The following is a 69,187-nucleotide window of genomic DNA, read 5'->3' on the forward strand; positions in this document are numbered from 1 at the left end:
GTGGGCGCCTGTAGTCCCAGCTATTCGGGAGGCTGAGGCAGGAGAATGGCGTGAACCCGGGAGGCGGAGCTTGCAGTGAGCCGAGATTGTGCCACTGCACTCTAGCCTGGGCGACACAGCAAGACTCTGTCTCAAAAAAAAAAAAAAAAAAAGGCAACTTAAACATATTTCAAAATGTGCAGCCTGCAGACCTCCCTGAAGCGTTTGCACAGACTACTGTTAAAGATAGGAAAGTGATATTCTTGCTGGAATTGACAGGAAATTAACCCTGTGGAAGGAGGAGGCAAACACCAAACACCAGGGCCACCAAAGGAAACGGGCAACTGGACAAGTAACATTCTTAACTCGTGGCTAAAGGAAACATACTAACAATTCAAGAGACAAATTCTAATGTTATTAATTCACTTTTCACATATACGTTGGTGTGTATATACATAGGTTTCTAACTATACTTCAAAAAGCCTGAGCTGGATAATACTAATGAATGGGGCAAAGGGCATGAACAAGCTAATGGTACTTGATATATATAGTAAAACTGATTTCCAAGGGGGTTCTTGCTATAATTGCTAAAGAGAATTCATGCCATGGAACATTATATAAGGGACAAAGAATGATAGAATGAACAGCATCTTCAAAAACCATCACGCAACAAATGAGATATTTGTGCCATTTCCTAAACCTTGACTTTCTCATCTTAGTATGGGATAGTAGTGTTTGTCTTTTGTGTTTGTTGTGAGAATCAGTTGAGGCATTGCATGTACTGGGTAGTACATGCCTGGTACACATAATAGGCACTCAAGTGGTACCTATAATAATTAATAAGTATTGTGATTACAGTAATATAGCAACAATAGTAGTTTTTCAGCTTCTTATCAGGCAGCCTGGAGGGTTGGTTGTCCTATGGCACTATATTAGTCAAGATCATGTAGATTATGCTGTGAAAACAACTCCCAAATCTCAGATAGCAAATATAAGACGACTTAAACATATTTCAAAATGTGCAGCCTGCAGATCTCCCAGAAGCGTTTGTGGGGACTACTATTAAGGATAGGAAAATCAGGCCCAGCACGGTGGCTCACACCTGTAATTCCAACACTTTGGGAGGCTGAGGTGGGCAGATCATTTAAGGTCAGGAGTTTGAGACCAGCCTGGCCAACATGGTGAAACGCTGTCTCTACTTTAAAAACGTAAAAATTAGCCAGGCATGGGGGCGGGTGCCTGTAATCCCAGCTACTCAGGAGGCTGAGGCAGGAGAATTGCTTGAACTCGGGAGGCGGAGGCTGCAATGAACAGATATCGCACCACTGCGCTCCAGCCTGGGCGACAGAGCGAGACTCCGTCTCAAAAAAACAAACAAACAAACAAAAAAAACCACAAAGGTTTATTTCTCAGGCTACACGGTCAACAGGGGAGTTCTTATTTTTGTCATTCAGGGACACAGGCTTATAGAGTACCTACCATCTCGAATACTGTCAGTCACCATACTAGCAGGAAAAAATAATAAGAGCTCTGCAGGGTTTCACAAAGGCAATTAATAGCTCCCACCCAGAAGTGACACCTGTCCCTTCAGTTGACAACTCATTTGCCAGAACTAATCACATCGCCCCACCCAACCACAAGGGGGCAAGAAAGAGCACTCCTTCTTTGGCCTAGAAATAGGAAAACGGGAAATATTTGCTGAACAGCATCAGTGTCCACCATAAGCACAAAGGAGAGCAGTCTAGACTCTGGGACATATTGGTAGTCACCCATCCATCTACCCCTTTTCTGGGTTTTCTAAGCTATTGCCTATGATAAAGTCAGAGCCCCAGAAAGCCAAGATACTGGACCCCAGCAGCTCAGCCAGCAGGAGGATGGCTTTTCTTCAGTGTAATGCCTTCAGCCTAAGGGCAAGAGATCATACAAGAAATGGTCATGGGCCGGGCACAGTGGCTCATGCCTGTAATCCCAGCACTTTGGGAGGCCAAGGCATTTGGGATCAGGAGTTTGGGACCAGCCTAGGCAACATGGAAAAACCTCATCTCTACAAAAAAATACAAAAATTAGCTGGGCTTGGTGGCACACTCCTGTTGTCCCAGCTACTCAGGAGGCTGAGGTGGGAAGATCACTTGAGCCAGGGAGGTCGAGGCTGCAGTAAGCCAAGATGACACCACTGCACTCCAGCCTGGGAGACAGAGCAGGACCCTGTCTCAAAAAAAAAAAAAAAAACAAAAACAAAAACAAAAAAAAAGTGAAAAAGGCCATGAGAAGAGCTTTCCATTTGCTGCAAATCTCCATTTCTTCAATCACAAAACCACAATACCACTCATTCCTACAACTACTCTGTATATTGCTATCACCATTATTTCTTATTATAGAAAATTTGAAACATACACAAAAGTAAGGAGAATAGTATGATGAACTACTCCATCACCTGGCTTGGCCATTATCAAAATTCTGCCCTTCTTTTTTCATGGGTCCTCTCAGTCATGTTGGGTTTTACTGGAGTATTTGAAAGTAAATCCCAGATAGCCTATCATTTCACCTGTAAGACTCAACATGCATTTCTAACACACAATGACTTCTAAAAATAACCATAATTCCATTATCTCACTTCTCCAACAAAATTAAACTAAATATTAGTCATCTAATACTTAGTTCATGATCATTTTTCCCTGAATGTCCAAAAAATAAAATTTTACAGTTGATTTGCTCAAACCAGAATCTAACTAAGGTCTACAACTTTGCAGTTGGTTAATTTGGGGGCGGTTTTTTGTTTGTTTGTTTGTTTGTTTGTTTTTAACAGACAGGGTTTCACTATGTTTCCCAGGCTAGACTTTAATTCCTGGGTTCAAGTTATCCTCCTGCCTCAGCCTCCTGAGTAATTTTTTTTTTCTTCCCCTGAGACGGAGTCTTGCTCTGTCACCTAGGTTAGAGTGCGGTGGCGCAATCTTGGCTCACTACAAGCTCCACCTCTCGGGTTCATGCCATTCTCCTGCTTCAGCCTCCCGAGTAGCTGGGACTACAGGCGCCCACCACCACACCCGGCTAATTTTTTGTATTTTTAGTAGAGACGGAGTTTCACCGTGTTAGCCAGGATGGTTTCGATCTCCTGACCTCATGATCCATCCGCCTCGGGCTCCCAAAGTTCTGGGATTACAGGTGTGAGCCACCGCGCCCGGCCTGAGTAATTTTTTTTAAGTCTCTGTTAAGTTACAATACTTCTGCCCCCTTCGTTTTATCTACGCCATTGTATTTGTTTGTTCAAGAAACTAGGTCATTTTTTCCTGTCAAGTTTCCCATATTCTGGATTTGGCTGAGTGTACCCTTGCAAATGTCATTTAACATGTTCCTTTGTCCCCTGTGATTATATTTAGAAGTTTGATTAAATTCAAACAGGCATGGTGGCTCACAACTGTAATCCCAGCACTTTGGGAGACTGAGGTAGGCGGATCACCTGAGGTCAGGAGTTTGAGACCAGCCTAGCCAACATGGTGAAACCCCATGTCTGCTAAAAGTATAAAAAATTAGCCAGGCATGGTGGCAGGAGCCTGTAATCCCAGCTACTCAGGAGGCTGAGGCAGGAGAATCGCTTGAACCCAGGATGTGGAGGTTTTAGCGAGCCGAGATCACGCCAATGCACTCCAGCCTGGGCAACTGAGTGAGACTCCACCTCAAAACAAACAAACAAACAAATTCACATTCACTTTTTTTCTGGAAACATTCCGTAAGTGATACTGTATCCTCTTTCATCACATTAGGAGGCACCTGGTGACTGGTAGTTCTACTTTCTTTTTTTGTTTGGTTTTTGAGATGGAGTCTTGCTCTGTCACCCAGGCTGGAGTGCAGTGGCACGATCTTGGCTCACTGCAACCTTTGCCTCCCAGGCTCAAGTGATCCTGCTGCTTCAGCCTCCTGAGTAGCTGGGATGACAGGCATGTGCCACCACAGCCAGCTAGTTTTTTTTTTTTTTTTTTTAAACAGAGTTTTGCTCTGTCGCCCAGGCTGGAGTGCAGTGGTGCGATCTCGGCTCACTGCAAGCTCCACCTCCCGGGTTCATACCATTCTCCTGCCTCAGCCTCCTGAGTAGCTGGGACTACAGGCGCCCGCCACCACGCCTGGCTAATTTTTTTTTTTTTTGTATTTTTAGTAGAGACGGGGTTTCACCATGTTAGCCTGGATGGTCTTGATCTCCTGACCTTGTGATCCACCCGCCTTGGCCTCCCAAAGTGCTGGGATTACAGGCTTGAGCCACTGAGCCTGGCCTTTTTTTTTTTTTTTTTTTGTAGAGACAAGGTCTCGCCATTGTTGCCCAGGCTGGTCTCAAGCTCCTGACCTCAAAACATCTTCCCGCCTTGGCCTTCTAAAATATTGGGATTACAGCTGTGAGCCACCACGCCTGGGCCTTAATCTACTTTCAGTGATGTTGAGACTGACTGGTAAATTCAGAGTGTCTGTCCATTAATTATAAGGTTCTTCATTGTAGGTCAGGTGCGGTGGCTCACGCCTGTAATCCCAGCACTTTGGGAGGTCAAGGTGGGAGGATCACCTGAGGTCAGGAGTTTGAGACCAGCCTGACCAACAAGGTGAAACCCCATCTCTACTAAAAATAAAAAAGTTAAAGAGATTAGCCTGGTGTGGTGGCGGGCGCCTGTAGTCCCAGCTGCTCAGGAGGCTGAAACAAGAGAATTGTTTGAATCTGGGAGGTGGAGGTTGCAGTGAGCCGAGATTGGGCCACTGCACTCCAGCCTGGGAGACAGAGCAAGACTCCATCTCAAAAATAAATAAATAAAAGGTCTCCATTGTATTAGTTTCCGGTATCTGCTGTTACAAATTACCACAAATTTTGTTTTTAAAACAACATACATTTATTCTCTTACCATAGAGACATTTATTCTCTATCAGCCAGAAGTCCAAAATCTAGGTTTTCAATAACACAGTGGTACAACAACAACAACAACAACAAAAACCTAGGTTGTCTCCCTCTGGAGGTTGTGGGCAGAACCCTTCCTTGCCTCTTCCAACTTCTGTTCCTTGGCTTCCTTAGCTGCATCACTCCAATCTCTGCCTTTGTGGTCATGTAGCCTCCTCCTTTTCATGCGTCTGTGTCTTTTCCTCTTCTATCTCTCGTAAGGACACATGTTATTGGATGTACCCCACCTGACTAATCCAGGATGAACTCATTTCATGACCCTTAACTGAAGTTAAGGAATGAATTCACGTAATGAATTATATCAGCAAAGATCCTTTCCTGAAACAAGGTAACATTCACAGTTTTCAGGGATTCGGCCATGGACATATTATCTTTTTTTTCCTCTCCCTTTCTTCCTTTCTTTCTTTCTTTCTTTCTTTCTTTCTTTCTTTCTTTCTTTCTTTCTTTCTTTCTTTCTTTCTTTCTTTCTTTCTTTCTTTCTTTCTTTCTTTCTTTCTTTCTTTCTTTCTTTCTTTCTCTCTCTCTCTCTCTCTCTCTCTCTCTTCCCCCCCCCCTTTCTTTCTTTCTTTTTGACAGAGTTTCGCTCTTGTTGCCCAGGCTGGAGTGCAATGGTGCGATCTCAGCTCACCGCAACCTCCGCCTTCCGGGTTCAAGCAATGCTCCTGCCTCAGCTTCCTAAATAGCTGGGATTATAGGCATGCACCACCACCCTGGCTAATTTTGTATTTTTAGTAGAGACAGGGTTTCTCCATATTGGTCAGGCTGGTATCAAACTCCCAACCTCAGGTGATCCTCCCATCTCAGCCTCCCACAGTGCTGGGATTACAGGCATGATCCACCGTGCCCAGCCTATGGACATATTTTCTTGTGGCCACCATTTGATCCCCTTCACCTATCAACCTTTTATCTGATGGCACTGATGATCATTGTCTAGATTCATTCATTCATTAGCAGTTGCAAAATGGAGATTGTCTAATTTTGTCATTCCTCCTCCTCCTCCTCCTTCTTCTTCTTCTTCTTTTTTTTTTTTTTTTTTTGAGATGGAGTCTTGTTCTGTCACCCAGGCTGGAGGTACAGTGGCTTGATCTCGGCTCACTGCAACCTCTTCCTCCTGAGTTCAAGTGATTCTTCTGCCTCACCCTCCCTAGTAGCTGGGATTACAGGTGCGTGCCACCATGCCCAGCTAATTTTTGTAGTTTTAGTAGAGAAGGGGTTCCACCACGTTGGCCAGGCCAGTGTCGAACTCCTGACCTCAAGTGATCTGCCCACCTCAGCCTCCCAAAGTGCTGGGATTACAGGCGTGACCCACTGCGCCAGGCCCACCTTCGTTTATTAGCTGTGAATCATCTATAAGAAAAACTGCTCTCAATAACTGCTTTGTTACTCTGACATTTCACCCATTCAGGAAAGGTAGAATTAATGCTTGATTATCTCCCATTTGTCTTAGGTGGGCTAAGGAAGATCTACTTCCTAAAAGCAGATCTTGAGTCAGGAATGTAAGTAGTTTATTTGGTAAGTGATGCTTATAGGCACTGGGAGAGGAGTGGAGAAGTGGGACAGGAAAGAGAAGGGGGCCAATTAGAGGCATGTATTAGAGCAGGTGGGCAAATGGTGTTAAATCCTGCTAGGATCCTCGGAGAAGTATAGAAGCTGCCTCAGAGAATCCTACCCAAGGGGCAAAGAAATAGGATATAACTGTCAACTCCCTCTCTGTTGGTTGAGACCTCCTTCTGGGAGCATTAACTCTGTAGCATTCCTGGTTTGCCCTGAGCACAACATGCTCCCACAGCCAGAATAAATGCCTCCAGGCAGAGTCACAGATGTTCACGAAGATGCCTTCTCCTTTAGAGGTGAATGCTGAAGGATGTGGGTCACAGTACCATCCACGCTTTGCACTGCTAGGATCCATTCGTGCCTCTCATTCCATGAGTTCATTCTATCCTGTCTCTGATGCTTCAAGGTGGTGGCTGACTGTAATTTCTAACTCTTTTAAAAGAAAGTCTTAATAACAGGCTGAGTGTGGTGACTCAGGCTTGTAATCCCAACACTTTTTGAGGCCAAGGTTGGGGGATCACTTAAAGCTAGGAGTTTGAGACCAGTCTGAGCAACAAAGCAAGACCTCTGTCTCTAAAAAATAATTTTAAAATTCACTAGGTATGGTGGCATGTGTCTTTAGTCCCAGCTACTAGGGAGGCTGATATGGAAGGATTTCTTGAGCCTAGTAGTTTGAGGCTGCAGTGAGCCATAATCATGCCACTGCACTCCAGCCTGGGTGACAGAGTGAGACCGCATCTGTTTTTTTTTAAAAAATTGTACAACCGGTGGGTTAGTGGGACAAACCATAACCATTGCTGCAGTTGGTTCCAAGGCTGAAATCAACATTCAACATTTCCCTCCTCTACAGTTCATTCTGTTGGTCTGCAGGGCTTTCTCAGTGGAAAATCCAGGCCTTCATGCCTAAAGTTATCTGCATTACATTACCATGCCCTTGCCAGGCCATCATTGATACAACTGCCTGATCATCGGATAATGATGATGAAATATCTCTGCTTGCATAATTCCTTTCTTTGTGTACTGGCCAATTGGTATGAGATGCCCCAAATGATCCAGTGGCTGTTGTAGCCTTAGGTTTAGTAGTACCTTCACTGTGACCTCTGGGAGCTGCATCTACCACTCCAAGAACCAGGGCTTCTAATCCCGCAGACCTTAAATATATAAAGACAGGAGGCACAAATTCCCCCAAATGAGTCACTAGGACTGATGGTGAGAGGGGTATTCCTTCTTCCATACCTTGGTTCCTGTACCCCTGATTTCTAGTTATCTGGCATATAACACTATATAATGACCATTAGCTCAAAACATGTACTGCATTTTGCAGGACAGCACCCAAATCCCAGAGGGTCTTTTCCCCAAGCTGGCTTTAGATGTGCTGTAATGAGGCCATACTAATGTACTAGCAAGCTGGAAGGTTCAGGGTGATGTGATATATTATAGCATAGAACCAATGGATCTTGTGGTTGTGTGTCCATTGTCACACTTCCTTCACTATAAAGTGGACACCCTTGGTTAGAGGTGAGACTATAAGGGATCTCATAAGGACAAATCATTGACTTTGGGCCCTTGATATTTGGTGCTGGCCAAGGCATTTAGTCAGGAAAGACAAATCCTTATCCAGAATATGCACTAATCCCAGTGAGGACATATTGCTCCTCCCCCAGATTGAAAGAGATACATTGAAATTAACATACCATCAGGCGGGCACAGTGACTCACACCTGTAATCCCAGCACTTTGGGAGGCTGAGGCAGGCACTCACTTGAGATCAGGAGTTGAAGACCAGCCTGGGCAGCATAGCAAAACCCCATATCTATTAAAAATACAAAAAAAGATATTGCCAGGTATAGTGGTGTGCACCTGTAATCCCAGCTACCCAGGAGGCTGAGGTGGGAGAATCACCTGAGCCTGGGAGATCGAGGCCACAGGGAGCTGAGATCACAGCACTGTACTCCAGCCTGGGCAACCAGAGTGAGACTCTGTTTCAAAAACAAACAAACAAACAAACAAAAAACATACTATCAACTGCTTGGTTGATCTCCTTGAGGGCTGGTACCATGTTGAGGGGCCAGCATCTGTCTCTGCTGCAGACAGACCAAACATTCAACAGTGGCAGTAGCTAGACGAGCCTTGATGAGAGGCCACCCATGCTGGTGGACCCTTGCATAGACTCCTGATCTACTGCCACAACTACTCCATTCATGGGCCCACCGTGGAAGCCCTGGCATGACAAAGGCTGGTTTATCCACTGGAGTCCTTCTGTTCCCTTAGCTATTCAATGCCCCCTCTTCAGTGAATGTTCTTTAATGGTACTGATATAAGACACAAAGATTTATCACTTTGTGCTCACTCCTATAAGTCCATCCATATACCTCTTCCCCGGACATCCTTATCTCCAACCTTCCAATCTTGCTCTCTTCTGGCCCCTGACCAACCAATGAAGCCACTGCCACTGCTCAAGAATCCACGTGTATATACTTTCCTCAAGTCACCTCTCTCACTGCAGAGTAGACCACCAGTGTGCTGCTTGAAATGTCCTCTCTGGAGGATTTCCCCTCACATTGTCTTTCAAGGCCACCCCTGAGTGGGGCTGTAGTGTGGCAGCATCCAAGTTTAGCTCATATCGATGGATCAGACAGACCCACCCATGAACCAGGCCTACATGTTTTCCTCCTCTAAAGCCTGGTTATAGGGAAATTCCCACAAGTCTACAGGGTGAGCTGAGAGAGGTACAGGAGCAACAGAGACAGGTAAAGTGGGATCTGGACTCCCTGCAGTTGTAGCTTATTCATGCCCTCTGGACATGCTTACATCCAATTCTAAATGTACCATTTGTGTTGCTGCTGTGCCCATATGTCTTCATGACTTGGTGGGTCTGAAAATTCCCAGATCTTGATGGCAAGCAGAGACGAGAAAGGGAAGGAATCCAGTGAAGGCTGCATAATGGAACAGGCTATGGCCGTGGACAAATGAAATGCATGCCTGCTGGGGCGCTCTGGGAGCTGGTGTAGAACTTGCCACCGTTTTCCCACCTGAGAGATGAGGAGGCTGGGGTTTTAATTTACCAACTCCAGCTGGGCGTGGTGGCTTACGCCTGTAATCCTAGCACTTTGGGAGGCCGAGGTGGGCAGATCACCTGAGGTCAGGAGTTTGAGACTTGCCTGGCCAACCTGGTGAAACCCCATCTCTACTAAAAATATAAAAATTAGCCAGGTATGATGGCATGTGCCTGTAATCCCAGCTACTGGGGAGGCTGAGGCAGGAGAATCACTTGAACCCGGGAGGCTGAGGTTACAAAGCCGAGATCACACCACCTGCACTCCAGCCTGGGTGACAGAGTGAAACTCTGTCTCAAATAATAATAATAATAATAATAATAACAACAATAATAATAATTTACCACCTCTCCACCTGTCACTTGTTGAGGGCTGGTCCCAGGGGCATTAACCTTCTGGTGCTTCTGACTTACTGTGCACTTAGGCCAAGCATTCCTCCACAGACACAAATATCCTCGGGCAGCAAGCAGTCTTTGGTTTGTTGAGTGCTAAGAGAATATGGGTCAGGCCAGCAACAGGATGTGCTAGCCCCTGTTAATTTTCAAAACCGTGAATCGGTGCCCTATCAATGTCCAAAGGTGACCAGTGGTTTTATTTTTCAGTATAATTATGAACTCATGAACTTTTCATGTATTTGATGTGTTTCAATCTCATACAGTCATTAGTCATTTTAATGCTGAAACTGTTTCATCTTTGGCCAGTGGGAGTCTTCTCAAGTTGGCTACTGGGTCTTTTTAAAATGACCCTCACCTAACCTGAGTTGTATAACTGTAACTTCCTTATTCTCTCTGTCTCTCTTTTTCTTTTTTGTTTTAGAGAGACAAGGTCTTGCTCTGTTACCCAGGCTAGAGTGCAGTGGCACCGTTCTAGCTCACTGCAGCCTCATACTGTGGACTCAAGTGATCCTCCTGCCTCAGTCTCTCAAGAAGTTAGAACTACAGGCATGTGACACCATACCCAGCTGATCGATTCTTCCTTCCTTCCTTCCTTCCTTCCTTCCTTCCTTCCTTCCTTCCTTCCTTCCTTCCTTCCTTCCTCCTTCCCTCCCTCCCTCCCCATCTCTCCCTCCCTCCCTTCCTCCCTCCCTTTCTTTCTTTTCTTTCTTTTCTTTTCTTTTCTTTCTCTTATTGGTACAGACCAAGTCTTGCTATGTGCCCAGGCTGGTCTCCAACTCCTGGATTCTAACAATCTTCCTGCCTTGGCCTCCCAAAGTGTTGGGATTACAGATGTGAGCCACCCCACCCAGCCAAACTTCCTTATTCTCTAGTCTGTCAAGCTATCCTGGCCCAGACCTGGAATTTCACCAAAGAGTCCTTATTCCTTTTAGTAGGAAGTGCTATGTGGAGATCACAATTGGGACACACAGGGGATTCATTGTTATTGGGTTGTCACTGCTTCTGAGCCTTTTCAGTGGCACGAGTTCATGCTGATAGTTCCAATTCAGATGAAGGATTAGCAGTATTTGCTGGGCATGGTGGCTTATGCCTGTAATCCCAGCACTTCGGGAGGCTGAGGTGGGCAGACCATCCTGGCCAACATGGTGAAACCCCGTCTCTACTAAAAATACAAAATTAGCTGGGCATGGTGGTGTACTCCTGTAGTTCCAGCTACTTCGGAGGCTGAAGCAGGAGAATCGCTTGAACCCAGGAGGTGGAGGCTGCAGTGAGCCAAGATTATACAACTGCACTCCAGCCTGGGCAACAGAGACTCTGTCTCAAAAAAAAAAAAAAAAAAAAAAAAGATTAGCAGTTTTTGCTTAAATTTCCTTCTCTTACAGTCAAAATCTTGGTTTCTAACACTAGTAATATTACTAATTACTTATTTGCTTTATTATGATAAATAGTACGTTATAATAACTCTCAAAATAGGCTGGGCGCGGTGGCTCATGCCTGTAATCCCAGCACTTTGGGAGGCCGAGGCGGGCGGATCATGAGGTCAGGAGATCGAGACCATCCTGGCTAACATGGTGAAACCCTGTCTCCCGTCTCTACTAAAAATATAAAAAATTAGCCGGGGGTGGTGGCGGCGCCTGCAGTCCCAGCTACTTGGGAGGCTGAGGCAGGAGAATGGTGTGAACCCGGGAGGCAGAGCTTGCAGTGAGCTGAGATCACACCACTGCACTCCAGCCTGGATGACAGAGCAAGACTCCGTCTCAAAAAAAGAAAAAAAAAAAAAAAAATATATATATATATATATATGTGTGTGTGTGTGTGTGTGTGTGTGTGTGTGTGTGTGTGTGTGTGTATAACTCTCAAAATAATAATGCCAACATTAAAATTTATCCATGGCTCCTTTCGCCCTTAGAGGGTTAGAGAGATATAGTCAAAATGCTGAGTTTTATAATCACTTGAAATAATTTTTTTTTTTTTTTGAAACAGAGTCTCACTCTGTCTTCCAGGCTGGAGTGCAGTGGCACAACCTTGGCTCACTGAGACTTCTGCCTCCCAGGTTCAAGGGATCCTCATGCCTCAGCTGCTCGAGTAACTGGGATTATAGGTGTGCACTACCACACCCAGCTATTTTTTGTATTTGTAGTAGAGATGGGATTTCACCTTGTTGGCTAGGCTGGTCTTAAACTCCTGACCTCAGGTGATCAGCCCACCTCTGCCTCCCTAAGTGCTGGCATTACAGGCTTGAGCCCGGCCGAAAGAAAATTCTTCTATGTAGTTTTGCTCCAACTTCATATACAGTTAGATACATTTGTTATAATTTGTTTTATATTTTTAGGGATTGCTTTATTTTTCTTCTTTTTAATTTAATCTAAAATTAATGTAAACTCTAATTAATTTTGTATTTTAATTATATAAAACATTTACATGGCTCCAACATCAAAACCATACAACAAGGGGTTATTACCATTTTACAGGTGAAGGAACTGAAGCGCAGAGAGATTAGTACCTGCCCCTACATCACAGAGAAATAAGTGGTCCTTCCCCATAGGAGGCTGGGAGAGGCACTACAGGTGGCCTTCTGGTGGGACCTCACGAGGTAGATTCAGATGTACTCGGGCTCCAGCCCTCCAATTCCTCTCACTATTCTTTGTGAAACAAGCTGATGGTCTTCTCTGAATACATGGGTTTGCAACCCTCAAAGCGCGGTCTGACCAGCTCATGGGGACGCTGGCTCCTGCTGGTGCAGCAGGGGGCTCTCTGATGATGCTGTTCAGCCTGTAGTTCCCATTGCTGTCTCCCTACTGCCCTACTTCCCCTCCCACTCCACACTCCACACTCCACACTCCCTGTCTGTGGCAGCAGGAGCCCTCAGAGCCACACTCAGCCATTTCTGCTCCCCACCCCCTCCCGCCTGGGCTGGGGTCCTGTGCTTCCTGGCCTCTTTCAGAAGCTATCAAAGCCCCCATTCTCTGAACACAGCTGTGCCAGCATTCAGAGCCACATCCCCCTCTTCAGCTCTACTCCCACATGCCCATGGCACAAGACCCAGATGCCTGTGCAAGGCCTGGGAGAGGAACTCAGCTGCCTAGGCCCCCACCCCAAGTCTGGGAGAAAGGAGGCAGGTGTTCAAAGAGGTTGGCAGAACAGGCTCTCCCAGTAGCCACTGTGGAATAGAATCCAGTGAGGAAGGCCCAGGGCTAACACTGGAGATGGGGGGAACTCAGGGTACAGGAACATGGAGGGGATATTCTCTTTTCTGAACTTGGGTCATGGCCTCGGCTTTGGCATGGATGGGGGATGTTGGGGGTCTGGTGGAGGCAGGAGATTGATTGTTCTCATCCAGAGAGGCTGGAAAATTCCCCAGGGCCCAGGAGACTGGGAGGCAGCCAGCTGGGCTGCAAGTGGGAGAGGGAGGAGAGCTGCCCATGCTCTCCCTCTCTCTCTCTTTCTTCTCTCCACCTCCCTCTTTCTCTCTGCCCTGATAGACATCTGGGGAGCCCTGGCAAGAACGATGGCCTGGGAGACTTGATTTTTTGGTCATGGTTCAGCCAATTCCATGCTGTGTGACTCTGGACAGTTGCTTGACCTCTTTGGGTCTCAGTTTCCGTGTTCAGAAGATACTCAAGGTTACTGGAGAAATTTTTCTCCTGTTACTGAGACAGGAGGTTCTACTTGAAATTTGACTTTCATTCTTCCCGCTGCCATTGATTCTGTTTGCTTTCAGCCAGTCCCTGGGGATCTCTTTCTGAGATCTGGAAGGACTAGGGCAGAGGGAGGTCTTAGTTCTTGCCTCCTCTCAGAAAGTGAATAGAAACAGGGGAAGACGCATATGGCCAAGGGTCTGTAACTGTAAAGAGAGTCCCTGATCAGCAATTGCTGGTTCAAACTGCAAGTTAGCCTTCAGTATACATTTTCTCAGCTGGAAATGTTGAAAAAGGCTCAGAGCGCTCATTTCCTCCCCTGAGAAATCCTCTGCAAAGGATTCCAATCCCAAATAATGAGCCCTCCAGGAGAGTGGTCCTCTGACCTCCTGGCCAGGAGATCTGGGCAGATTAGGTTGCTGGGTGTGTGCGCATGTGTATGTGACTGGGAAAGGAAAAGAACTAGATTTTGCTGAGCCCAAGTCATGGGCCAGGGTTTTCCCTTGCCCAGTTCAGGTACAGTAGATATTGCCCAGTGCAGTAGATATTATTCAGCCCGTTGTTCAGAAAAGAGAGCTTCAGAGGAGGAACAGGGCCCTTTCTGAGGTTTGCCACTGCAAATGACAAAACAGGAATTTGACCTCAGTGCCTGTGATGCCAGAGTCCTCATTTGTGCAATAGCAGCTGTCTGTTCTCTTACCACGTCTGGTCTCCCACCAGGGATCTGCCTTTTGGAACAGACTGTCTGATACCAGCCCTTGTCCAGACCCAGGTGCTGCTGGCCTCAGTCAAGAGTGGACTCCCCCAGGGCACCGAAGTGAGTGCCAACCCTTCTGGTCATGAGGAGAGGTGGTAAGGAAGGTCACTTTCTCTGCCTTCTCTGGTCACAGCCAGGTTTCCCTGAGGCAAGAACTGTGGTTACATCTGAGCCACCACTGGGATTAAATTTCAGCCGCTTGGTTGCCCGGCTCAGCCTGGCTGGCCTTAAGCCCTGTAGGGCCAGCGTGGAGATAGGCTGGACACACGCATCCATGCTGAGACTCTCCTGAGGAAGGGAATTTTCTTGCAACTCTGAGATGCAACATCTAAAGGGAGCAAAAAGACATCCTAAGGCTGCCCAGACCTGTCCCTAAAGGCCTTCTCAGATCCCCTCTTTCTACTAGAAGAATTGGAACTGCATTTCCAGACCTCGAGCAGTTCCTGGTCCACAGTTGGAATTCAATTCAACTCATATTTGTTTAACGAAGTAAATAGATTGAGATCCCTTCCTTCCCAGACTCTCCCAAGCACCTTCCTCTGTTCCCTTCAGTCTTGCATCCCTTTCTGGGGCATTTTTCTTTTCTTTTCTTTTTCTTTTTTTTTATTTTTTTTGAGACAGAGTCTCGCTCTATTACCCAGGATGTAATGCAGGGGTACGATCTTGGCTCACTGCAACCTCCGCTTCTCAGGTTCAAGCAATCCTTCCTGCCTCAGCCTCCCGAGTAACTGGGATTACAGGTGCCCACCACCACACTAGGCTAATTTTTGTATTTTTTTTAGTAGAGATGGGGTTTCACCATGTTTGCTAGGCTGGTCTTGAACTCCTGACTTCAGGTGATCCGCCCGCCTTGGCCTTCCAATGCTGGGATTATAGGCATGAGCCACCGCACCCAGCCTGCATTTTTCTCGGTAAGGAAATTTACCATCCACCCCTCCCTATCCCCCAGGTCTTCTTGTCCTGTTCCTACAGTAGATGGGTCTCTGAGAAGGGGCCAGAATCTTCCCTTTAGATCCTCAAAGATTTGGAGTGGGTTTTATTTGTGAGCTTCTCAAAGCCCTTTGAAACCAAGTCCATAGCGCTGGGAGTGAAAGCCAGGCAGTGGTGAGTGGGGGAGCTGGCACATTCAGTGGGGAGCAGTCCAGAGTTCCCAAGAGGGACCTAGGGTGCAGTCTAGATGGAAGGCTGGGGATCTGCCTTGAGGCTGCATTTGCATTGAGCGCACCTCACTTTACTTGGGGTATTTTGAAGATGCTGTGGAGATTATGGGGATCAAAGCCCTCCAAAGCTATCCTTGGTGCCAGTATTGGTATCCAGGGGAGGGAATCTAGGCATCTGGCTGTCCTGCCCACTGTCCATGCCAGGGGCTTTGCCTACAGTCCCAGGAGGGAGGAGGGAAAAGCAGAGAGCCTGGGAAAGGAGAGGGAAGCAGAGAGGCCCTGGAGCTGGTGGAAAGGAGGGTCATTGGTATTCTGGGCACTGAGGAGTTCCTGGCTAGGCAGCACTCAAGGCCCACCCCCTGGCATCAGGCTGCACATTCAGCATCCACAGCCCTGGCCAGTAGGCCTTCTGGGCTCCCAGCAACGCCTGCATTTTGCACATTGGTTTGCATGACTGGTAATGTCCCTTCACAGTGCCACCCGCACCCCACCCCCACCTCAGGTCTAGAGATTTCCTGACTTGCTTTGCTTAACCCATGATTCTGCTGTCTAACCTCCATCCTTCCAGCTGCAAAGTCAGCTCCTCCTCTGTGCAGGGAGTGGGAGCACTACAGGAGCCAAAGCCCAATCATAGCTGCCTCCAGGGAGGTAGCTACGGGCATTTGCACTCCATTCTACCTCCAGAAAAGAGCTTCCCATTTTTATTAGGAAGGGTACCTCTTTTCAGGAGCAAAGCCCCCATTCTCCCTTCATCCACTTCCTACAGTCTAATTGAATCCCTCCTCCTTCTTTGACCAACGAGAAGTCCCTCTGGTTGTCCAACTTCCACCTCTCCAGCTGCAACATCGTCATCCTCTAGCTCAGCGAACGCTCCCTCCCCGCTCCTCCTGCCCCCACCCCCCCACCCCCAAGCCCTCGGCTTCTCATCCGCTGAACGATGTCCTACTTCGCTCGTCCTTGCTTTCGCCGCTGCCGCCGGGAGCCAACGCAAAGAAGGCAGCGGGTCCCGTGACCGTCCCGAGCCCCCCGCGCTCCCGACCAGGGGGTGGGGGTGGCCCCGGGGAGGGCGGGGCAGGGGCGGGGGGAAGAAAGGGGGTTTTGTGCGGTGCCGGGAGGGCCGGCGCCCTCTTCCGAATGTCCTGCGGCCCCAGCCTCTTCTTGAGCTCGCGCAGTCCCCGCCGCAGTCTCAGCTGCAGCTGCAGGACCCAGACGTAGACCCGGAGGAGACCCCCGGAGGAGGCTACAAACTTCTCAGTGCCGCGCCCCAACCCCAGCCCTGGGTAGGTGAGTGCCTCCGCAGCCCCGCCGCCCGCCCTGGGGTCGGGGACAGAGAGAAGGGAGTGCCCGCCTGGTCTGCGCCCCCCGCCTGTCAGCCCTTGCCTCGAGGCTCTGGGGCACCCAACTCGTCGACTCCTGACACCGCAGCGGGGTAGGCTGCCGGACAGCCCCGAGCTCCCGCAGCTGCTGCTGCCATCTCTGATCTACACGCTTCCAGCTCTGCCAGTGGCAGCCCCCCTGCTGCTCGCAGTCTGATCAGCAACCCCTAGGGTCCTCGCGTCTTCCCTGCTGCGCGATCCTGTCCCAGCGCGGCCCCCTAGATTTCCGACCTTGTCTCAGGCAGGGCGGTAGCGGTCGGGATCAGTCCCTGCCTCCGTTCCCCACGCTGCAGGCAGCTCCAGGAGCAGCGGCCAGCAACCCTTCTGGGGACACCTTACTGTAGTCCGGCAAGACAGCCGATCAGAGCCGCTCTAGGAGGTGGTCGGGGTGCCCATTTCGGCTGGAATCCCAACTCGGCTCCTTGCTCTGTGACCTTGGGGTAGTTAGTTGACTTCCCTGAACCTCGGGTTCCTCATTGTTGTAATGAGCAAAATATAAATAATCTTTTTCTCACAGTTGAGGCTATCCACAGGAAGCATTTAGGAGAACTGGCTCAGGTAGACATTAGCAATATTCCAGCTATTAGTTGGAATTCCGTTACCACTATTGCATTCCTTCCTAGCACTGCCAGGAAGTCCAATTCCCAAGGGCCTGGGAATTCCCTCTCCCAGGTATTTCCATATCCTGTATTCCCCCACCTATTAGAATAGCTCTGCCTACATGGTTCTAATAGGACCAAGAGATTGGCATCAATTCTGAGGGGCACCATTATTATCTGCATTACTTAGATTGCAGATGATAACAGTAAGATCAGGGAACAGTGTTACCCATAGACCCACCCACAGTATTACCAATGCCTATGTTGTTATGGCTAACTTTGCTATTTATGACAGCATCATCCACATTTCAGACTCTATACGAGAGGGATCTGCAACAGCTCGGCTGGTGACATTGCTAATAGTATTATTAGTTGTGCTTCCAATAAAAAGGACTATTTATATGATAATTGCAATTACTCCTACAGGCCCTAAGGCCCCGCTGATATCTTGTAGGCTCATGTTGCTCCTCATGAAGCTGCTAAGGGGGTAGCAGAGAGCTTCACTCCTGCTATAGCCAAAGCTCTGGCTTCTTTGGTGCCTCCCTGCTGACCCTGCTGAGTGCTGGAGCTCAGTTCCTATGGGACAGGCCTTGGCTGCCAGCTGATGGGTGTTCAGCATGGAGGTGGTGGATGTGCATGCCTACACACACACACACACACACACACACACACACAGAGAGAGAGAGAGAGAAAGAGAGAGAGAGAGAGAACCTGGTCTTAACTCTCTGGGTTGGGTCTACGAAGACTGTGAGTGAGATGGACATCCAGGATCAGACAGAAACGATGTGACAAGAGGAAAGTTTCCTGAACAGCTCAAGAAATTCAAAACAAGGGCAGAGATAAAGAGGCTGGAGCAGAAACAGAGAGGGGGATGTTGTGGCATCAAGGGAAGGGATAGCATGACTGCTGAGCTCTCCGGGTTAGAGACGGAGAGGTGTGGCCTGCTCTGGAGGAAGAGAAGATGAAATGGAGGTGAGTGGTGTGTGGGATAGAGAAGGCCACAGAACCCTGGACCCCTGGGTTCCGAGGCTGGTACAGATGTGGGGAAGTCTGAGTTTCCTCCGGGCTCCTAGCTGCACCTGGGAGGCTAAGGACCGAGACTGGAGAGACAGAGCTCTCTGAGAACTGCACGGGGCTGCCCTCTTGGCGTCACTGGTCAATGACTGCCATTTTTGGGGTCAAGGGTAGGTTGCCCTCCATGTTCCAGAGCAGTTAGGTCCTCATTGGCCTTAGACCCTCTTCTATCACTCTCCCACTGTCAGAACAGAGGTGAAAGAGTGGTACAGGGCGTTGGCCCCAAAGTGACTCCAACTATATGGGTTTCTGGGCCGCCTGTCAGAGAGATGGGAGCCAGGTCTGTGAGCAGCTCCAACTCCAGCTCCAGCCCAGAGAGAAGGGAGGGAGGGCGCCAGAAGGGGGCCAGGCCCAGGCCTTGGCACAGCTCAGATGCATGGCAAACAGTCTTCCCAGCACCCGGTGGGCACTGGCTGCTCATGCCCAATGGTCCCCACTCCAGCCCCAGAACAGTCCTCTCAAGCACCCCCATGCCTGGAGCTGGTTTCAGCACCTCTAATCTGGCCCCATCAAGAACCTCCTCCCTCTCAAAGGTCACATCTGGTTGTGCCACCCCTCTCCCAACTCTGACCCTAGGAAATGATACCAAGACACAGTGGGGGAGATGGAGGTTATGATGGCAGGGAGGTGGGAGGATCTGGGGAAAGTAGGAAATTTCCCATCAGCTCAGGCTTAGGAAAGTACAGGGGCAGGTATGAAGGCAGAGGCTGAGAGGGCAGGGAAGATGGGGGATAAACAGTGGGCCTGGAATGGGAGTGCACAGCCAGTGGAATAAACCTGATTTCTAGGAGTCCTGCCTATAGTCTAACCTTCAATTCTCTTGCTGCATCATTGGCCTATTCCATGGCAGACCTGGATCTCCATGCTCTTCTAAGTTTAGCCCAACCCTTATAGATGATGTAGCTCTGAGCCTTCTCTCCTGGGAGCACATTGCCCTCGTGCCTGACTTTTCTTTGCTAGGGATCCAGGGTCAGCCCTATCCTTCTCTGAGCCTGAGTCTCCATTTCTCAATGTCAGGCCACATCCTTTTTATGACAGTGTAAGCGCTTCGAGGAATATTCTGGGTTCTACAGTTTCTGATAGCCAGGGGTAGGAAGGGGTAGCCCCTCCCATTTATTCTCACCCCCCTTAGTCCACCCTCCAGCCCAAGGCTTTCACAAAAGTTAGGGTGGGGGAAGGGAGGGGCTGGACAGAGGCCAGACTGGCAGAGACAGGGGCTTTGTCCCAACTGATTTCTGAGCCAAGAGTTCCGGTGGGAAAGCCCGTGCCAGGCAGAAAGGAGAGGCTGGGAAGAAGAAGGGAGGAGGCAGCCAAGGAAGGGGGATGGAGAATGTCGGGGAGTAAAGAGAAGAGTTTCCTTACAAATAATGGTGGGGAGGAGGTAGAGGAGATGGTGAGCTCAAGAGAAGTTCTGCTTACTTGTGTTCAGTCTAGAAGGCCCTCCTGGAAAAGGCCAGGTGAGTATGATGTCCATGGAGGCAGGGACCGTCTAGAAGGCAGGAAAGGCTAGAGAGGCACTATGGGAGAAGGCTCTGGGTTCAAGGAAGGAGTCTGGCACTGGGAGGAGCAGACAGAATTCTGAGTATAATAGCACCCACCATTCATGCTATATACTGAGCTCCTACTGTGTGCCTGGTGCTATACATTTGTATAGGAGTTTTAAGATACAAAACACTCTCAAAGCACATGGTTCCATTACAACTCATGGAGGTAGTAATGATGATGCTCTTTTATAAATAAGAAAATAAAGGCCCAGAGAAGGTAAGGAGCTGGCTTAGGTCACACAGTGAGTTGACTAGGACTCAGGTCTTGGTTCTGAGAAGGAATCCCTTGGTGGGAAGATGGGGATCAGAAAAGAGAGTCCCTGGTGATGTGAAGGTAGGGGACTTCTGGAGCCAGGATATGTGTGAACCCACATGGGTGTAGTAGGGAGCCGGGGGAAGTCCATCTTGAAGTCTAACCCCATCTTTCTTTCTCATGTCCTTCTGTCAGCCTGCAGCATGGCCCAGCTACTCCTGCCCCTGCTGGCAGCCCTGGTCCTGGCCCAGGCTCCTGCAGCTTTAGCAGATGTTCTGGAAGGAGACAGCTCAGGTAAGTAACCCCACTGGGGGTCACCATCTCTGTCTTGTTCAGTCCTAACCAACTGCTTCCAGGCTTAGGGGCCCCAGAAAGAGAGACAATGGGGAGGGTTGTGGGGAAGAGTCCAGGCGGGAACACTTGGAAATAAAGGCTGAGCTGTGAGCATCTGGTAGATTGGAGAAATCATGCGGCAGGACTAGCGAGAGGCACTGGGTGCAAGACTTTGGGTCCCTAAGGTGGAGGATAGGGGATCCTGGAGCTAGCAGGTGGGAAAGGGGTGGGACTGGGAGAAACCCTGAAGGAGGCCTTAAAGGGAGCAGACCGGGAAACTGGGCTGGAGGACTCAGGGGGCGAGGTTGGAGGACCCTGGGGTGTGGTCTAGGAATTTTGGAGAGGAAGTGGAACACTCTGAGAGCAGGGCAAGGAATCCGGGGGCAGAATTGACTGGGAGACTTTGGGGGATGGGTTTGGAGACCGTGATGGTCCTGGAGGACCCAGAGGTAGGGCTGCAGGACCCTGGCCCCTGGTTCTAGAGGGGCCGGGGAATCCTGGGGCTGGAAGGAGGGATCCTGGATCGGGGCTTGCAGCCCACCGGGTGGGACTCTGAGGGTCTACAGCGTTAAGTTCTAGCCGGCTCCACCCGTTCACAGAGGACCGCGCCTTTCGCGTGCGCATCTCCGGTCACGCGCCACTGCAGGGTGTGCTTGGTGGCGCCCTCACCATCCCCTGCCACGTCCACTACCTGCGGCCGCCGCCGAGCCGCCGGGCCGTGCTGGGATCTCCGCGGGTCAAGTGGACTTTCCTGTCCGGGGGCCGGGAGGCAGAGGTGCTGGTGGCGCGGGGAGTTCGCGTCAAGGTGAATGAGGCCTACCGGTTCCGCGTGGCACTGCCTGCGTACCCAGCGTCGCTCACCGATGTCTCCCTGGCGCTGAGCGAGCTGCGCCCCAACGACTCAGGCATCTATCGCTGCGAGGTCCAGCACGGCATCGATGACAGCAGCGACGCTGTGGAGGTCAAGGTGAAAGGTGAGAGGGCAGGGAGGTTCCCAGAGGGAGGGAGGGAGGGAAGGGAGGAGTCTTGCCCTCGGGGAGCCCACAGTGTGAGAGGGAAGCAAACGTAGCTGGAAGGCGCAGCCTGGGTTGGAAAAAGAGTGAGGAGACACAGGCCTCCTTTCTCTCTTCAGGTAGAGGAAATTCTCCCCACCATCTAACTTAAGTCCCTCATGCTGTAGAGTGAGCACAGTTGAACTTTACCCCTGTGTACAGAGGAGTGACAAGGAGGGTGAGGGGAGGCCAGTGTGCTGGGTGCTCACCTGGCTCCGGGGTCCTCTCTGCCCCACAGGGGTCGTCTTTCTCTACCGAGAGGGCTCTGCCCGCTACGCTTTCTCCTTTGTTGGGGCCCAGGAAGCCTGTGCCCGCATTGGAGCCCACATCGCCACCCCGGAGCAGCTCTATGCCGCCTACCTTGGGGGCTATGAGCAATGTGATGCTGGCTGGCTGTCGGATCAGACCGTGAGGTGGGCAGGGGCTGTGGACTGGGGCTTCTATTTGCCCCTGAGGTGGCCATGGCCCCTCTTCTGCCGGGTGCTGCCTGATGCGTCAGGCTGGGCACGCAGGGCTCTTTGCCTCTGGGGGATGAGGCTGGTCTGAGCAGGGGAGGTGAGGACCCTGAGCATGTGCATCCCTGTAGAGCTAGGAGGACAGCGAGCTGTCAGCAAGTGGCTGCACTGTGGTGGCAGTGGGGTTCAGTAGAGTCAATATGGGCTGGCTCCCTGGTGAAAGCATCTGTACTAAGTGATTCTGTCCTTCCTCCCCAGGTATCCCATCCAGACCCCACGAGAGGCCTGTTACGGAGACATGGATGGCTTCCCCGGGGTCCGGAACTATGGTGTGGTGGACCCGGATGACCTCTATGATGTCTACTGTTATGCTGAAGACCTAAATGGTGATTAGGAGTGAGAAGTTCCCAGGGGACAATCTCCTACCCCCCATGCTGCCCATAGGTCCTCCCAGGGCCTCGGCAGGACTTTACTATCCCTCCTAAGTTTAAGGGTGCAAGCAGGAGTAAGGAGAAAATTGGTGTCCTTCTCTCCAAACACTGTCACAGAGGCAAGCTCATGATCAAAGTCTCAGCCAGGTGGCAGGATACCGAGTTTAACTCATCTACCACCTGCTGGGTGGTCTCTGTGCATGGCTTTGCAGAATGAGAAGTCTGGGCTCCATCTCTTTGAGCTCTAATGTCCATCTTGAGGTTCTATTCTGATTTTGATCCTAGAGTAGTTGACTCCCTGCCACAGATGAGGGAACTGGAGAAGCTTGCCCAGGGTTCCCATGGGACACCAGAGTGGAAGGAGCTACCAGCTGCCTGGTAACCCAGTCTTCTCTTCTCCACCTAGGAGAACTGTTCCTGGGTGATCCTCCAGAAAAGCTGACATTGGAGGAAGCACGGGCGTACTGCCAGGAGCGGGGTGCAGAGATTGCCACCACGGGCCAGCTGTATGCCGCCTGGGACGGTGGCCTGGACCGCTGCAGCCCAGGGTGGCTGGCTGATGGCAGTGTGCGCTACCCCATTGTCACACCCAGCCAGCGCTGTGGTGGGGGCTTGCCTGGTGTCAAGACTCTCTTCCTCTTCCCCAACCAGACTGGCTTCCCCAATAAGCACAGCCGCTTCAACGTCTACTGCTTCCGAGGTGAGCCCACCTCCCTGCAGAAGCTGAGACCAATCTCAGAAAGGCAAAGTTGAGCCCTAAAAATCCTACCCTAGTCTGATCAGTTTAGCTCAGGGCTTTGCCATTTGCCTGAAGGGGTCGTGGGTGAAATCCAGCTTGTCATCTAGGGTTCTAAATCTGGGCATGCCCTCTGGTGTGGTGTCTGTCAGCTGTTTGGCCCAAGGAGTGCTCACCTTTTGGCCTCTCCTTATCTGCCTTCCCACCAGTAGTCCATGCGTTGTTTGCTCCAGCTGGGCTGCTGAATAAGCTCTCATTTCCTGCCAGCTTATTGGCAGAGCAGAGTTGACCAACATTCTGTGAATTCAATGAGTAATCTGCTCAAGTTCTTCCGGTCAACAACCAAATGCCCTCAGGAGCCCTCTGGAGGATTTCCAGAAACTACAGCTTAAGAAAGTGTCAGATCTTTAACTACCAAATACTGGTGGATGGACTCAATTCCCCCTAAAGGGAGCAGGACCTTAAGCACAGTTGGGAATAGAGATAGCTTTCTGCCCACGTCTTATGGTTTGTTTTCGGGTTTTTTTGAGACAGGGTCTCACTCTGTTCCCCAGGCTGGAGTGCAGTGGTGCGATCATGGTTCACTGTAGCCTCAACCTCCCTGGGCTCAAGGGATCCTTCCATGTCAACCTCTGGAGTAGGGGGGACCACAGATTTATGCCACCATGTCTAGCAAATTTTTGTAGAGATGGAGTTTCGCCACATGCCCAGGCTGGTCTTGAACTCCTGGGCTCAAGCAATCTGCCTACCTTGGACTCCTGAAGTGCTGGGATTTATAGGTGTGAGCCACTGCACCCAAACCTGCCCATATCTTATGTTGGGAGCTGAGGGGGAGGCAGTTTCTGGGACCCTCAGAGGCAAAAGGCCGAGGCCAAGGGTAACTGACAATAAGACAGGCATTGCCATGGGGTGTCTGGGTCCTTCCCCAGTTGTAAGCCTGAAATGCTGTTACAAGAGCTGGAAGCAGAAACGGAAGGAGCAGACACAGCCTTCACCCTAAGGGAGCACTTGGTCTGAAGGATGAAGACACAGCTTTTGCCATGGGAACCCCCAGTCAAAGGGAAGACAAGATGCTTCACTCCCGGGATGAGGAGAGACTGAGAGAAAAGCATTACTACCATTGGGACAGATCTGTGGACATATCTGGCTGGGGGCTGGGGAGGGGTGGGCAAGTAAAAGTCCATAGGAAGACAGGTCCATCTGAAAAGATCTCCTGGAACAGGGGTAATAGTAGTAGTAGTAGTAGTAGTAGTAGTAGTAGTAGTAGTAGTAATAGCTAAAACTTCTGTGTACTGGCTATGATTGTGTGCCAAGCCAAGCACTGTTTTGGAAAGAAATGGCCTGGATCATGAGGAGGGTCAGGGGAGCGGGAATATGACTACAGTTGGGACACAATTGGTGGACGACAGAGGCAGCAAGGACACAAGGTCTGGTGAGGAGTAAGGCTCACTGGAGCAGGTGATAAGGGCAGGGACTCACTGTCCTGTCTTGCCTGGCTGAGCACAGACGGCCTTCAGGGCTTTTCTTAGCCCAATTCCACCTTCACTTCATTGGTGTTCTGCTCTTGGCTCCCTTCCCCAGAGGACAAGTAAACCATTCTAAACTTCTGGTTATTTGAAGGGAGTAGGTCCCAGAAGGAGGTGGCCCTTTCCCTAGCCTACTTGCCCCACCACTGAGATCTTCAGGTAGTGCCTGAAGTTATTCCTGCATTCTGCCCTCCAGCTATCCTGACGAAATGACAAGCCTCTCTCCCCTCCTATTTCAAGAATTTTGGAGGCTGGGTGCAGTGGCTCACGCCTGTAATCCCAGCACTTTGGGAGGCCAAGGTGGGTGGACCACTTGAGGCCAGGAGTTCAAGATCAGCCTGGCAAACATGGTGAAACCCTGTCTCTACTAAAAATACAAAAATTAGCCAGTAGTGGTGGCGCATGCCTGTAGTTCCAGCTACTTGGGAGGCTGAGACAGGAGAGTCACTTGAATCCAGGAGGCAGAGGTTGCAGTGAGCCGGGATTGTGCCACTGCACTCCAGCCTGGGTGACAGAACGAGACTCTGTCTAAAAAATAAAAGAATTTGGGGATGGCTGGGACCCCTCACACCTTGCCCCAAGCCCAAGATCCCAAAGTACTAAAGCTGTTTCATCCATCTTGCTGGCTCCAGCCCCTCCCCCTAGGGAATATCTCTCACTTGAGCCTTTCCTGACCACTCCAAAGTAGTACTTTCCATCATTCTATCTTCTGACTCTGCTCAAGTGTTCTTTATCTTGTAACATTATAATATATGTTTGTTTGTCGTCTGTTCTAGAATATAATTTCCCTTGAGGGTAGGAGGTTTGCTGTTTCGTTCTACACTGTATCCTCAGTGCCCAGGAGAATGCCTGGCATGACACACAGTAGGCACTTGATGAATGCTTGAGAAATGAGTGATGAAGTTCTGGGATGCTCCCTGCGCCCCAGTAGGTGCTCCACTGGGAAGATGTGAGAGAATTGAGAGAATTCCCTGGTGCAGGTTGTGACCTGGGAGGGCAGAGCTACCTATTCAGCCTCGCATCAATACTTTCCTCCTGCCACAGACTCAGCCCAGCCTTCTGCCATTCCTGAGGCCTCCAACCCAGCTTCCGACCCAGCCTCTGATGGACTAGAGGCCATCGTCACAGTGACAGAGACCCTGAAGGAATTGCAGCTGCCTCAGGAAGCTATGGAGAGCGAATCCCGTGGGGCCATCTACTCCATCCCCATCATGGAAGACGGAGGAGGTGGAAGCTCCACTCCAGAAGACCCAGCAGAGGCCCCTAGGACAGTCCCAGGTAACTCAAATCCCTTATCCTAAGGACGTCTTGATTGAAAGAAGTTGGGGGCAGAAGAGGCAAGCCTAGGTTGATGCTCACGTCATGGATGGCATGACTCTGCCCTGTCCTTGCTCAGCAGCTCAGGGGTGCAGGGCACCTTTCCTGTCCCTCTCCCAACCTTTGTTTTTCCAGTAAATTCCACCCCCAACTCTATGGAGCTAGAGATGCTTGCACCAAGGAGCCGCGCCCTGGAAAGGCGGGGCCTCCCTTCTTTGGTCCCTCTTCCACCTCACACACCCAAAACAGACTAGAGTTTTGACAGAGTAGGAGGGAGATGCAATGATCATGTTCTCCGGGGCTAATGATGGCTCACAGAGCCTTCTCAAGTGTTGCCTCAACAACGTAGCTGGGGTCAAGTTCTTCCAGTGTGGAGCAAGGATCACCCGTCCTCAGGGCGGGCTCTTCCCTATTCCCCAGGGTTCACCCTCCCCAGCCCCACTTTTCTCCCCTTCCCTTTTTTCTTTCGGTCCTCGGGCGGGCGCTGTCCCTGGTGCTGAACCGTTTGTGCTTTGCTTAGAATTTGAAACTCAATCCATGGTCCCGCCCACGGTGTTCTCAGAAGAGGAAGGCAAGGCATTGGAGGAAGAAGAGAAATATGAAGATGAAGAAGAGAAAGAGGAAGAAGAAGAGGAGGAAGAGGTGGAGGATGAGGCTCTGTGGGCATGGCCCAGCGAGTTCAACAGCCCGGGCCCTGAGGTCTCTCTCCCCACTGAGCCAGCAGCCCAGGAGTCACTCTCTCAGGCGCCAGCAAGGGCAGTCCTGCAGCCTGGTGTATCACCACTTCCTGATGGAGAGTCAGAAACTCCCAGGCCTCCAAGGGTCCATGGACCACCTACTGAGACTCTGCCCTCTCCCAGGGAGAGGAACCTAGCATCCCCATCACCTTCCACTCTGGCTGGGGCAAGAGAGGCGGGGGAGGAAACCGGTGGTCCTGAGCTATCTGGGGTCCCTCGAGGAGAGAGCGAGGAGACAGGAAGCTCTGAGGGTGCCCCTTCCCTGCTTCCAGCCACACGGGCCCCTGAGGGTACCAGGGAGCTGGAGGCCCCCTCTGAAGATAATTCTGGAAGAACTGCCCCGGCAGGGACCTCAGTGCAGGCCCAGCCAGTGCTGCCCACTGACAGCGCCAGCCGAGGTGGAGTGGCCGTGGTCCCCGCATCAGGTAATTCTGCCCAAGGCTCAACTGCCCTCTCTACCCTACTCCTTTTCCTCCCCCTGCAACTCTGGGTCACCTGACCTGTAGTCCTTTAACCCACCATCATCCCAAACTCTCCTGTCCTTTGCCTTCATTCTCTTACCCACCTTTACCTATGGGTCTCCAATCTCGGATACCCACCTTGTGACTTCCATCCCAGCTCTCCAAGTCTTCACCCTGTGACCCCAGCCCTGCCACTGACCATCTGTGACCCTTCCTTGCCATTGGGCCCTCCACCTGTGGCTCACATCTCACCAGTCCCACAGAGCATCCTCAGGCCTCTCCAGGGGTCCTCATCACCTATTGCAGTCTTCAGGGCTCAGCCTATTTTCCGCTACTCCCTTCCTCCTCCTGTGTGCCGTCCCCTTTAGCTGCCTCCCATTGATCTCAGGGAAGCCTGGGAGTCCCTTCCCCATCCCCCAACCTCTGGAGTCCAGGAGAACCCGTACCCCCACAGAGCCTTAAGCAACTACTTCTGTGAAGTATTTTTTGACTGTTTCATGGAAAACAAGCCTTGGAAATAAATCTCTATTAAACCGCTTTGTAACCAAGCTCTGGTACCCTCTGTCTCCATCTCCTGCTGTCCATCCCTCTCATTCCATGGGTCTGTGTCATGAGGAGCACTTGGATGCTTCTTCTCTGGCTCCATGTCTCTCCCTCTGTGTGTGTGTGTCTTGACCTCTCTTCCTTTTTCATTTTCAGCTTCTCCCCTTGTCTGTCCTGGAAGTCTAACAGCCCTTATTGTTCCCCCAGCCTCTCCTTCTCAGGCCCGTCTACACTTTCCTTCCTGGCTGCTGAAATTCCAAAATATGACTGTACACATTACTCCTGGAGAAGTCATCATCCATAGTCTGAGGCAGTGCTGGGAGTTGCAGTCCCTCACTCCTGATGAGGAGAAACCCCTGCAGCCCAGGGTGCATGGGTTGTGCATTTATATTCACTTCCAGTCCATCTTGGTGGTGCCAAGAGTCATAGTAACTGAGGGAACTGAGGGTCTCTCAGCATAGAGGCAGTTCCCTGGCATTCAGGTGCCTTCACCCCCATCCCCTAGCCCTGCATCTCAGCAGGGGGTGGTGTCTAATGCTCATCCCACTACCTACAGCTTTCCTCTTCTCCACTAACTCCTGCACTAATGACCATTCCCTACTCTCCAGAAGGAATGGCTTCACCCTCCCCAAACCCAAAGGGTCTCAAAGTACCTAATGCTGGAGAAGACACAGATTGAAGAGCAAGTGATGGAGAGTGCGAAGGAAGGATTCAGGTTCTGGGGTCTGAGAGAAGCCCTCCCTACTCAGGAAGGCTAAGATTCCCAGTGGAAGTCCCTGGGGAAGGCTGGGATTCCCTCAACCCTAGGACCCCTGTCTTAGATGGATCACATCCTGTGTCCCACCCAGGCTTACCCATGTCAACTGTTAGGTCCCTGCACAATTGGCCTTGGAGTTCAGCCCTGTGGGGAATAGGGAGGGGGTTTGGCGGGAAAAGGAGCACAACTGGAGGTATCTACAGTATCTTAGTTCCCCCACCTGGAGGGTAAGTGGGAGGTCTCCTTGACTGCTGTTTCAATGGAAAGGAAGGGAAAACTTTCTGGTTGTGCAGAGTACTTGTCCCCAAAAAGGGAGAGGGAAGATGACAAGAAGAAGCATTCTTCACTTGACTCTGCCTGTGCTGGGTTCAGGTTCTGTAGCCCACAGCCAAGGGGAGGGACCCATGGCCTGGGTAGGGGACCAAAGACAAAGTTTGAGAACATCTGTCCCCCAGGGTTGGAGGGTTGAATGGGAAGGAGCAGAAAGGACAATAGGAGGGACAGGAAAGTGTGAGGAATGGGAGGAAGTTCAGGATTCTACCCTCTGTGGGGCCTGGTGCTTAATGGGTTAAATGAAATACCTCTTCCTCTGGGGTTGGGAGGTGGGCAGCACTACCAGCTGGGAAGAAACTATTGGCAGGAGGGAAGATGACAGGAGGAGTGGTGCTGGAAAAGCTGATTCATTTCACCCAAAACAGATAGGTCATCCCAGCAAAATTCTTTGAATCGACTCCAGCTTCTCCTCTCTCCACCCCTACTGATTCTCACCAGGCAGTGGGATCTGTGGCCAGGCCAGCGTGAAGCATTGTGGGCCTTGGCCATGGCTTCTAGAGGTGGATGGTAAAGTCTGAAGGGTTCTGCCCTGGAGTGGTTTTGCCTCCCATGGCTGAGGGCCTTGACCTTACCATCGCTGAGGGCCATGACCTACACAGTTGTTCTGTGGAGCCATCTTCCCCTGGGTCATCTGAACCAGAAAGAATTGGAAACTGACAGCTCCTATAGCACCCAAGCGCATCTTAAGCACAGCCACATCCTACCCCAGGATCCATAGAAAAAAAGTCCAGTAAAGCAGATGGCTTAGCCAGATGGAGCTAGAGCCAGGCAACAGATTGCAGACCTTCAGGGTAGTGTGTTAGTCTAAGAGGACTGCCTGGAGGAGAGGAAGCCAGAAGGAAGGAGTGAGATGGATTCTAGGTTGGAGAACCTGCAGAAGGCCCAAAGTGGAGTTGGGAGAGGGAGACTGGTAAGTGGAAGAGTCTGTGGATATAAGAAGGGGAGGTGAGAGGTTGGGTGATGTTGAGAGAAAGCTGCATGTATGAGGCCAGTCAGCACTGCAGGACAATGGGAGCTGCTGCAACTTAGTTCCTAAGCTGGGGGAGAAAGGGCAGGGCCTAGAGTGAGGAAAGTGGGCTGGATCTCCACTAACAACTTCTGGGGCTGGCTGACTGCCCAGTGGACAGCAGGAAGAATGGTTAGTATTCACCTGGACCACACCAATATCAGGTCTCAGGAGCAGTCAAGGGAGACCACCCTCCACTGTTGCTATGGTAATCCTTCTGTTCCCTCCTTCACTTCCATTCATTCCACCTGGACTATACAGAACTGTGCTGGGACCTGGCACAAAGGCAAGGGGGTGTGGGGCTAAACTCCAAGCCTAAAGAAGGAAAATGACCTGCCCAATGTCACACAGAAGCCAGATAAGAGTTTAGAGCTATAACTTTCTGTGCCCAGTATCTTTCTCCATCATGGGTCTGGGTTCTGAGGGCCCTCCTGGCCACTTCTCCCCAGTCCCTTTTGGGCTGGGCTCACACTGGTGGCCATAACAGTGGCTTGCACAAGGCCGAGCCAGTGCTGAAGTGGGGAGCGGGAAGAGGAAAGAAACCCAGAACTCAGGGCTGGGTTGTGACCAGAGACAGTCTCTAGGGAGCACTTTTAGGGTGCTGTTATAGCTTTCAGGACAGAGAGACCAGGGCTGGGGGACCCTCTGCACCCTCTCCTGGAGGGCTCAGGCTGTAGAGTCGGGCTGCCTCGCTCCCCCGGCCTCACTTCTTTCCCCCTCTCAGGTGACTGTGTCCCCAGCCCCTGCCACAATGGTGGGACATGCTTGGAAGAGGAGGAAGGGATCCGCTGCCTATGTCTGCCTGGCTATGGGGGGGACCTGTGCGATGTTGGTGAGTGTTGAGGGACGGGGCACAGGTTTGAAGCCTGGACTCTGCCACAACGTGCTGCTTCTGGAAGGGGGAGGGAGGACATTGGTTTTGACCTTGTCATTAATGAGTCCCTGTTTTAGGCAAGTTGCATAACTTCTTTGAGTCCTACCCTCAATTTTCTTATCTAAGTGAAACCAAAATGCCTCTCATAGGGGGTGCATTTGAGACCAGTGCAAAGCATACTCCTGGCATTTAATCGGTGGTCAATACATGACAGGCTCCATTCTCCTGGAGAGGAGAGCACTGCTCGGTACGATGGAGACTCAGCCCAGAACTCCATCCCTCACCCTGGTCCCTGTCTCTCATAAAAGACACCAGCGCCCCTGCCCAAGAGCCCCTCTAGGCTTATGCTAGCCCCCTCATTCTCTACTAGATCTTTGACACCAACCCCCTTCGCCCCTTAGTCCCGCCCCTCTCAGCCTGCGGTAGTGCAAGGAGACCAGCCCCTTCCAGGGGGACCTGGCCCTCTGGGTTTTGGTGCCCTAAGATTCCCGTCCTTCTGTGCCGCAGGCCTTAGCTTCTGCAACCCGGGCTGGGACGCCTTCCAGGGCTCCTGCTACAAACACTTTTCCACACGAAGGAGCTGGGAGGAGGCAGAGACCCAGTGCCGGATGTACGGCGCGCATCTGGCCAGCATCAGCACGCCCGAGGAACAGGACTTCATCAACAGTGGGCTGGGGACAGGGTGGGAGGGACCCCCGCCCGCCATGCGTTCTCCCTCTCACTCGCCTAACCGCCTTCCTCATTAACCCATGCACTCATTCCTTGGTTTTCTCAAGCGTGCATTCCCTCACTCACTCGTTCACTCGCCTTCTCGTTCTCTCTCCCTCCTTCCCTAACCTACGCTTAGGCAGTGGCCTTCGGGAACGGAAAGTGGAGGTTCGCGCAGTAGAGTGCGCCTGTGTGGGCCGGGCCGCCGCGCAAGGGGCCGCCTCCAGTCCCTCCAACCTCTCAGCTCTCCGACCTCCGTCGGCCTCCCCCAACTCCAACTCCAATCTTGTTAAAAATTTTTACTCTTTTTCCAAAACTCCCCTTTTCTAGCCTGGATTCATATCTTCCTTATTTTCCCACCCCTATTCCCCTGCTTTCCATCTGGCCCTTGAGCAGAGACTGGAAGGAGGTAGAAGAACCCGGGAAGGGCGGGTGCTGGATCGCGGGTTAGGGTTTCCCAGGCAGTCACCGCAGACCGCCCGGGAGCGGGGAACGGTCGCCATCTGCTGGCGATGGCGCTCACTGCACCCCTTCGTCTCCCTAGACCGGTACCGGGAGTACCAGTGGATCGGGCTCAACGATAGGACCATTGAAGGCGACTTCTTGTGGTCGGATGGCGTCCCCCTGGTGAGAGGCCCCAGTCGACCCCCACCCCCCGCCGTCTAGCTCACTTCCTCTAAGCACTTCTGTTCCCTACCGCCCCCACCCCTCCTGACCCTGCCCCCTTCTTTTTCCGGCCTCCTTCCCTTTCTCGTGCCCTTTGCCTCTTCTCCCTGGGCTCTCCTCCCTTCCTTGTGTCCTCTCTCTTCCCTTCTGGCTCCCATTCTCCCTCCCCTAAAGTCCTTGCCCTCTCCTTTCCCCTTCCCCGGGAGGTCCCCTACTCCCTAGCCCTAGCCTTCCCTCTCTTGGGGCCCCGCACACCCGTCCTCCTCCCCAGATCCTCTAGGCCCTCTCCCGGACTCCTGGTGTAGGAGCTCCTCACCACCTCCTCCGTCCCCCTAGCTCTATGAGAACTGGAACCCTGGGCAGCCTGACAGCTACTTCCTGTCTGGAGAGAACTGCGTGGTCATGGTGTGGCATGATCAGGGACAATGGAGTGATGTGCCCTGCAACTACCACCTGTCCTACACCTGCAAGATGGGGCTGGGTGAGGGCAGGCAAAGGAGGGTCCCAGCAAGGAAGTGGAGGGGTGGGTTAGGGGACCAGGGCAACTGATGTTTGTAGACAGAGAGTGCAAGGCTACATAGAGGAGTCACAACGTGTTCCAGACCATGGGAGAGCTAACAAGTTATATGGGTCCACTCTGAATCCCTAATTTTTTTTGTCATGTTGTGGCCCATTTTTCTCTTCCCCATGGAGATTCTGGGAACTGTCACCCACAGAGCCAGGCTCCCAGTTCCTAACTGTCTTCCTTTGCAGTGTCCTGTGGGCCACCACCGGAGCTGCCCCTGGCTCAAGTGTTTGGCCGCCCACGGCTGCGCTATGAGGTGGACACAGTGCTTCGCTACCGGTGCCGGGAAGGACTGGCCCAGCGCAATCTGCCGCTGATCCGATGCCAAGAGAACGGCCGTTGGGAGACCCCCCAGATCTCCTGTGTGCCCAGAAGACCTGTGAGTGACAGGAGGAGGCAGGTAGGAGTGGGAGACAGTAGCCAACGGTAGCCCTGGGCTCCACTCTCAGTCCTGCCTGTCACTGGCCATGTGACCTTGGAGCAGTCACTGCCCCTCTCTGAGGCAAAGGGGGAAAGGTGGGCTGGAGGCTCTCGGGTTCCTTCAGTGCTGATGTCTGATAACATGCAGCCACATTCCGGGCTCTCGTGGGCTGAGCAAGAACATCAGAGGGCAGGCTCTGAGGAGAGGAGCAGCCAGGGTGGAGGGTGAGTGTTTGTCTTCCCCAGGCCCGAGCTCTGCACCCAGAGAAGGACCCAGAAGGACGTCAGGGGAGGCTGCTGGGACGCTGGAAGGCGCTATTGATCCCCTCTTCCAGCCCCACGCCAGGTCCTTAGGGGGCAAGGCCTTGAACACTGCCGGCCACAGCACTGCCCTGTCACCCAAATTCTCCCTCATACCCTGTGCTCCTGCCACCACAGGATGTCACAACATGACTAGAGTCCAGGTGATAGTTCCTGAAGGGGCTTCTGGGAAATACCTGGGAGGCTCCAGCCCAGCCCAGGCCCTCTCCCCCTCCCCTGGGCACCAGATTTTCCATCAGGGCCGGGGTAAATCCCTAAGTGCCTCAACTGCCCTCTGCCTGGCAGCCATCCTCTCCCCTCCATTTCTCTGGGGAGCACTGTGCCCACTCATTCTGGATTTTCCAAGGGAATGGGCTTGCAGGATGAACTGTCTGTAAAACCAACAGGAAATAAAACTGTGTATGAGCCCAAGCAAGTTGGACGCTTCTGTGTGTATGTCTGTGACAGACAGAGAGAGGTTAGGTTGGGCAGGGCCTCGTAGGATACATAGAGCTTCGGGATTTATTCGCTTCCAAAGGTCAGAGATGTCCCAAAGATGTCAGCAAGTAGAACAGTGCCAGAATAGCTGCCAGGAAGTACTTATGGAATGAAGGAACGCACAGGTGCTGGGGGACAGCTGGAGTGAAGCAGCATGTGTGGAAAGAGATGGAGTGCCTGAGTGCCTAAGAATCAAGTGGACGTCAATGAGCTCTGTCCTGGGAGGGAGAAGGGCTGGGGTCCCAGAGAGGAAGGTAGAGGTTGGTGCCTTGGTATCCCAGTTCTGAGCTTCCGGAAGGGCCTTCCCTCATGGGAGTGTGAGAGTGAGGGTGATGGGAGAGCTCCGCTGGCACTGCAGCACGTCTGGGGGTTAGGCCACAGGAAGGTTTACGTCCAGCAGAGAAGGCAGAGATGCAAGAAATAGGGAAACAAGCTAAAGGCCAAGGGGAGGTTCCCAGCCCTGCGGCGGACTGGGCTCCGGGGAACGACCTGGGCGCCGGCACAGGCAGCGGCCAGCAGAGGGCGCTGCGGACCCAGCGCGGCGCTCTGAGAGTGCCGTGTAAGCGTGCGCCGAAGGAGACGGGCAGAGGGGTGCGAGGAGCCCCAGGATCCCGCCAGGGGGCGCCGCGGGCTTGCGTCCTGAGGAGGCGGGAGGGGAAGGGGGGTGGTTGGCTATGTAGGGGGTTGGACTTCCGGCCAGGCTTAGCTGGCCCTGGGGGCTGTGAGTCAGCGGAGGTTGAGAGGATGAGGTCACTCTGAGAACTGCAGAGAGTGACCCAGCGCCCGCGTGTGTGTGTGTGTGTGTGTGTGTGTGTGTGTGTGCGCGCGCGCGCGCACCCTTCTCCCAGTGCACAGAATTGTTGGTGAAGTGCATATCAGGATGCAGTCTGTCCTCATGATGAGAGAACATTCCTGCAGATCCTCAGTTAGGCACACACAGTCACACATAGGCACACACGTGCACACTGTCGTATGTACACACTCCTGCATGTGCCCACTTTGTTACAGCACATCACCCACAAGGGCAATACTTATTCCTTCTCTGAAGCCAGTAAAATCCAGAGACAGGGAGACAGATCCAGAGGAACAAAGACTGATAGTAATACCGGGAGACCCAGAGATAGTGGGCAAGACAGGCAGACACAGGTTCAATACAGCTCTGTGTTGGTGGGAGCTGGGGCTCTCCCAGGCCATCCCTGCCTAGCTCCTGGCCCTTCCCCACCCTATTTCTAAACTTGACACCAGCTGGTCTCTGATATACCAGTGTGACCTCCCACACCCACCTACCACCACGTTCCTTCCTCACCTCAGGCCTCACCTGCCCCACCTTCTGCCCCCCACACAACTCAGCCCTGCGTCGCTAGGGAGCAGAGACTTCTGTTTCTTAAGGAGCTATAGGGAAGAGGATGATTCTGGGGCCAGAGTAGATCCTCACTTTATCCTGTGTTACCCTGTGATTGTACAGTCAATGCATTTTAAGGGCTCTCAGGGGATTTAGGTGGAATTGAGTGGATGAAGATCAAGGTGGGCCTTTGAAAGTAGGGCCTTAAGAGGAGAAGGCTGGGGAGGGGCAGTGTCTGTCCTTGGGCTCTTAAGGGAGGTCCCCTGAGGTGGAGTTTGATAGTATATTGGATTTCCCCAGAGAGCCCATGGTGGTGAGCTGGAAGGGGCTTTGGTTTCCCATCAAGGCATTCTCACCGACTCTCCCCAAGAGCGGCAGGAGGGCTCCATCATCTTCTCTGATGTATTGATCAGGAGAGCTTCAGAGGTAGACAGGCTGAAGCTGGAATCCTGCCCTGTCCCTGATACCTGCCCGGGTGTTCTGGCGGGGCCCGGAAACGGAAGCCCTCTCCTGGCTTTGTTGGGCTTCCTGGGGAAGGCGGAGCTGGTCCACGGGTGACTCAGCGTCCTGCACAGAGTCCAACCCCTGGCCCAGTCCCTGTGTGTGTGTGCGTGTATGTGTGTCCTATCCTGGCCTTGGGCAGGAGGAATTGGCCCCTCATAGAGTGTCAGCCCCATCTTTGGGGATGTGGAGTAGGGGCCACATCTGTGTCTGCCTCTGCTTCCAGGGCACAGCACCAATCTAACGATGTGCTCACCCCTGCCAAGCCCCTGGACGTGTGGTTAAGCTCTCAGCCTCATTCCCACATGTCTAAACAGGGGTCCCTTTGCAGAGTTTTCAGTTTCCTGGGAATGAAGGAGATCAGAATGTGTATGGAGAGAAGAGACCCAGCCTGGGTGAGATTTAGGGGCTTGAACATTGCCGAGGGGCCTGGCAGCCTGGTGAGATGGCCTTCCAGAGAGCCCCAACTTATTTGCTAGGGCCTCCAGCTTCCTTCCTTCCAGGCTGCTCTACCACACACCTACCTGCCCATTCCTCCCCCACACCCCCAACTCCCACAGCACTGTCCTGACCTCACTGGGGCCTTTGTCCTAGCTGTGAGGCCCTGTCTGTGGGCCTGTCTCCTGCACAGGGAAAGAAAGAGTCCCATTGTTCCGGCTCCCTGCTGTGACACAGCAGCTCCTAAAGACTTCCAAAAATGCTTAGCCCGTCAGACTCCCGTGGGTGAGTGGACTTTCCCTGGGGGCTGCAGCCAGATCTCTGCCTGGAGTGAGGGCCCAGGTGCTGTCTCTCCCAGCTGTGCAAGTTCTTTCAATCCACAGACTGGAGGTCCTTCCTGAGATCTGACTTCCGCTCTGCATTCTGCAAAGCAGCCTACTTCCTCCTGAGAAGGGAGAACTGAAAGAGGCAGGGGCAGAGCATGAGGAAGGAAAGGAAAGAAAGGAAAAAAAGGAAGGAAAAAGAAAAGAAAACAGGAGAAAAGGAAGAATGTGAGGAAATTCCCCCCACTGAGAGACTCTAGACTAGTTAATTGTCTGAGTGGGTGGATCTTGTGGCTTCTGTGTTTATTCCCGGATGCTTCTTCCTTAGTATTTAGAGAGCTTGCTAATGGGGAGGCTGTCGACCACAGGACTGGAATATTTAAGGGGGCTAGCCCACAGTCCCCTGGCCCATGGGTTTTTGTTTCATTTTTTTAAGACAGGGTCTCACTTTGTCGCCCAGATTGTAGTGCAGAGGCACGATCTTGGCTCACTGCAAACTCTGCCTCCCAGGCTCAAGCGATTCTCATGCCTCAGCCTCCTCAGCAGCTGGGACTACAAGGCGCATGCTACCAGGCAGGAAACTTTTTGTTTTTGTTTTTGTTTTTGTAGGAATGAGGTTTCTCCATGTTGTTCAAGCTGGTCTCGAACTACTGGGCTCAAGCGATCCTCCCGCCTCAGCCTCCCAAAGTGCTGGGATTACAGGCATAAGCCACCTTGCCTGCCCTGGCCCATGTTATATAGACCCCAAGTGGCATCTAGGAATTCCTAGTATCACTGGCAAGGGACATCGCTCTGTGCCTCAGTTTCTCCATCAAGGTGAACCGAAGTTCTCTCTGACATAATTTCCTGGCAAGTGAAAGGAAGAAATCCTGGAGAGACCAAAAGACTCAGAAATTGCGCCAGGCACGGTGGCTCACGCCTGTAATCCCAGCACTTTGGGAGGCTGAGCCGGGTGGATCACAAAGTCAGGAGATCGAGACCATCCTGGCTAACACGGTGAAACCCCATCTCTACTAAAAATACAAAAAAATTAGCCAGGTGTGGTGGTGGGCACCTGTAGTCCCAGCTACTATGGAGGCTGAGGCAGGAGAATGGCGTGAACCCGGGAGGCGGAGCTTGCAGTGAGCGGAGATCGCACCACTGCACTCCAGCCTGGGCGACAGAGCGAGACTCCGTCTCAAAAAAAAAAAAAAAAAAAAAAAAAAAGACTCAGAACTTGGGAAGGGACCAGGGAGGAGGGAGGAAAGTAGGCAGAAGACAGAAGAGAGGTGAAAATGGGGAGACAGGGAAGGAGAGTTGGGTCCCTGAGTGGCAAATGTCTCTCCTTTGCAAAGAGGATGGAGTCCTGAAGACCCAGGAGGGGGCCAGAGCCAGCGGAGCATTCCCCCACTGTAAAGTCTCCCAGCCAGCCTGCCTGGGGCTCTGGGGCCCTGGCACTTGCAAGCAGCTGAGACGGCAGCTGTTGGGAGGGGGTTCCTCGACAGAGGCCTCCTGGCACCTGCCTTGGTTTATTTCTGGAGCCACAGCTGAGTCATGGGGGTGGGGAGAGTGAACGGGACTTGGGGGGAGGGGAGACTGTGACTAGAAGAGAAGGTTGAGGAAGGAAGAGGGCTCTAGGGCCTGGGACTCTGGGACCTAGGGTCCATCCCTTTGGGGCCAGAGCATCAAGTACAGGAGGGACATCCACCTTGGAGCCCCTGGAATAGTGGGGCTTGGGGAAGGCTTTGGGGAGTAGGAGGCAGGGCCTCTACCCTTGAAATGTGGGAGAAGAGACAAGCCTGATCTGGGTGTGGGAATGCTGTGTTAGAAAGACTGAGAGGCCAGTCACAGTGGCTCATGCCTGTAATCTCAGCATTTGGGGAGGCCAAAGCAGGCAGATCACTTGAGCCCAGGAGTTCAAGACCAGCCTAGGTAACATAGCAAGAGCCTGTCTCTACTAAAAATACAAAAATTAGCCAGGTCTGGTGGCTTACGCCTGCAGTCCCAGCAACTTGAGAGGCTGAGGTGGGAGGATGGCTGTTGTGAACCAAGGAGGTCAAGGCTGCCGTGAACTAGGATAGTGCCACTGCACTCCAGCCTGGGTGACAGACAAGATCTCCATCAGAAGAAGAAGAAGAAGAAGGAGGAGGAGGAGGGGGGGGGGGGGGGGGAGAGGGGAAAGAGGGCTCCCAGCAGGGAGGTAGATGGGAGACCCCAGTGCCATGAGAGAGGAAAGAGAGAGGGCCACATTTTCCTCTGTGGGCCATGCTTTCTGTCCCTCCCTCTGCTTCTGAGCCAAGCATCTCCTCCCCTGGTTCAGCCACTTGAGATTCTTCTCATCCTAGTCTTTTTAAGGTCAGCCTGTAGATTCAGGAACAGAGTGCCGGAGTCCTTTCTTCAGGTACTTGAGCTGCATTCAAGAAACATCCTATTTTCCCACCTCCCAAGAAGACCCTCAAGTCTAACTTCCATCTGTCCTGCTGTAGGATCCATCCTGGAACTTAGCTCTCCCCTGTGGGTGGGGCTGGGGGTCCAGCTGGGACCCAGGAGCCTGTGCCCAAGCCCGGAGTCGTCTCGGGTTTCCTGGGCTTAGGTGGGCTTTTTTTCCATCCCCTCTCCCTTCCATGGGCAGCCTCAGAGAGCACATTCCAGCTGAAATTAAATCACATTCCTCTCTCCCTGCTTCATGAGCATGGCATTGCTGACAGCAGCTGTGACACCACAGGGTCAAGTGGCAGCAGCTGGTTCCCCAGGGAGGGGCTGAGAAGGGGGTGGGGAGGGAAGTGGAGGACCAGGGCCTTTCTTTGGAGGCAATAAATGAATTCTGATTCTTTGATCTCAAGAGACCAGAAAAAGAGGCACAGACCCTGCAGTGGCAGGGATCAAGGTTAGACCACGGGATGTCCTAGCTGTGTGGTGCCTCTGGGGATGACCCAGTCCCAGGAAGGCCCCACGGGGGAAGGAGGTGTCCGGTGTCTCTTTCTGAGAGGACCCTGGAAGAACGTACTCTCCCCACTCCAGGGCTGGGCTCTCACACAGACATTAAGGCTGAAGGAGCCCTTTAAGAGACCACACTCTGTGCTCCCTTGGCCGAGCCCAACACCTAGGCCTTTGATTTCCTCTGAGACTCGTGGCAATGGCGGCAGGAGCAGCAGCAGCAGCAATGGGACAGCATCAGGCTGGCTTGAATGGAGAGCTCAGCCCCTAACCTCACCCTCTGAGGCGCCTCAGCCTGCACAGCCTTATAAGGAAGTGCCCCAAACAAACCGAGGAAGCCACCTCCGGCCCCCCACCCGGCCCCACCCCATCCAAAAGCTATATTTACCCAGAGGAGGCCCCAGAATAACCTCCCACTTGTCCTTGCACTGAATGGAGGGGTGGGGGCAGGGGGGATACTGTCCCTCTGTGCTCCCTCCCCTGGGACTTCACCCTCAGAAGTGTGTCCCGTTGTCTGTCATGGTCATTCATTTATTTAATACGCATTTATTCAGCACCTCCTGGGCTCCCAGGCACTGAGCTAGGCTCTGGGCGATGACCAGGACAAAGGTCTTGCTGTCCCAGAAACTCCCATGATGACAGCATGTCTGAGACCCCGAAGTTCCCTGGTTTTGCTTCTACTCTGGCCTCCTTTTCCAGCTCCTTCCCAGTCATCTCCTCTCTGTCAGAAACTCCTCTGGAGCTCTGTCCAGGGCTCTCTTCATCTTATATGCTCTCTCTGGGGGATCTCTAGGCCAGCGACCCCCTAATTCTTGTCTCCAACCTGGCCCTCTCTCCTGGGCTCCAGCTCCACGTGTCCACCTACCTCAAACACCTCCTCCTGGAGGTCACAATTTCCTGCTGGACGCTGCCGCTCAGAAAATAGTCCTATGTCTGCCAGCTGCCCAGCCAAAAACCTGGGACCCTCTGCTAGCATATCCCCCCCATCCCCTACCATGGATTACCAAGTCCTGAGATTCCCTTTCCTCATGTGTCTCCTCTCCACCACTGCCACCGTCACTGTCTCCTGCCTGCACTATGGCAGGTGGCAGCCTCCCTGAAGCCCTCCTGCCCACACCAACCTGTTTTCACGCAGCAGCCAGAGTTTGACTTGAAATGCAAACCTGGGCCGGGGGTGGTGGCTCACGCCCGTAATCCCAGAACTTTGGGAGGCCGACGCAGGCGGATCACTTGAGGTCAGGAGTTTGAGACTAACCTGGCCATCATGCTGAAACCCTGTCTCTACTATACAAAAATTAGCTGGGTGTGGTGTCAGGTGCCTGTAATCCCAGCTACTCTGGAGACTGAGGCAGGAGAATCTCTTGAACTGGGGAGGCAGAGGTTGCAGTGAGCCGAGATTGCACCACTGCACTCCAGCCTGGGTGACAGAATGAGACTCCCGTTTCAAAAAACAAGCAAGCAAACAAAAAATAACAAAAATTAGCTGGGCGTGGCCTCGGGCACCTGTAATCCCAGCTACTTGGGAGGCTGAGGCAAGAGAATTGCTTGAACCGGGGAGGCAGAGATTGGAGTAGCCAAGATCGCAACACTGCACTCCAGGCTGGGCGACAGAATGAGACTCCTTCTCAAAAGAAAAAAAAAAAAGAAGGAAAGAAATGCAAACCTGGTCAGGTCACCTCTGCTTGCAACCCTTTAGAAGCTCTCGCTTCAGAATTCACTCATTGCCTCCAAATACGTAGAAGTCTTTATTTCCTGGCTATCTAATGAGACCTCTGTCCCCAAACCCTGACTCTCTCTTCAGTCTCATGATGAACTTTCTCTTCCCTCCTCCACCATCTGGCACAGGAGCCTTCCTTCTCTTTCTCAGTTGCCCAGGCTTTCTCTTCCTGCCTCTGAACTTTGCACATGCTGTTCCCTCTGACTAGAACCCCTTTCCTTCTCCTCCTCCCCAACTGGCCACTCCTGCTCATCTTTCAGGTTCTCAGGAGAGCCTTCCCTGTCTACCCCTCCCGTACGCCCCCAACCCAGGTCAGGCGAGGTCCCCTGCACTCTGCTCCCATAACCTAGGGCACTTCACTGTTTTCAGATATGATTTCCACTCAGAAGCCCTTGTTCAACTGGTAGGTAAAGCTGCCTGAGTGAGGAAGCCCATTGTTCTTTATCTGTGGCTCCCCAGTGCCTGCACAGCACATGGCATGTGGTAGATGCTCAGTAAATAGTTGTTGACAAATGATGACCGCTCCTGTTCTCACCACCAGGAACGTCCCTGTTACTGTCCAACCCTCGCTCCTCTTGCTGCATTGACAATTACTTCCAAAGAGAACACGCCTCCCACGACATATCCCCTTAGGGAAGTCCTCGCTTCTGCCCTGTTTGAGATTATTGGCAGCAATGGCCAGTTTGGTAACTCGATATGGGATCAGGAGTCCTGTGGGCGGGGGGGGGTAGGGTGGGCACCAGACACAGGGAAGGACTGCTTGGCTAGGCCCCCGTCCTCGGCCCTTGCCCAAGCGGAGGTGCCCGAGGGCCTGGGGAGATCAAGCACAGGGCACCTCTGTCCCATTGGAGGGGCAGGGAGTGGACCTTCCTTGCCTGGATGCCAATGCACTGGCCCTAGGCCTAGCAGCCTGGCAGGATCAGATAGGGCCTTGTTAGCAGTGGGTACAGGAAGGAGAGAGCGGAGGCTTGGGCTGCCAGGAGGGTGGGGTGGGGAGAGACAGGATCCCGGCCCCTGAGGGATGGGGCATAGTGGGTGAGAAATGGAGCCTGGGTGCCCAAGACAGAGGTGCTAGATGAAGACAGGCAGAGAGGCAGACAGTGAGGGCCTGTCAGGGAGGCCCCTACCCACCCCTCTCTGACTGGAGGACAGGAGTAGGAGCCAGAGGGGCTGGGACTTCATCTTCTCATCTTTCTCCAGCCCTCAGCCCTGAGCCCAAAGGGAGGGAGAGCCTGCTCCCGGACTTGGGATCCGCTCCAAACTGGAACATTTTGTTTGGCAGCCCCTATCCCACCCCCACCAGCGCTATTTAGAGGTGTCGCCAGATCTTCCTTCCCCACAGAGCTGAAGCAGCGAGTGGTTTCTATTTGGGTATCCTGACTTCAAGGCCTGCAGGCCCCACCTAATCCAGGAACCCCTGGTCCCCTCCCTGTCCTACACGGGGACACAGAGAGTTCCTGGGAAGTGGGGGGAGGAGGAGACGCTGTGGCTGGAGGACCCTTGGGCTAGGCTGCTGCCAGCACAGCACTGTCATCAGCACACCCCCAGCCCCCACCCCGACAGTTCAGCCCCCCACTCTCCCCTCTCCCCTGCCTCCTGCTGCAGCGTTGGAGGGAAGTCCTACCGAAGAGCTATGCTGTCCTCAGCCTCCTTCCTGCTCTCCTGGGCCCAGGGAGGCTCCCAGGTCACCTGGCCCAGCCTCTCTCATTGTGTGGCAGAGTCTGAGGCTTAGAGGATCAATGCTGACCTGAGGCCACGCAGCCAGACTGAAGCCGAATAGGCCTCTTCCTTCACCCTGCTCCCACCAAGCCAGGGGGAGCAGATCAGGCCAGACAACTTGTTTGGGTTTAGAGACAAGGGGGCTTATTATGCTGGCGGCACCAAGGGGCTAATGGCGGGGGACATACCAGGGTGGGGGTGGCCCCAAGGCCTAATCCCTGTAATCAGTGCTGTGGGCAGAGATGATGACAGGCCTGGCTTCTGCAGGCGCTGAGGTCACCTGGACTGGCCTCCCCCAGCCAAGCTACAGCCCCTGGCCCTCCCCAGGCCCCAGCACTGCTGTCTGCAGCTTGGGTCTGTCTGCCCTCATCCCCCAAGGAGGTCTCCAGGGTCCTCCTCTCCTCAGGAGGCAGCCCCTCCCCAGCACCAGCATCTCATCCCTCCTCCCAACAGTCTCCCCCACCACCCCATCTCTGCTCCTGTACTAACTCTGAGGGGCCCCTCTGAGAGGCGGAAGGAAGAGTCCAGACTTGGAAGGCAGAGGCATTACTTTATTCAGGCAGGGACTAGCCAGGCAGGGCCACAGGTGGCAGGGATGGGGAGGTCAGGACACGGGAGTGCCATCACCTCCATTAGCCACAGGCCAGACAGCCCAGGAGGGTGGTGCTACTGCAGTGAGATGGGGCAGGGCTGGTGAGCTTGGGCACAAAAGCCAGCATGTCACCCTTCCTTTGGAGAAGCCTCTGTGCTACAGGACTTTTCCAGCTGATGGGATGTGGAGGGAAGGGGGCCTAGTACTATCGGGATTCAGCTTACTTAGCCTATGAGATGGTGCAGGCAAGAGATCCTCTTTGCAGGGCAGGAGGTTATATTCCTACAGCCTCCATTCTTGGAGTAGGCTCCTTTGCCACACCCCTTTTCACCTTAGCCGGCCAGGCCTCTCAGCCAGAAACCCCAGGTCAAGAGATCATAAGTTAAGAGTGCTGCCCCTGAGCAGGGAGCGGGCTTGGAGACATCTTCCCACTCCCTGCACCCCTAAGTCCCCAGTGCCAGGGAGATGGTCTTTCCCTAGTCCTCCCCTGAGGACCAGGACTCTCTATCTCCTTCTCTCTGAGTGAACTTCAGGAACTGACCCTGGCCCAGGTGAACAGGAGCCCCTGCCCAAGAGGTCTTCAGGGCACTCCCCTCCTCCTCCTGTAAGGGGCTCCCTCGGTCTTCCTCAGGGACGAGCAGCGTCCCTTGCCCCACTTCCTCAGACTGCTCCAGTCCGTTCATCACTCCCCCATTCACATGCTGTGACTTCTCCTCCAAGTTGGGACCCTGGCCATTAACACCAATGATGTCTGCCCCTGGGCCTGAGTCCTCCATCCCACCGGGGACCTCCAGAGGGCCAGGGACTTTGTCTTCCCTCTCCAAGGAAACAGGGTCTGACTCTTCTTCTGAGCCAGAAGGCTCAGCACTGTCCTGGGACTCAGTTTCCAGGGCAGTCATGGGGGCACCAGCCACTGCACCCCTCAAGCCGTCATCCCAGGGGACACTGACACCCACAGAATCAAACTCCAGGAAGTCCCCTCTCTGGGAGCTACTCAGGGCCTGGAGGCTGCCAACAGAGGATCCTGGCCCCCACCGCCCAGCCTCTGGCTCCCTCCCCTTCTCCTCATCCTCCTCTCCCTCCTCCCCACTTTCTTCCTCATCTGCAAACCCATCAGACTCCCCATCCCGATCCCAGGCTGCAGGCTCCAGTAGCAGCTGAGGCACCTGGCCTAGAGGTTCTGCCACCTCCCCAGGGACCCCAGGAAGAAAAGATGCCTCAGTCCCCAGGTCCTCAAATTCCTCTGACAGGTCAGAGTCACGGCCACACTCTTCTTCTCCCTCCTCCCCCTCCTCCTCTTCTGAGGGTGGGGCCTCAAGGCCCTTGGAAGCCAGGGCAGCAGGGTCCCAGCCCTCCTTTCCAGTCTTCCCTTGAGGGGGTGGCCTCTGCTCTCCAGTGGGGTCCCACTTGGGGGAAGTGGGGGACCTGAGGTAGAGGCCCAGGGGAGTGGAGTCGGGAAGAGTCTCCCCCAGCTCATCCTCCTCACTCTCTTCTCTGCTCTCCTCCCCCTCCTCTTGGAGGTCCTTGGGGATCTCCCCAGAACCCAACTCCTCCTGCTCACTCTCTACTTTCCCCAGGGCCTCAGCCCTCCCCTGCACCCCCCAGCTAGCCTCCTGGCTCCCTTCAGCCTGAGGCTGGGGCCCAGGGGCATCTTCCAGGATTGGGGTGTACGTTGGGCTGGGGGAGACCAGCACTGGTGGTACATCCTTCTCAGCTTCCTCTGACCCCAGGGGCGGAGGTGGAGGGGCATCACTTCCATCGTGGCCCAGGGTCTCAGCAGGGAACGCCTCCTCTGCTTCCCTGGGGGCCTCAGCCTCTGACTCCTCCCAACCCTTGGGAGACTCCCAAGGGTCTCTACTCTTCCTGGGCAACTCGGAGAGCTCTGTCCCCAGAGCACCTGCCTCCTCTGGGTCCTTTCTAGGCCCTTCCAAGCCCTGAACCCTCTTTGCCTCCAAACTCTCCTCTTCCAGGGGTGGTTCCATCACCTCTTCCCTGGTCAGATGGCCTGAGTCCTCCAGCCCTCCCACCTCCTGCCTCGGGCCTGGCTCAGCTCCCACAGCAGACTCACCCGTGACAGGCTCTGACGCCAACGTGACCTCTGGGGAAGCTTGGCCACCCCGTGGGGCCACATCCTCATCTTCCACCAGGGGCTCTATCGCCTCTGGCAGCCCCTGGGGAGCTTGGAGGCCTGGGGCCCCCACCTGTTGTGATTGTCCTTCGGGGTCCTGGAGGCCCTCAGCCCCTCCCTTCCCACTAGCTCCCTCAGCTAGGCCTCTCTGCTCTTTGGGCTCAGGGCTCTCTGGGTGCCCCTCGCCTGGGATCCAGACCTCCTCTGTGGCATTCGCCTCTCCCTGCTCTACCACCTCCTCCTTCCCAGCGAAGCCATCCTGCTCCCTCAGGTTCAGCTCTGCCTCATCCTCATTTTCCACTCCAGCCATCCCAGCGGGGCTTTCCTGAAACAGTTCTTGGTCCTTTCCCACCGTATCTTCCCACCTCTGCACATCTGCAGACTGCGGCAGCTCCTGTCTCTCCTCCTCCAGAGACCTCAGTGACTCTTGGTTCTCTCCCTTCCCCAGGTTCTCTTCCTCTTCCAGATTCCTTTGACTTTCCTTATCTACCTCCTCTGGAGATCTCAAATTCTCCAGGTTCCATGCTCCTAGAGATCTCAATGGTTCCTGATTCTCCTCTTCTAGGAGTCTCAATGTCTCTTGGTTCACTTGCACAGACTCCAGTGGTTCTTGAATTTCTAGAGGTTTCATTGTCCCCTGATTTATTTCTTCTAGAGACCACAGTGGTGCCTCAGTTTCTGGAGATTTCAATGTTTCCAGGTTCTCTTGTCCTGCAGACTTCAGTGATTGTAGGAGCTCTGTTTCTAAAGATTTTACTGCCTCTACACTCTCTTCTTTGAGTGACTTTAATAACTCTTGATTCTCATTTTCAAGAGGTCTAGCTATCTCCTGGTCAAAAGACTTCAGTGGTTCTGGATCCACTTTTTCTGGGGGTCTTAATGTCATCTGATCCTCTTCCCCTAGAGGCCTCTGGGGCTGTTGAGTCTCTTTTTCAAGAGTTCTCAGTGTCTCTTGGTCCTCTTCTTCTAAAGACCTCAGTGATGTGTGATTCTCTGTTTCTAGAGGTCTCACAATACTCTGGTCCTCTTCTTCTAGAGTGTTCAGTGGTTCCTGGTTCTCTTTTTCCAGAGGTCTAAAGGCCTCTTGGTTCTCATCTTCAAGAGACCTCAGGGGTTCCTGATTCACCTTTGTCAGAGATCTCAGTGCCTCCTCATCCTCTACTTCTAGAGATCTCAGTGGCTCCTGATTCTCCTTTTCCAGAGCTGTCAATGACTCTAAGTTCTCTTGCAGAGAACTTACTAATTCTTGATTTTCCTTTCCTGGAAATAAAAATGTCTCTAGATTACCTTCAAGAGATTTCATTAGTTCTTGATTCTCCTTTTGCAGGGGTTGCAATGTCTGTGTGTCCTCTTTTCCTATAGGCTTAAGTAGGCCTACAGCCTCTTTTTCTAGAGGTCTCACTACCTCCACATCCTTTAATAGCTCTTTATTTTCCTTTTCTAGGCTTTTTAGTGTATCTAAGTCTTCTTCTAAGGACCTCGGAGATTCTTGATTCTCCCTTTCTAATGTCTCATGGCTCTGGTTTTCCAGAGTCTTCAGTGACTCTTGAATCTCCTCTCCCAGAGACTTCAGGGTTTCTTTTTCCAAAGGAACCTGGGAGTCCTGGATTTCCTTCCTGTTTAGATCCTGTTCTTCCCATATTTCCTGCTGCAAGCTGCTCACCATTTTACCCTCTATGGCTGTTTCTTTCTCTACCAACCCCCGTATTTGTCCTTCACCTTCCTCTTGGCATATGCTGAACACTCTAGACCCACCGGATTCTCCATCCTTAGCCTCTAAACTGGAGTGGTCAGGGCTGACGGGTGGGGCCAAGGAGGCATGGTCCTCTGGGGACTGGCCTGTACCGGCCTCTTGCCACTGGCCCCCAGGCTCCTCTGGTCCAGGCAGGACGCTGGCAGGAATGGCCACCTTGGCTTCAGCCTGCAGAGGCTCTGGAGCCTGTTTCCTCCCACCCTGTGCCTGGAGCAGAGAGACTGGAGCATCCTGGGCTCTGATCTCTGCATCTGTAGCAAGAGAGGGTGCCTGAGGTGTGGGTGGGATGGGGGTGCTGGCCAAGGTAGGGGTACGGGCCTGGAGGAATTCTTGGTTCTTAAGAAAGGCTGGCACAGGTGTCTCAAGGGTAGCAGGCAAGGGTGAGGGGAGGGAAGTTGGGCTCAGGACTGGGAGCAAAGATCCAAGACGCCGGCCCTCTGGGGTCCCAGGGAATTGCAGCTCCAACTTGGGGTCTGGAAAGGCAGAGGGGGAAGAAGCAGCATCAGTATACCACTGGCAGTGAGGGGAGACACAGAGCGGCCACCACTGGCAAGAGTGTCCATGCGCCTGCCCCTGGTGCCCACGGCTGGGCTGAGAGCATGCTCACTGACTCTGGAGGCCACGGACTTGTGATTTAGATTGGTGCCTCTAGGGAAAGATAGGTCTGGGATATGAAGAGCAAAGCAGGGTAGTTTCTGTGGGATCTTGGCCCCTCTTACCCGGGAAGCTGAGGGAAGTCTTGGAGCCACCGCCAGGTGTTTGCAGCCGGGAGTTCTCAGCCTCCAGGAGGGTCCTGGAGAGGAGGGAGGGAAAGTGGGGTCAGCCCTCTGCCCCCAGGCCTGCAGGCAGCAAGCCAGCTGGGGACAACTCAGGCTGAGCTTGTACCATCCTGGCCCTGCAGGCTTCCTCTTCATTTGACAATGTCACACAAAAGTCACACTCAGGGTGAAATCACATAGTCACATACCCACAGACGTCACACACTTGGTCACACAGAGTCACACCGTATTGGGACACACAGCAGAGCTCAGACATAGAAGCAGATTCCCACACAGTCGGACACTGCCCTACACACACGCACACAAGGCTTAGGCTAGCCTCCTCCTCCCACCCCAGGCCGATGACCTCATCCTCTGTGTGGGGGACCGATTCTCATGCTAATTGCTGCCATTGTCCAAGTCACCATCTGGAGGGTCTGAGAAGGAGAGGATTCTGGGGAAGTGGGAATTCTCAGGCCGTTCCCATGGGATGGGCTCCCTCCTCCTTCCCTGGTGGCCCCCAGAGCTAGCGACAGACAAAAGCAAATGAATTCAGCTCCCCCTCTCCAAATCCTTTTCATGCCTCAAAAACCAGCAGTTAAATTCCTCGGGGCCCACCAGACCCTTCCCCTCGGTGGTTTCACTTGGGGTCAGGGCCCTCATCTTAGGATCTCTAAGCACTCTGGATCCCAAGCTCTTCGGTGCACGGAGGTCTTTGTGTCCAGGCCCCTGCCTCAGTGCCCCTTGAACCAATGAGGGGAGCAGGGACCAATCAACTCAACAACTTAGGCTGAGCAGCTACTCCTCTCTGCTTTGCTCCATGATCTCTGAGACTGGTTAGCACTTGCTGTAGCCTCACCTCTGTCCTTCCCAATGCTGTGGCCTTCCTTCTGGGCTTCTCTTCCCTGGTGGTGGAGCCCCTCTCTTCCACATCCTCCCCAGAGCCTCACTGACCTTCCATCTCTGGGCCTTGCCTCCCCTCCTTTCCTGACCTCATATGGCCCTTCACCAGCCACAGAGCCCCTTCCTCAGGGTCCATCAATGGCCCCTCAGCCAACAGGGCCAATTTCCCAGAAGAGACTGCGGGCTTTGCCCAAGGCCACATAGCAAGTGAGAAGCCGCCCCTCCTTGGTCTCAGCCATTTCTAGGAAAACAGAAAATGTGGACGATGAAAGGTTGGGCAGGACCAAGGGCACTAGGGGGCATCAGAGGAGTCAGGCCCCATGACATCCAGGCTAGAAGAGGCCTTGGAAGTCCCCCAGCCCAGCCCTCAGCCCCTAGACAAGGCTGAGGCCCAGGTCAGGTGGCAAGTCAGTGCAGCCACCCCATGCCTGCAATGCCTCCTTTCCGTGGTTGCCAAAGGACATGGCCCCCGGGGGTGTGGGCACGCATAGAGTTGGAGCTTTGCCCCTTGGGGGAAGGGTCTGGATACAGTTGCCCCACACGGGTCCAGCCCCTCTCCAGAGGCTGTCCCACTCAGCAATATCATCTCTCCTGGGGGAATTTCCTGGGCACAGGACATTTTTCAGGTCTCCAACCTATGGGAGAGCAGATGGTTTCAGGCAGGACATGTTTCGGTGTGGAAGTGACTAGCCTAGAGTTACAGAACCCAGTGGCAGCAGAGTTACCATCACCTACACCTCTGGTCCCCTTCAGCCACACAGTCTGCCCCAGCATGTGTGTGCACCTCTGTGTGCGTGGGTAGACAGGGCTCATCTCGTACCTGTACGTGGCCACCTCCAGGCTGAGGGACATCTTGAGATGCGCCAGCTGCTGCCGACCTTCCAGGACCTGAGCGATCTGGCTCTGTAGGCCCTGTTTCTCCTGCTCCAGGGCCTCCACAGCCAGCTGCAGGGCAGGCAAGAGGCAGTCAGCGGAGGGGCTGGGGTCCCTTCTGCGAACCAACCTGTGTCCTGCCCGCTGCTGCTGCCTGGGAAGCACCTCCTGCTCCCTGGCTGACTTCTCTGTGCAGCAGACCCCCGTCTCCCCCACCCTACTCCCTGCCCAGAGAGCCCCCTCTGGATCAGCCAAGATAAGCCCAGGGCCCCTGTCAGCCCTCTCAGCCCTCTCCCACTGCTCCTCCTCTGAGGATGCTGATTAAATGGTAGCACATGTTGCTCAGAACACAGCCCCCACAGGAAGGGGAGGTGATGGGTTATGGAGAGGAGAAGAGGGAAAAAAAAAGTGGAAGCAGAAGGAAAAACGATTAATCAAGAGGCCTGGAGCCTGCAGGACTGGAAGGCAAACAGCCCCAGTCCCCCATTGGTCCCATCTCCCATAGCTGTCTCCTGCTCCTCACAGCAGGCTCCCACCCCCGCCCCACCCCATTTCCCACATGTTCTGGATTCTCTCTCCTCTGAGAGGAGGGATGGGGAGGTGGCCATGGCACCTCTGTGTGGCTCAGGCAAGAAGCTGTTTTCGCAGCTGCTGGTCACATCTGTGCCCTGTGAGAAGGAGCAGCTGTTATGGGCCTCTGGAATGTGCTCCAGGGAGCCGAGAAGCCATGACATGGGAGGGGGCTGGTAACCATTCATTCAGGGCCCCTCACTCCTCCCCTCAGGGGAAGGAGGGCTGTGAGGAACTTGGAGATTCTGAGTGACCAGGCCACCAGACTCAGCGCAGAGGCGATAGTGCTGGGCATCTTCCCAGTAATAGCAGAGCCTGGGGAGGGGCCCGGAGCCCCGGTCATCATCAGAGCCAGACGGTGCCACCCAGAGAGTGGGGGGGGGGTGCTGCTGCAATGAGTCTTGGGCCTGACTGCCCACCCAGGGATGTGTTTCGAGAAGCCCCACCATTCGCACCCTACACTAGACGGGGCTGTAAAAGTCTAGGACTTGTGGCACCAGGTTTCTGAGAACTGGCTCCTGATTCAACAGCCAGCTAGCCCCACTCCCTTCCCAGAAGGTCTCTGAGCTTCATAAGGGACTTTCTGGAGCTTTCTGGAACTTTCTCTCACCCAGGCCCTCAACCTCCTCACCTGGAACTTTTCAGTAGCCCGCAGCCGCTCCTGCCAGCGGCCCTCCAACCTTTGTTCCAACGCTGCCCTGCGCTCCTGGAGGCCTCCGCGCTCAGCCTGGAGCTGCTGCAACTCCAGGCGGCCCTCGCGGGCACCCTGCACCGCCCGGCCCAGCCGCTCGCGGGCCTGGCCCAGCGACGTCTCCATGTGCGCCACGCGCTCCTGATAGCCGCGCACTGCCCCGCGCCACGCCTCGCCCAGTCGCCTTGCCAGCTCCTCCACCTCCGGGGCCGGCGCGGGAGGCCCGCGGGGCGGCGCGGGGCAGCGGGGGGCACAGGCAGCCTGTGCGTTCAGGCCGATGCGCTCTTCCTCGTGCGCCAGGCGTAGAGCCTCTAGCTCGCGCTCCAGCTCTGCCGCCTGTCTGCTCAGCCAGGCCCGGGCGCATTTCTCCGCCTCGACGGCGCGCCGGTTGCGGGCTACCTCCTCCGCCGTCCGCTCCCGGGCCAGCCGCAGCTGCTGGCATCGGCCCACCACGCCCTCCAGCTCTTCAGCCAGGTTGTCGCGCGCCACCTCGGCCGCGTGCTTCTCCCGCCAGCGCTGATCAACGAGGGCCCGCAGGGCCGCCAGCTCATCGTCGGCTCGCGCCCGCCAGGAGGTGTCCCCGGATTGTGCCCGGAGCCCCCCGAGCTCGGCGCTGAGCAGCTCATTCTGCTCCTCCAGCGCCTTGACCCGGCCCAGGTAGGCCTCCAGGCGCCGATTGAGCTCCCACATCTGAAAAGACTCCTCCCCCATGCAGCCCTCCATCCTGCTCGTCTGACCCACTGAGGATGGACAGACGCTGGGCACCAGGAAAAGGGAGCGGCTCACAGAGCTTTTAGGACCGAAGAGAAAAGAGACCGACGGGGACAATGACGGGGCGGGGCGGGGTGGGAGTAGCCTGAGCGACTGAGAGTCGGGAGTGGGAGCGAGGCTATTCATACTCCCGCCAGGCGGGCGGGAAGAGGGGCGGGACCCAGGTCTTAACCCCTTAGAGGTCAGAGAGTGGCAGCAGCCTCTGTCCCTGCTTCCCCAGGGTGCTGGAGAGTGGAACCAAAGAAGAAGCCCTACCATGGAGAATCGGATCTGAGGGTGGTGGCTTTCTGAGGGAGGAGGCCGTGAAGAAGGGTCACAATCCGCAAAAAAGGCAAATAATGCACAGAACCGAGCCTGTGGGAGTGGGGGTGCCAGGACGTTCCAGCCTGGGAGGGAGTGCAGTCTCAGTTACTGGACACATCCGAGAGAGGTATCACTTACTGAATTCCTCTAGGACTCAGTTTCTTCATCCATAAAATGGGAGCAGTGATGGAAATCGCATGGCTGCTGAAAGAAATGAATGTGGCCAGGTTTTTTTGTGTTTTTTGGTTTTTTTTAAATAACAAATGCTCATCCTCCTGAAATACTGGAGAGAGTACTACAGCATTGCAGAAAGAAGCTGGAGAGACACTGCCTGGAAAACAAGAACAAATGTCTGATATTGGGACACACACACACACACACACACACACACACACACACACACGCTATTGCCCGAGTCTCCATCAGAAAAGGGAGCGACCAGGTGAAGGGCCGTCATGGGCTTAAGAACGTTTGTCTCTCCATCCTTCCTACAACTCTTCCGTATAACTGCGAGGTTCAAACATCCACTTTAGAAAGTTCTGTTCTTGGGGAGGGGCCCCTTCTCCCGCACCCCCTGCCAGAGAATTCTGGGTGGTGGACGCCCTCTGGCGGCTTCCAGAAGTGGAAGCAGCAGGAAGAGGCCACTCTTTCCTTCCTAACCACTAGCCCAGCCTTTATGATGTGCCCAAGTTTATCCAGCCTTTATGATGTGCCCTGTCGTGTTCTAACATTTTACTTCCATGACCTGACTTAATCTTCAAAACAGCCTTTTAAGGATTCTACAGTTAGGCCGGGCGCGGTGGCTCAAGCCTGTAATCCCAGCACTTTGGGAGGCCGAGACGGGCGGATCACGAGGTTAGGAGATCGAGACCATCCTGGCGAACACGGTGAAACCCCGTCTCTACTAAAAAAAAATACAAAAAACTAGCCGGGCGTGGTGGCGGCGCCTGTAGTCCCAGCTACTCGGGAGGCTGAGTCAGGAGAATGGCGGGAACCCGGGGGGCGGAGCTTGCAGTGAGCTGAGATCCGGCCACTGCACTCCAGCCCGGGCGACAGAGCCAGACTCCGTCTCAAAAAAAAAAAAAAAAAAAAAAAAAAGGATTCTACAGTTTATGAAGTAGAGAGCTCACCAAGGGTGAGAGTAGTAAGGAAGGCTCTCTGGACGGGGCGCATCCTTGAGCTGGGAGGTAAAGGACAAGTGGAATTTGGGGGATTTACAGTGAAGGAGAAGCAGGGCTGGGGAGGAGATGCAGGGATAATGAGACAGAGGGGATCTTCCGGGAAGGCATTTCTGATCAAGCTGCTAAATCCAATTTAGCTCAAGTGTTAATTGAGCACCTACTATGTGTCAGCACCAAAGAGATTGCTGGGACTCTGTCCCAGCCCTGGAAATGCTTATAGTTTGGTGATGTGAGGTCAACAGTGATGGGCACTCATAGTCTGGTGGTGGAGGTAAACATAATAAGATGACTAGAATACTTGATCAGCCTCCAAGGTGCTGGGGACAGAGCCGGGCAGCACAAAGGATGGAGGGGTTTTTCTGGGTAGAGGGTACAGCCAGGTCAATAACCAGGAAGTCATCCCATCAATACCCCCTCCCCTTGAGGAGTCTCTTAAGGCCCCCATCGCTGTCCCCAGGCCAGTGGGGCTTTGGAATTCACCACCAATATGTAGAATGGAGGCCAGGGAGGGGTTAGTGACAGGAGATTGACTAAGAGTCAGTGCAGGCCAGGAGGCTGAGGATCTGGGATGCCCAGGCTCCTTCAACCTTGCATAACTTCATAAATCCTGCTGTTTGGTTTGGGTTGAGGTCTCCCTAGAGCTGTGGCCAGCAGAGCTGGCTTGGAATCTCTTCCTCTCTTTCTTTTGTTTTTATTTTTATTTTTTATTTTTTTATTTTTTTAGTAGAGACGGGGTTCCACCGTGTTAGCCAGGATGGTCTTGATATCCTGACCTCGTGATCTACCTGTCTCGGCCTCCCAAAGTGCTGGGATTACAGGCTTGAGCCACCGCGCCCGGCCTATTTTTATTTTTAAGAGGGAGTTTTGCTCCGTTGCCCAGGCTGAAGTGCAGTGATGTGATCTTGTCTCACTGCAAACTTCACCTCCCAGGTTCAGGTGATTCTCCTGCCTCAGCCTCTCGAGTAGCTGGGATTACAGTTGCCCGCCACCATGCCAGGCTAATTTTTGTATTTTTAGTAGAGGTGGGGTTTCACCATGTTGGCCAGGTTGGTTTGAACTGCTGACCTCAGGTGATCCACCCACCTTGGCCTCCCAAAGTGCTGGGATTACAGGCGTGAGCCTCCGCACCTGACCTCCTTCTCTCTTTCACTTTCTGTCTGGGAGAAGAGGGACGCTAAATGTTTGAGATCCCCTGGGATTCTTGGGGGAGTCCCCTAAAGAGGTAGGGTGGCATTGGGCTGGGGGTTCCTCTCTGAACCCCTCACCCTCACCCAGAAGGCAGACATTTGGAACTGTGTCTCACGCAAAGAGCAGATGACTTTTGCACTTTCTAACTGAATGACCTTGGACAAATCACATAATTTCTCTAAGTGAGCCTGAGTTTAACTATTTGGTAAAGCAGGTTAATACCCACCTATCTCTATAAGTTTGTTCTGATAATCAAATAAGACCGTGTATGGGGAAGTCTTTGTATAAAGCTTTTTTTGAGGACCGTCACAATGAAAGCTATTAAGCTGAAGGAAACCTCCTCTCGTGAATCACTCTTGGTGAGTTTTAGGAATTACGGGGAATAGAGATGGTTAAGAATTCTGGGGAAGAGTGTGGTGTTGATTTTCCTAAAACAGGAGATGGTAGGCTCCAGCATTCACAGCCTAGAGGATCTGATGTCAGTGCTTACCAGATTCTAAGCAGATACCCAATATTCGAGGCACTTAGAGAAATAAGGCGCTCCCTAGAGAAACTTAGGCCCGCCCTCCCTTCCTCTCTTTCCCTGGTGACTGCATTTGGTTACTGGGATGTTTGTGGGGCCATTGGCTGTACCTTTTATTGGGTCTCTGGACCCGGGACATATGAGCTATGTGGTACTACAGCCAGTGGATACAAAGTCAGCTGAGCAGTCATCCCCAGAGATGGCCACCAGCAAGCCTAGGGGAGGCTCTGTGTGCTGCCCAGAGGGAATTCTGTCCTTGGTCCTGACAATTAAAAGTTTTAATTAAAGACTTGAATGAAAACATGGAAGCCATGTTTATCAGATCTACAGACTATGCAAGAACTGAGAGTTATATTTTAACAAAATAGAAAAAAAAAAAACCAGGCTGGACGCGGTGGCTCACTCCTATAATCCCAGCACTTTGGGAGGCCGAGGTGGGCAGATCACCTGAGGTCGGGAGTTCAAAACCAACCTGACCTACAAGGAGAAACCCCATCTCTACTAAAAATATAAAATTAGCCGGGCATGGTGGCGCATGCCTGTAATCCCAGCTACTCGGGAGACTGAGGCAAGAGAATCACTTGAACCAGGGAGGCGGAGGTTGTGGTGAGCTGAGATTGCACCATTGCACTCCAGCCTGGGCAACAAGAGTGAAACCCCATCCAAAAAAAAAAAAAAAAAAAGACATTTAATAGGGATAAGTGTAAAATTCTGCTTTTGGTTTCAAAAAATCAACAGCATAAGAAGAGAAGAATAAAGACCAGTTGAAGAGTAGGGCATGTCTAGCGAAGAAGAAAGAGCTGGGGGTTTTAGAAGACTACAAGCTTGTTAGGAAGAAACCAATACTAAGTGGCTGTCTAAAAAAGTGAAAAGGATATAAGTGACTATAGATGTGAGGTGTCCAGATGAGCAGTGGCAACATTCCCATCGTCCTCCACATCTGGAGTGTTGTACTGGACACTATATTTCAAGAGGAACCTTGATGGATTGGAGTTAATCCCAGAAGAAGATGACCAGATGGTAAGGGATCTTGGAATAATGTTTTTGTATTCTTAATTTTTAAATTTTTTAAATTTTATTTATTTATTTTGGAGACAGTCTCGCTCCATCATCCAGGCTGGAGTGTAGTGGTGTGATCTCGGCTCACTGCAACCTCTGCCTCCCTGGTTCAAGCGATTCTCAGTCTCCCAAGTAGCTGGCACTACAGGCTTGTGCCACCATGCCCAGCTAATTTTTTTTTTTTTTTAGTAGAGATCGGGTTTTCACCATGTTAGCCAGGCTGATCTCAAACTCCTGGCCTCAAGTGATTCACCTGCCTCAGCCTCCCAAAGTGCTGGGATTACAGGCGTGAGCCACCGCGCCCGTCCTGGAATAATGTTTGATGAAGACTTTCTGAATGAACTTGTGTCTAAGCTCTGAAACCAAAAATAATGGCCTCTGAGTAGCACACACACAGCCCAAAGGAAATTGCCAGCCTCCATCCTGAAGGCCTTCTCCCCACCCAAGTCTGCATTAGAGAAGGCAGGTGGAATGTGAGGAGGCCGTGACCAGCAGCACTGGAGTATGGAATGACCAGCTCGGGATGGCAGGCTGTGGCTTTCCCTCCTCTGCTCAGAGGGCAAGGATGATGCCTACCAAGGAGAGTGCGTGCAGCCTCCCCAAGGAAGGACTCCTCAAGGCAGGGCCTGCTGAAGGACACACTGGCATCCCGCTCCAGGCCAGCTGTCTTTCAGGGTGGAGGACTTGCTCATCCACTCTCTTGGCCTCACCAAACAAGAGACACAGAGCCTGGAGAGAGATGAATGGGGAAAGGAGAGGGGCACAGGAGGAGACAGGTGAGGTTCTGTGGGCCAAGAGGACCCCAAAAAGGAGCCCCCATGGTGCAGCCGGTTCGGGTGTCACCACACCCAAGGGAGGCTCGCATCTGAGGGAGGTTGACTGTAACACTAGGTAAGTGGCACCTACCCTGTGTCTTCCTCTCCTACAGAGGGGAAATAAGCCTCAGAGGGCGCTACAGGGGTGGGGGTGGGCGCAAAGAGCAGAGCATTCCTCTCCCCAGTGCCAGTCTTTGGACCTGGGGTCAAGCCTTGGCTAGCAAGTAATGAAGAGTGTTTTAATGGGATAGGTAATTGAAGTTTAAAACTGGGTCAATTGAACTATGTAGGACTTGTGTAGCCCAAAGTGCCCAGAAAGTTCTGGAATCTGCCAAAAAGTCATTACAGGACAGGAGGGGGAGATACAACAAAACACTGCAGGCAGTGGTCAGACAGATCTAAAACTCTTTCATTTTTGTCACCTCCCCTACCCCAACCTTCTTTGCCTCACAATGCATGGGCTAGGGCAGGGGCCAGGAAGTCGCTCTTGCCCTCATCCCTAATTTAGCCCCTCCTCTGCTCCCCCTTCTTCTCCCTTTCCCTCCATTTCCCAGCTAGACAGGTCCCACTGGATGTGTGTGGCAAGGATAAGGTCAGCAATGAGTCTTAGAAAAGAGATGGGGAAAGGGAAACAAACAGGATGGAGACCAGGTGGCAGGGGATCAACTTTGAGAAGCTCTGTACCAAGGCACCTGGGAAGCAGGGAAAGGGAACGGCCTCTTCTGGGCAGCCCGGCTGGGACCTGGGAGCTCTGCACCCAGGCTGGCCTCTGCCTTTCTGTCCTGCTTTTCCCCAGCCACAGAAGGGAGGCTTGGACACCAGGAGGTAGGAATGTTCCTTCTCACTCCATTTTCTCCTTTCCCTACTGGAGGGATGATGGGACTGGCTTTCCTGCCCTCTCCTTCCCTTCATGTCCACAGCAGGAAAGGTGGCCTTCCCATTCTCTGTCGTGGGGGTAGAAACTAAGGAGCAGCCCAGTGGAGTGAAAAAAACATTGAACGAGGAGTCCTGTGTTACTATGGGATATCTGAACTAATCAAGTCACCCCTCTGGGTCTTGGTTTTCTTACTGATTTATTTCTTTTAATTTTACTTCCTTTTATTTTTTGAGACAGAATCTCACTGTGTCACCCAGGCTAGAGTGCAGTAATGCAATCACGGCTCACTGCAGCCTTAACCTCCCAGGCTCAAGCGATCCTCCTATTTCAACCTCCCAAGTAGCTGGGACTACAGGTACGTGCCACTACACCCAGCTAGTCTTTTGTTTTTTATTTTTGTAGAGAAGAGGTCTCACTATGTTGCCCTGGCTGGTCTCAAACTCCTGAACTCCAGCAATCCTCCCACCTGGGCCTCCCAAAGTGCTAGGATTACAGGTATGAGCCACCGAGCCCAGCTTTTTTTCTTTTTGAGACAGGGCCTCACTCGGTCCCTCAGGCTGAGTGAGTGTAGTGGCGCTGTCAAGGCTCACTGCAGCCTTGACCTCCCGGGCCCAAGTGATCCTTCCACCTCAGCCTCCCGAGTAGCTGGGACCACAGGTGCATGCCACTATACCCAGCTAATTTTGTTTATTTTTTGTAGAGATGGGGTTTCCCTATGTTGCCCAGGCTGGTCTTGAACTTCTGGGCTGAAGTGATCCACCCACCTCGGCCTCCCAAAGTGTTAGGATTACAGGTGTGAGCCACCTCACCCGGCCAAACAATATTTATTAAGCACCTGTTGAATACCAGGTAGGCACGGTAGGCACCTAATAAATGTTGCAAAGGAATCAAAGATGAGCGATATGGAGCTCTTCCCCAAGGAGCCTATGGGTGTGTTAGAGGACAGGCCTGGGAGCCAGGGAGTGTGTTCCTTGTAGACAAGCAAGCATGAGCAAGGGAACCCAGAGGAGGGGGCAGGCATGGTGAAGGGAGGAACATGGGCCTTTGTCCTCTAGGCAGCAAGGAGCCATGAAGGGTTTTAACCTCAACCAAAGGGTAGCCTGGTCAGATTTGCATCTTAGAAAGATCATCTTGGAGGGTTGGGGTAGGGTGTCGAGTTAGAAGGCAGTTGCCACCAGCAAGGTTGGATGAGACCTGAGCCTAGGGGTAGAGAGGAGGAAAGAGACATGAGAATTTCTAGGCTGTGTGTGTTCCAGGATGAGTTAGATGTGGGGATGGAGGGAGGGGACAGGGAAGACTCCCAGGTATGTGGTTAAGCCCTGGGGAAGGGGAGAGATAGTGGCATGGGGGAGATACAGCAGCTTCCAGATGTGCAGCTCTAGGGTTGAGGGCTGGGATAGAGATTTAGAAGGGTGATGCCTGGTTAGGGTGGATAAAGGGCCACTATGAGCATGGATGAGGTCGCAGAGGGTAAGGGTAAGGGTACAAAACAACAAGCTGTTCCCTTCTAACCCTAACTCTCTGGGTCTGTGGGGTTTTTTGTTTGTTTTGTTTTTGTTTTTGAGATGGAGTCTCACTCTGTCACCCAGGCTGGAGTGCAGTGGCGCAATCTTGGCTCACTGCAACCTCCGCCTCCTGGGTTCAAACAATTCTCCTGCCTCAGCCTCCCAACTAGCTGGGATTACAGGTGCGTACCACCATGCCTGGCTAATTTTTGTATTTTTAGTAGAAACGGGGTTTCACCATGTTGATCAGACTGGTCTCGAAGTCGTGACCTCAGGTGATCCGCCTGCCTCGACCTCCCAAAAGTGCTGGGATTACAGGTATGAGCCACCACTCCCAACCTGGGTCTGTGGTTTTGATGAGCAACTTCAGAGAGGCAACCTGCCCACTTCCTCACTCAGCGCAGGTCTCTGTTCGGCAGAAGGTAGTGGGGTCTGCTGGGGCATGGCCACCAGGGGCCATTATTGCCTCAAGAAAAGCTACATTCCCTGGGAAACAATTTTTGAAAACCTTAAGATTTGCATAGTGAGACAGGTAATACCATCATCATTATCATCCAGTTTTCTACCTGAGGAAACAACTCAGAGAGATTGAGTAACCTATCCAGAATCACACAGCCAGAACTTGAACTTCACTTCTGGCTCAGCCTGTACCTCCCCCTTTCTGGGAAAGAAGGCGATGTTGGGGGATCAGAGGATGAATCAGAGAGGAACTAGTAGGGAGCCTTCAGTATCTTTGCCATCCCTCATGCTCCTCCTACCATCTCACTCAGGGCCAGCTTAGCCCCACTGGAGCCAGGAAATGACCAGCTCTGGATTCAAAACCCTCTCCCTAGGTTAAAATCTAGTCTTCCTATTCCATCACCACCCACCTACCTAGTTTTTGGGAGAAGGAAATAGAGAACTAAAGGCCAGGTGGGGCTGGGTTGGAGCTGAGATTAGGGGACTAGGGTTAGGCTGGGCTGGGCTGGGCCGCCAGGAGAGGCTGAAGCTGAGGTCTATGTTTGGCAGTACCTCAGTGCCCTCCCACACTAAGCTCCCATTAGGGAGCTGACTGAATGTCCACCCTTATGCTAGCTTGATCACATCTCCAGGGCTGAGTGTGGCTCTGAACACCCCGCTGAAGGAGGGCACAGATACCACAGTGTGCCGACGAGTGAAAGATGCATTATCCAGAAGCAGTGCGGCAAAGCTATTAAGAGTACAGGCGCTCACCAGGAGCGGTGGCTCACGCCTGTAATCCCAGCATTTTGGAAGGCCGAGGTGGGCAGATTACCTGAAGTGATACCAGCCTGGCCTATATAGCGAAACCCCGTCTCTACTAAAAATACAAAAAATTAGCCGGGTGTGGTGGTGGGCGCCTGTAATCCCAGCACTTTGGGAGGCCGAGGCAGGAGAATCGCTTGAACCTGGGAGGCAGAGGTTGCAGTGAGCCGAGATCGAGCTGTTGCATGCTAGTCTGGGCAACAAGAACAAAACTCTGCCTTAAAAAAAAAAAAAAAGTGAGCACAGGTGCTGGAGGCAAACCTGAGTTTGAGTTCTGGTGAGGCACATAATCTTTCTGAGTCTCAGCTTCCTTATCTATAAAATGGGACAATAATACCCACCTCATCTGAGCAGAGAGCGATCACCTCTGTAAAGGACTGTGTCTATCTTATTCAAATTCCCCGTGCCTGATCCTCCACAGGTACTCCATGTATGCTTGTGAAATGAATAAATGAATGAATAAAGGGGTGTCTGGGTTGTTACCAACTGTGCTGCTGTGAACGCTCCTGCCCATGCTCCTGGGCACATGCACATGCCCATTTCTCAGGTGCGACCTGGGAGGGAATTGCTGGTCATAGGGAAAGCACATCTTCAGCTTCACCTGATAATGCCACATTGATTTGTGTTTGTTTGTTTGAGATGGAGTCTCGCTCTGTCACCCAGGCTGGAGGGCTGTGGTGCAATCTTGGCTACTGTAACCTCCGCCTCCTGGGTTCAGGTGATTCTCCTGCCTCAGCCTCCTGAGCAGCTGGGACTACAGGCCCACACCACCACACACGGCTAATATTTTGCATTTTTTTTTTTTTTTTTTTTTTTTGAGACAGTCTGGCTCTGTCGCCCAGGCTGGAGTGCAGTGGTGCAATCTCGGCTCACTGCAAGCTCCGCCTCCCAGGTTCACGCCATGCTCCTGCCTCAGCCTCCCAAGTAGCTGGGACTACAGGTGCCCACCACCATGCCTGGCTAATTTTTTGTATTTTTTTTAGTAGAGACGGGGTTTCACTGTGTTGGCCAGGATGGTCTCGATCTCCTGACCTCGTGATCCACCCGCCTCAGCCTCCCAAAGTGCTGGGATTACAGGCATGAGCCACTGTGCCTGGCCAATTTTTTTGTATTTTTAATAGAGATGGAGTTTCACCATGTTGGCCAGGCTGGTCTCAAACTCCTGGCCTCAAGTGATCCACATGCCTTGGTCTCCCAGAGTGCTGGGGTTACAGACATGAGCCACTGCACCTGGCCGTAACATTGTTGTATTTATTTATTTATTTATTTGAAGACAGAGTTTCGTTCTGTCATCCAGGCTGGAGTGCAGTGGCTCGATCTTGGCTCACTGCAACTTCCACCTCCCGAGTTCAAGCAATTCTCCTGCCTCAGCCTCCCAAGTAGCTGGGATTACAGGCGCTTACCATGACGCCCAGCTAATTTTCTTGTATTTTTAGTAGAGATGGGGTTTCACCATGTTGGCCAGGCTGCTTTCGAAATCCTGACCTCAAGTGATCCACCCGCCTCGGCCTCCCAAAGTGCTAGGATTACAGGTGTGAGTCACCACGCCCAGCCCACATTGCTTTAAAAAGTGCTCATACCAGTGGCCGGGCACGGTATGTTTTACTGCAGTATATTTTTGCAGTATATTTTTGCAGTATTTTACTACAGTATATATTTGCAGTATATTTTACTGCAAGCTGCAGTAAAATATGCACAGTGGATGCCACTTATTTAAACGTCTAAAACCCTGCCAAACCAAACAATATGTTATTTATAGATACTTACATATGTAGTCTATATATATATATATATTTTAGACACGGTCTTGCTTTGTCTCTCAGGCTGTAATGCAGTGGCAAGATCACAGCAGCCTTGCCTTCCTGGGCTCAAATGATCCTCCCACCTCAGCACCTGCCGAGTAGCAGGGACTACAGGGGCACACCACCACACCCAGCTAATTTTTGTATCTTTTTAGAGATGGGGTCTCACTATATTGCCCAGGTTTGTCTAGAACTCCTGGGGTCAAATAACCTGCCCACCTTGGTCTCCCAAAGTGCTGGGATTACAGGCGTGAGCCAGCACACCTGGCGGCAAATTTTTTTTTTTTTTTTTTTTTTTTTTTTGAGACGGAGTCTCGCTCTGTCGCCCAGGCTGGAGTGCAGTGGCCGGATCTCAGCTCACTGCAAGCTCCGCCTCCCGGGTTTACGCCATTCTCCCGCCTCAGCCTCCCGAATAGCTGGGACTACAGGCGCCCGCCACCTCGCCCGGCTAGTTTTTTGTATTTTTTTAGTAGAGACGGGGTTTCACTGTGTTAGCCAGGATGGTCTTGATCTCCTGACCTCGTGATCCGCCCGTTTCGGCCTCCCAAAGTGCTGGGATTACAGGCGTGAGCCACCGCGCCCGGCCTGGCAAAATATTTTTTAAAATTATTATTATTATTATTATTATTATTATTATTTTTTTTTTTTTTTGAGACGGAGTCTCACGCTGTTGCCCAGGCTGGAGTGCAGTGGCGCGATCTCGGCTCACTGCAAGCTCCGCCTCCCGGGTTCCCGCCATTCTCCTGCCTCAGCCTCCTGAGTAGCTGGGACTACAGGCGCCCGCCACCGCGCCCGGCTAATTTTTTGTATTTTTAGTAGAGACGGGGTTTCACTGTGGTCTCGATCTCCTGACCTTGTGATCCGCCTGCCTCGGCCTCCCAAAGTGCTGGGATTACAGGCTTGAGCCACCGCGCCCGGCCTAAAATTATTTTTTATTTTTAAAATTATTTATATTTTTTTTTTTTTTTGAGATGGAGTCTCGTTCTGTTGCCCAGGCTGGAGTACAATGGCACGATCTTGGCTCACTACAACCTCCACCACCTGGGTTCCAGTGATTCTCCTGCCTCAGCCTTCTAAGTAGCTGACAATACAGGCCCCTGCCACCATGCCCAGCTTATTTTTGTATTTTTTAGTAGAGACAGGGTTTCACCATATTGGCTAGGCTGATCTCGAACTCCTGACCTCAGGTGATCCACCCGCCTCGGCCTCTCAAAGTGCTGGAATTACAGGCGTGAGCCATCATGCCTGGCCTTAAAATGTTTTTTGTTTCTTTGTTCTTGAGATGGAGTTTCACTCTTGTTGCCCAGACTGGAATGCAATGGCGCAATCTTGGCTCACTGCAACCTCCACCTCCCAGGTTCAAGTGATTCTCCTACCTCAGCCTCCCAAGTAGCTGGGATTACAGGCGTGTACCACCATGCCCAACTAATTTTTGTATTTTTAGTAGAGACGGGGTTTCACCATGTTGGTCAGGCTGGTCTTAAACTCCGGACCTCAGGTGATCCGCCTGCCTCAGCCTCCCAAAGTGCTGGGATTACAGGCATGAGACACCACACCCAGCTTAAAATGTTTTTAAAAATAGAGATAGGTCTTGCCACTATGTTACCCAGGCTGGTCTCAAATTCCTGGACTCAAGTGATCTTCTCTCCTCAGTCTCCTACAGTGCTGGGATTACAGGTATGAGCCACCATGCCCAACATGCAAAAATATTTTCAAAAGGCAAAATAACAATAAAGAGAATGGAGAGGACAGTGGCTCTGACTTGGGAGGAAGAAAGAGATGCCAGCAGGGGCCAGGTGTGGTGGCTCACACCTGTAATCCCATCACTTTGGGAGGCCAAGCGATCAGATCACTTGAGGTCAGGAGTTCAAGACCAGCCTGGCCAACATGGTGAAACCCCATTTCTACAAAAAATACAAAAATTAGCTGGGCGTGATGGCAGGCGCCTTTGCCTGTAGTTCCAGTTACTTGGGAGGCTGAGGCAGGAGAATCATGTGAACCCAGGAGGCAGATGTTGCAGTAAGCCGAGATCGTGCCACTGCACTCCAGTCTGGACCACAGAACGAGACTCCATCACAATAATAATAATAATAATGATAATAATAATAATAATAATGATAATGATGATGATGATGATAATAATAATAACAATAATAATAATAATAATGAAAAGAGAGAGAGAAGCCAGCAGGGAATTGATGCTTGGGAGCTGTGGGGGCTTGAGAGGCACACCACCATCTGGAATGTGATTATTGATCGAGTACATGAACTATTTCAAAATAAACAAAACCTAGAGTGGGGCCATCTTAAGTGTCTAAAAGGCTCTTGGGTAAAAGAGTTCAGACTTTTCTTATATGGTTCCAGGAGGCAGAACCAGGTCTGAAGGGTGGAAGCTACAGGCACCAATCTCAGCCCAAAGGAGCCAGTCACAATACTTGTCTCTGTTCTGGAACAAACTGCCACCAGAGGGAGTGAGTACCCTGTTCCTGGGTGTTCAAGCACAGACCAGATAACCACTCTTGGGGGATTCATTTTGAGATCTGTTCTGGAGGCCTGCTGGCTTCTTGAATCCCAGGAACTCTAACAAGCCGGGAATGAACAACAGTCCATCTTGATCTCCGGGCTCCCCTTCTGTCCTCTCTGGAGAGCTGCAGTTCCTGTCCTTAACTATTTCCAGAGGCCTGGAAATGAATTCCAAGAACCTCCCTGGATTGTGGGATCTAACAGAATGGTGTGGAATCACAGAGAGGAAGAGGCAGTGGGCTCTAGACCACCAACCCTTCGCCTGGCCAAGTGGGAGAGGGGTCTCAGGGCCCAGACTCAACCTGGAGGCTCAGCCACCAGCAGCAGCAACTTCTGTGCAGCATCTCCTCCCGGCAGTGTTCTGAAGTCCTGCCCCAGCCGGGTGGCATCAAGGCTAGGCTCCCGCTAGACCCCTTGGCTAGGCATGGTGTCTTGAGAAGCCACTAGGTGGAGCCAAGACACTGAGGCTCTCCTCCCATCCCTTTTCTGAGATTGGGGGTCAAGCTGGCTTGCTGCAGGGAGTCCAGGGTCTAGAGGGATCCACTAGGAGAGAATGTGAGCAGAAGACGTTCGGGTGAGTCAACTCTGAGGTGAGTGGATGAACAGTAGGAGAGGGAGTGAATTGGAAAGGGATGTGTTACTCTGCCCAGGACAGCTGGGGGGAGGGGGAGGTATATTTATCTCCTGAGCTGGTGGCATTAAAAATAACCAGGGGCCTGGGTAACCCAAGCTCCTCAGCCTCTTATGCTGGGTGGGGGCCATCAATGGGGACTGGAAAGGCAGAGTGAGGAGGAGGCAGAAGATGGGGCAGGAAAGGTCTTGCATGCTGCCCTGCCCCCCAGCTGGGGCTATTGCATGCCAGGGACTGGGCTGGCTGGAGGGGGGAGCACAGAGAGAGGGAGTGGGGGAGAGGGGAGCCAGGCAGGAACAATGCTGGCTCCCAGCCAGCTGCTGAGAGTTGAGTGGGAGACTAAAGAGAGAGGAGGGAAGGGGAGAGAAGGAGGTGTAGAGAAGAGAGAAAAGAAAGCTGAGAGAGGTGGAGAAAGTTTTCCCACTTATGCACCCGCAGCACTCCCCACCCCAGTCCCTGAGCCCCTTGAGAAAAGAAGCCTATCTTCTGGGTTTCATCCCCTTGAGAAGTTAAAGTGACAGCAGGAGGCACTTAAGTTAGCCTCCAGGAAGGACTTCCCTGGAGGAATATGGGCAAACCCTGGGGAGAAGTGAACCAAAGAAGGTTGTGGGAGGGTGGACTCTCTCTTTCTGAGACTCAGCTGGGGTATGGAACGTGTTCTGGCCCTGAGACTGGGTGCTCGACGGGATGACCTCACCTTTCTGCCTCTGTGTTTCCACAGCTCCTTGGTTGGTTTCTGCGTCAGGGGCTGTGATGACAGAAGGACAATTGCAGGAAAGCTTCGATGAAAGATTGAGCCTTTATTTGCAGCTGTGAGGATGGGTACTGGGGCTGAGACCCAGGCAGCCTGCAGGCAGCAGAGGTTGGTGATGGCCGAAGTGGGTTCTTCTGGACACCCGTCCCACAGTGCTTGCTCTGGAGGTCCCGTTCTGGCTCCAGAACTTGCGGGGAGGTGCGGGAGTGGATGCGCTTGGCAGACAGTAGGAGCTCGGAAAATACTCCTCAATGGATGGAAGGCTGAATGAAAGCTCTGGAGTGGGAGAGTGCGTAGGTCCCACTCACTAGTGTCTGACATGTAGCTGATGCTCAGCAAATGTTTGTCAAGGGACTACATGCTGCCAGCCTGCCCAAGGCCAGGCTAACAGGCCTGGGTCCTTCTTTGTACGCACCCCAAGTGAATATGAAAACAGTCGTGACACTTGTGCCTGTGTCTTGGGTCTCCTTCTACTCAGGCACGTCCTGGGATGGGCTGGGATGGACTTAGGGGCTGGTTGGGCGGCTGAGGAATCTTCTGGGTCCCCCCTTCCGGCTGCAACCTGCATCAGGCAAGGTGTCTCCTCCTCCCCATGCAGCTCTCGCTGAGACCTGGGTGCCCTGCTCTCAGGCTCCTCCTGAAACCTTAGTTCATAACCCCTCACCTGAGCCTAGAGGGCCCCACACCTGTTCTGGCCTCATCATCTGCAACAGGGAAGGACAGGAGAGAGGCCTAGCGCGGGGGCAGGGGCTTGCCCACTCCAGGATGAGAGGCGGGAATGTAGGCTGTAGGAAAGACTGACATTTCTTTCCACACTGAAGAACCCAGGCCCCTCGCTGGAGAGGAAGAGGGTGCGGAGGGGTCTAGCTGACACCAGTTGGGACCAAGCTGGTTTGTACTGAACCCAAGCAGCCCCTCTTCTGTGACGAATGATTTCCCTGACACCTGGGTGACCCCCAAGCTGGCCGTGCACCTTTGTGGCCCTCCAGTTCGTTTCCTCTAACACAGAGGAGAGGCAGGATCCCTGAGGTCCCTTCCTTCTGGGACTCTGCTCTCTGGTTCTAGAATTCCCAGCTTCTAAGATTCCACCTTGGGGCGGCGGAAGGGAGGACTCCTTGCTGAGGACCGTGCAGCTGTCAGGTTTGAGTCACCAGCTTGAGTCCCTGCCTGGCCTGACACACCCGCTCACCTCAAGCAGCGGGGGTGGGAGCTGAGGCTCAAGTCTAGACTCCTCCAGACGCCCCCAGATCTGCCCTGACGGCTTCCAGAATTGCCCTCCTCTCCGCCTCTGCCATTGGGTCTCCCCACCACCCCCTGCGAGCGGCTGGATGCATGAGGAAGCTGGAGAGGCTGACCAGCGCTGCAGTGGGCCAGGACAGGAACAAGGAGCAGCCCGCTGTTTCTGGGGTGCAGGGCAGGGACAGAGGGCAGCAGACACGTGATGAGGGGGGAGAAGAACAGAGGAGATGACCTTTTAAAATCCCTTCCCGTTGGAGGAGCGGGGGCTGCATCTCTAAAGGATGAAAAAGGGACCAAATGTCATGGGAAATGAATGATGGGCCAAGAGGAGACCTGGTGCTGGGGTTAAGTGGGGTCAACCCTGTCTCACCCGATGCCAGTGACCCTGCCGTTGAGAGCGATTGATGAGAGCAGCTGCAGGGAGCCTGTGGGGAGTGGGAGGGGGCTCAGGAAGGGGAAGTAGGGGGAAAGGAGCAGCCTGGCTTCTGGGACACCCAAGGAAAAAGCAGGGAGGGACCCTGACTCCTACAAGGGTGTTCTGAGGAGCTCTTCTGTTTGAGTGTAAATGGGGATGGGCAAGGCGCTCTAGAGAGCCAAGTGTCATGGGAAGAGAAGGAAGTTACACAGGAGAGGAGCGGAGGGCGCTCCTAGGTCCCATCGTTCCATAAAGAGCCATGGGTCTGACCCCGATGCAGGGGAAACCAAGTGCAGGCAGCAAGGATGTGTCCGCGGGGCTGCAGGAAAGTGGCATTGGCCCCTGGGAAAGATGGCGGGAAGGGGCCGCCTGCAGCTGGGGTGGGCCTGCAATGGGGAGATCTGGCCCTGGCTGGGGGCGGGGGTGCTGTCTTCCTGCCAGGTTTCTGCGGCTGCCTGGGAAAAGCCCAGCCCAGAGATTCTTATCCAGGGCAGGAACAGAACTGGTTTCTCGACTGGCAGCGCCAAGGGGGACAGGGCAGGAGGAAGCCAAAAGGTCGGGAGGGCAGTGCCAGGCCCAAAGGAGAGAGGTGGGACGCCCTGGCCAGGGGACCTCTTATGGTCACTAGAACAACAGCTTCGACCCCCTCTGCTGGGGCCCCATCGACCTGGCCCATCCAACTTATTTGCCTGTGACTGATTCACTTTCTACAAAGACTCAGGGAGCCCCTCCCAGGCCCCCCACAGCCCCTCAGCCCTGTCCCCCTTTTTCCTCAGGTGCGACTGGCCCAGCCTGGAGAAACACCTGGTTGGACTCAGCTCCTCCCCTCCCCACCTCCCACCACACTTGAAGGCTCGGGAGGTCACAGGGGGAGGGGCAGGGGAGCCTCAGCGGTGGGGAGCTCTGAAGACTGTCCTCAGAGCCTGCTGCCTTTCATCCCCCGCCACAAAGGGGCCAGCGGCCACATGCCCATCCATCTTGCGCCTGTGGCTGTCCTTAAGCAGCTTTTTGTTGGGACTTGGGGTCAGAGGTCCTGGCCAGTACGCCCTGTCTCCTGGGACCACCGCCCCTGGGGCCCT

General features: G+C 53.0%; 2 protein-coding genes across 6 annotated transcripts; one reads left to right on the plus strand and one right to left on the minus strand.

The window, feature by feature from the left end:
• Positions 1-16,090: 16,090 nt before the first annotated feature.
• Positions 16,091-33,973, plus strand: BCAN (brevican). 5 transcript variants are annotated; one of them, XM_050752892.1, is made up of 14 exons: positions 16,091-16,755; positions 20,513-20,611; positions 21,250-21,624; positions 21,941-22,115; positions 22,416-22,543; positions 22,995-23,288; positions 25,895-26,128; positions 26,688-27,329; positions 30,729-30,836; positions 31,386-31,544; positions 32,131-32,213; positions 32,589-32,733; positions 33,006-33,217; positions 33,484-33,973. In XM_050752892.1, the coding sequence occupies exons 2-14, from the start codon at positions 20,521-20,523 to the stop codon at positions 33,589-33,591; spliced, it is 2,754 nt and encodes a 917-aa protein (XP_050608849.1). In that variant the 5' UTR covers positions 16,091-16,755; positions 20,513-20,520; the 3' UTR covers positions 33,592-33,973. The 5 variants fall into 5 exon arrangements, 4 of the variants coding, with proteins under 4 accessions (XP_050608849.1, XP_050608858.1, XP_050608877.1 ...); XM_050752901.1 differs by having other exon boundaries at positions 16,091-16,751; XM_050752920.1 differs by having other exon boundaries at positions 16,092-16,755; positions 33,006-33,196.
• A 9,555-nt stretch (positions 33,974-43,528) lies between these two features.
• NES (nestin) lies at positions 43,529-52,125 on the minus strand. The gene is made up of 4 exons (XM_050752370.1): positions 51,200-52,125; positions 49,946-50,070; positions 48,184-48,257; positions 43,529-47,937 (listed from the first exon to the last, which is right to left on the minus strand). Exons 1-4 carry the CDS (start codon positions 51,980-51,982, stop codon positions 44,060-44,062), a joined length of 4,860 nt encoding a protein of 1,619 aa, XP_050608327.1. The 5' UTR covers positions 51,983-52,125; the 3' UTR covers positions 43,529-44,059.
• Between the last annotated feature and the right edge of the window lie 17,062 nt (positions 52,126-69,187).

The sequence above is a fragment of the Macaca thibetana genome, chromosome 1 (genome assembly GCF_024542745.1).
Source record: "Macaca thibetana thibetana isolate TM-01 chromosome 1, ASM2454274v1, whole genome shotgun sequence".
NCBI lineage: Eukaryota > Metazoa > Chordata > Mammalia > Primates > Cercopithecidae > Macaca > Macaca thibetana.

Bases quoted from the DNA above. Each gene is read 5' to 3' on its own strand.
- NES (XM_050752370.1), bottom strand. From the start codon at position 51,982: ATGGAGGGCTGCATGGGGGAGGAGTCTTTTCAGATGTGGGAGCTCAAT. The intron at 48,258-49,945 runs GTACGAGATGAG...CCTCCTCTCCAG, and splicing joins CTGGAGGTGGCCACGTACAG to GACCCTCCTGGAGGCTGAGA. The intron at 47,938-48,183 runs GTAAGAGGGGCC...CTGCCTTTCCAG, and splicing joins GACTTCCCTCAGCTTCCCGG to ACCCCAAGTTGGAGCTGCAA.
- BCAN (XM_050752892.1), top strand. From the start codon at position 20,521: ATGGCCCAGCTACTCCTGCCCCTGCTGGCAGCCCTGGTCCTGGCCCAG. The intron at 22,544-22,994 runs GTGATTAGGAGT...TTCTCCACCTAG, and splicing joins TTATGCTGAAGACCTAAATG to GAGAACTGTTCCTGGGTGAT. The intron at 27,330-30,728 runs GTAATTCTGCCC...TCCCCCTCTCAG, and splicing joins GGCCGTGGTCCCCGCATCAG to GTGACTGTGTCCCCAGCCCC.